This window comes from Phasianus colchicus, chromosome Z, assembly GCF_987193195.1.
Source record: "Phasianus colchicus chromosome Z, bPhaCol1.hap1.1, whole genome shotgun sequence".
Classification (NCBI taxonomy): Eukaryota; Metazoa; Chordata; class Aves; order Galliformes; family Phasianidae; genus Phasianus; species Phasianus colchicus.
In genome coordinates this window covers 22,171,516-22,235,654 of record NC_143476.1, presented here as the reverse complement: position 1 = coordinate 22,235,654, position 64,139 = coordinate 22,171,516, and the positions used below count along the sequence as shown (strand labels likewise).

The following is a 64,139-nucleotide window of genomic DNA, read 5'->3' as shown; positions in this document are numbered from 1 at the left end:
TTCATATCTTGGGCTCCATCAGAAGAGGGGTGGCCAGCAGGGACAGGAAGGAAATTGTCACTTCCTACTCTGCCCTCATGAGGTCCTGTCTGCATCCAAGTCTGGGGCCCCCAACACAAGAAAGACAGGGAGCCGCTGGAGGAGGTCCAGAGGAGGGCCACAAAGATGATCAGAGGGCTGGAGCACCTCTCCTATGAAGACAGGCTGAGGGAGCTGGACTTGCTCAGCCTGGAGAAGAGAAGGCTGTGTGGTGGCCTTATTGTAGCCTTTCAGTACCTACAGGGAACCTACAAACAGGAGAGGAATCAACTCTTTACAAGAGCAGATAATGGCAGGACAAGAGGAAATGGTTTTAAGTTGAGGGAAGATTTAAGCTGGATATCAGGGGGAAGTTCTTTACTGTGAGAGTGGTGAGGTACTGGAACAGGCTGCCCAGAGAAGTTGGATGGGGCCCTGGGCACCCTTGTCTGTATTAGATATGGAGGTTGGTGGCCCTGCCTTTAGCAGAGGAGGGGGATGGGGGGGGAGGGGGATCCTTAAGGTCCTTTCCAACCCAAGCCATTCCATAATTCTATGATTCTCTGATTCTATGATTCTGTGATTCTCTGCTAAGATAGGACATCTCGAAGTTTAGTAAGGAGACATACGTGATCAGTTTTTTGTGTTGAATATGATTTCAACTCTTCACATTCTACCTGAAAGTTGGCAGATAATATATTTACGTTGACTAAAAATGGAGTCACAAATATACAAAAAAAATTATGTTTTTTCAACAACCTTGAAACTTATTCTGTAATTCCTTTATCAAAACAGAAAGCACAGTCACATATTTTTCACTGTTCACAGGACTGTGTTTAGCCAATGTATCAAAATGCATACAATTATTTGTCATAATTTGAGTCAGCACTGCACTGAACCCTCTCCATTCCCTGGTTTCTCTGTAAGCAGTGCCAATTGCACACTGATTTTGATTGTTGTGAGTGAGGATGAGCCACTATCATGTTGGCGCAGGGCAGGGAGCAACAGCAGGACAGGGTGGGCCAGACTATGTGTGGTCTATGCGCAATGGGTTGGACATGTCCACATTAAATATTAATAAGCATTATAAAATCCACCCTCAGTCTTCATTTCTCCAGGCTCAACAGTCCCAACTATCTCGGCCATTCCTTATATAGGAGATGCTCCAGGCTACTGATTATCTTTGTGGCCCTCCACTGGACTCCAGAAATTCCCTATCTTTCTTGAACTGGTAATCCCAGAACTAGACACAGCACTTCAGATGTGGCCTCATCAAGGCAGAGCAGAGAGGGAAGATCATCTCCCTCAATCTGCTGTCCATCCTCTTTGTAATACATCCCAGTATACCATTGGCCTTCTTTGTCACAGCAGCACCCTGCTGGCTCATGGCCAGCCTGTTGTCCACAACCACGACCACAAAGTCCTCCTCTGCAGAGCTTCTTTCCAGCAGGTCAATTTCCAACCTGTACTAACACATGTGGTGCAAGGCAGTGTCAAAAGCCTTGCTGAAGTCAAGGTACACAACATCCAGTGCTTTCCCTTCATCTATCCAGAAGGTCATGACTTCCTAAGAGGCTACCACATTGGTCAAGTATGATTTCCCCTTGGTGAATCCATGTTCACTACTCCTGTTAATATCCTTTTGTTCCACTTGCTTGGAGATGACATCTAGAATAAACTGCTCCATCACCTTTCCAGGGGTGAAGGTGAAGTTGACTGGCCTAGATTTTCCTGGCTCTTTCCTCTTTTGAAGACTGGAGTGACACTGGAGGAAATCCAGTACTCAGGCACATTGGCACTGTTCACACTGCATAGACCTTCTTCTTCCATTTGTGTTTTTCCATAAGATCCTTGCTCATTCTTGCAGGCTTCCTGCCAACTTTGCAGGATTTCTTACTCTAAATGATGCAACAATCTTGAGCTTCAAAGAAGCGGTGCTTGAATGTTTACCAAGTCCCTTGGGCCCCCTTACCTTCCAATGCTCTAATCAATGGGATATCTCCAAATAAGTCCTTGAAATAGTCAAAGCTGGCTTTCCTGAAGTCTGGGTTTGCAAACCTATTTATTGCCTTGCTTTTTGTATGTAAGATTCTGAACTTCACTATCTCACGATCACTGCACTCCAGGCTGCTCCCAACCTTCACATAACCATCCAGCCCTTCCTTGTTAATAAGAACAAGGTCCAGCAGCATACTTGTCCTCTCTGGATCCTTCACAACCTGCATCAGAGTTATTTTCCACGCACTGCAGGAACTTCCTGGACTGCATGTACCTGGCAGTGTTGCTTTTCCAGGAAATGTCAGGTTGCTTGAAGACCACTATTAGAACCAGTGTCTGTGACTGTGAGGCTACTTTCAGCTGTTGGTAGAAGACCTCATCAACTACCTCCTCCTGATCAGGGGGTTTGTAGTTAACATCCACAGTGGCGTCACTTATATTAGTCATGTGTCCATGATAGCAATGAAATCATGGCCCTGTGACTGCACGTAGATCTCTGTCTCCTCCTGTTTATTCCCCATGCAGCATTGGTATACAGACTCTTGAGAGAAGAAAGAGGAGCAGAGGGTGCAAGTATCCCTAGAGGGAAGCAAGAGAATCCCCTGTAACTATACACAATGTTGAGGTGGCTGGCTTTCTGGATCTTGTCATGGGACACAGCTAAGGAACATTTCTCACTATTCTGGTTGGCATGGCCAATTCCCAGTCATTTGCAATGGCATGATCATTACAGTTTTCTACTCAACCTCTAAGTCCCTCAGCTGAGTGTCCTCTTCACTAAGTTTGCCTGCCCGCTGCCAAATATTGCCCTGCCTGTTTCAGACAGGTAGACCCCATCCCTTTTGTAACAGGTTATAATCTTCATAGAAAGTCCCAATGTCATAAAAATCAAAACCCTCACATCAGCACCAGTCACGTAGACAGGAATTCATGCATTATATGTCTACTTCTGGCTTCTCTTTTCCCTTCAGCTAGCAAAATTGAGAAGATAACTTGGGCATCAATTTTTTTTAATTGTTCTCTTGGGGCTTTATAATCTTTTTTGATTTTGTCCATGGCTTCTGGCTTCTTCTGTCATTCATGTCCCCATGAAAGGGCAATAGTTCATGCTGTATACAAGCTGCAGTACTCTTGGCAATGTCCTGGATCTTTGCTCCCACAAGGCAGCAAACGTCTAGAGACTCGCTGTCAGGCCAGCAGAGGGGAGCCTCAGTGCCTTTTAACAGGAAGTCATCTACTAAAGCACACTGAGTTTCCCTTCCCTTCCCTTCCCTTCCCTTCCCTTCCCTTCCCTTCCCTTCCCTTCCCTTCCCTTCCCTTCCCTTCCCTTCCCTTCCCTTCCCTTCCCTTCTTCCCCTCTCTGCAATCAGACAGTTTTGTATCCCTCCTGCAGGAGCAGGAGTGGTAGGTATCAGATCTATGTCTTCACTTTGTTCCAGGCCATGATAACTTTTCTTAGTTTCACTTCCTTGCCCTTTTGACTTCATGTGATTGGTGAATGGTATGAAATGTCGCATTGTGATCCATACAATTCTACTTTTTCCTTTTCAGTTCCTCCACTAGCACACTCACCAATCGTTTTCCCTCCCCAGCTGTGTCTAGGTGTTGGATTATCTTGTAACAAAATCTGAAGATGGAGTAGCAAAATATGATACGTAACAAATAGGACAAATAATCCTTTTGTAACTCCCAAGTATTCTTAAAAAGCACTGTCACAAAGGAAACCATGGTGAGCTCAGGAAACAATATATTTCAAGATGTCATGACTTCCTCTGCTTTGTATTTGCCATACTTCATATTTGACAATATTCCTGTGAAGATGGAGAGTTAGAAGCTGACCTTGGAAATGATCATAAAAATCATGTTTGCAGGTGCAGACTGTTTCTCTGTAAGTACTTCCTGAGATGTAAAGAACTGCCAACCAAATCTTGATGAGGAATCAAGATGAAGAAGTTATTCAAGTAGTCCTGCAAACCACTGAATACAGGTGTAAGCTCAAGGCTAAGCAAACTTGTTCCAATATGAACAACATGAGCAGATCTGCAAAATCAGAGCTTTCATTACAGCCTTGATAAGTCAGCCAACACCACTTGGTTTGTTCAATACTTGTTCTTACTAAAATAAATGAGTGAATGAATGAATGAATGAATGAATGAATGAATGAATGAATGAATGATTAAATAAATAAATAAATCTCAGAGCTGACCCAAGACTCAGAAACAGTGCTGAAGTTTAACTTGGAAGGTGTCTGAGCACACATGGTCACGTGCTCAGTCTCTTCCCTTCTGGGTGGAATGGAAGAGAGAGTGAAATGGACAAAAAATGTGGAACTTATGGGTTGAGATAAAAACAATTTACTAAGAGAAAAGAAAGAGGAAAAAAAATACAATATATATATTTAATATATACATTAATATACTATATAAAATACACATATTTGTCATAACATCAAAATTGTCAAAATTGACAAAATTTACATTTATATTTAAATATATGTGTATATTATATATATCATATGTACATACATATAAAACAAGTGATGCACAAGAAATAGCTCACCACCCATCAACCTACTAAGGCCACCTGATCAAGAGGAGCCTGATGACAGTGCCTTTCTGTGTGAGCTATAAGAAGTTTTACTCTCACGGGCTCTGATTTTGATGGAGGCTTTCAACCACTCAGATATCTGCTGACAGGACAACACGGCAAGATGCAAGCGATCCAGGAGACTCCTGGAGCCCACTGACTATATCTGTCTGGTTCAAATATTGACAGATCAACCAGAGGAGGAGCATCGCTGGACCTGGTGCTCACCAGTGCAGAAGAGATCATTAAAGATATTAAGATTGAAGGCAGCCTGGACTTCAGCAATTGAATTTGTGATCTCAACATATGTGGGCCTGGCAGAATGGAGTGAGGACTCTGAACTTCAGGTTGCTTAGGGAATTGTTGGACAAGATGTCCTAGGAAGAATTCCGGAGAGACATAGGAGTGGAACAAAGCTGTCTACTCTTTAAGTTGCTTTTCTGAATGTGTAAGTGCTCTCCAACCCTCAAAATAAGAAAGCAGGCAGGGGAGGCAGGGAAGTGGTATGGCTTTGCTGAGGGGAGAACTCATTGTGGCCTTCCAGTATTTAAAGAGAGTTTGTAAGTATGAGGGAAATCAACTTTTTACTCAGAGGCTGCCCAGAGAGGCTGTGGATGCCCCATCACTGGAGGAGTTCAAGGTCAGGTTGGATGGGGCCCTGGGCAATCTGGCCTAGTGCTTGACCTAGAGATTGGCAACCATGCCTGTGACAATGGGGTTGAAGCTCGATGATCCTTTATGTTCCTTTCAACCCAACCATTCTATGATTTTATGATGTATGCCCATCTAGTTTCCCTAGCAGTGGCAGGATGCCCAATGAACTCCTCTCTTCTCAAACTTTCCTTTCACATGATGTCATATAGTAGGGAATATTCCTTTGTCCAGCTTAGGTCACTTGTCCTGTTTAGGTTCTGTCCCCTCCCATCTCCTTGTGCCCCCAGACTCCTTTCTGGCAGGGCAATAGAAGAATCTGAGTAACTGGACTGTTGCACTGCTCTGTGCAGCACCACTCAGCAACAGCTAAAACACTAGTGTGTTATCAACACTGCTTTTCTCCTAAAATCAAACATAGCATCATACCAGACACTATGAAGAAAAAAACTGTGTCCCAGCTCAAACTAAGATAAACAGGCACAATTTTAATGCTTCAGCTTTCATATTCTGCCTTCAAAATTCATGTGAGCCTTGACATTTGACAAATATTTAATCTGCTAATGTGTGCATGCCAGAATAAATAAATTAATAAGTAGGAGGGAGAAATTAAGCAGGAAGCCATGTTTTGTGGCAAATACTCCTTCAAGGATTCATAAAAAATCTGGGGAAGTCTGCAGAAAGAGAAATCTGGGAAAGCCTGCAGTGAAAGATATCAGTAACTACAAAGCAGCACCCACCATAGAAACACAATTAACATCATTCTTCATTTCATTATTCTAAACTGAGTGGCCAGCTCGAAAATTCAAAGTAACACAGACTTCCACGGGAGCAATCTAAGGTAGCGATATTACTGCCATCAGAGCTGTCTGAAGTGGAATCAGGTCCAGCTTAAAACAGGAACTAAAGTGAAACAGGAAATCAGATTGTAAAATAAACACAATGCAGTGCCCCTGGCATGAGGCAGAGTAACACTACATCTAGAATCTCTGTAAAGACTTTCCATATTGACCACAAACCACATAGGTCAACCACGCCTTCCAGATTACCTACAGGACAATATCAAAAATCCTTCAGTGTGGGCACCACGTGGAGACATAATGAGCCTTTCCTTGTGAATGCTAAACACTTGTGAATCACAATTAGAAAGATGGTATGGTGAACTTCAGTGAAAAAAGCGAAGTTCAAAGTAGGAGGAGACTGTCTGTCTCACTGCCTAAAGTTGTTGTTAAAGTCTGTGGCAAGTATCCTCCCTTAGCATTTTTATTTCTATCAAACTCCTGATTGAAATCTCTTGAAAGGAAAATATTGTTCAATTTCAATGAAGTCAGTTAGTTCCTTCACCCTGTCTCATATTTAGATCAACAGATTCCACAAGAGACTTAAGAGTTTATCATTAAAACATACGATATCCTGTATATCAAACCTCTATCTGGACAAGGCAGAAACAGCTGAAAGTTCTCTGTGAGGGAGGGTAAATGTACTCCATTTGCTTTTGTTACAGCTGCTTCTACAAGTACCATTAGAACAAATTTGCATAATTGCATGTTCTGTCTTCTAATGGCAAAACAGTGTGCAGAGGTAGATGACTCTAACACCAGAAGACACAAGGTATGGAAAGCTTACAGCTCAACTGTTCAACATGAAAGGTAGTCTTGGTTTCCTGGTGTATATCTGAAGGTATTTACTCTCTAAAAGCTCACGTTCTTATCCTCCAGTTCATGGAAAGATCTTAGCCAGGAAAGGAAACGATATGAAATCCCATGTAAAATCTAAAGTTTCCTTGATAAAAAATAGCAATTTCTATTTCATTAAGAAGATTAATGACAGATTAGCTGAAAAATAGCACCTACTTCCTACATTAGCAGTGTGCTGGCAGCAGCACAGCTAATGAAAGACAAAAAGGGCGCTCAGGCCACACTGAAGTAGAGAAGAGTTCATCTCTTGTTTGTGCCTGTTAGCAATAGCAGTGAAGATCCTTTCCCTGAGCAAGCAGCTTGGGATGCTGGATAGCATCTTGGCAGTCTAAGAGAAAATGGGAAGAACTGCAAAGGGATTTAGAGATAACAGATTTGATCAGCTGTCCAGCTTGGCAAGTGGTGACACTTCTGCCACACAGAAACTATTCTCTCACTTACTGACAACTTTTCAGTGATGCATGATTTCTTCTTGTTTGCTTTCCGATTCCCAGCCCAGAAAGCCTTATTCTCATAATTCAGTTGCTGTGTTGCTGTTGTCTGGTCATTCTACACTAGAATTATCACTGCTAGTCCTTCCCATTAATTCCTGCAAGCCAGCACTTCCAGTTTTCCAGCACTTCATGTAGTTCTTCATTAATGCACTGCTGGATCATACATAAGTACATAAAGAGTTATCCTTGCATAGGTAACTGAAAAGTAAACAGGCTACATTTGCATCAGGCTACTTACAGTTCCATTTCATTGAGGTTCTGGTGGCTTGCTTTGTGCTCCCAGTTTCCTCTCTTGCATAGTTGGCTATACTTTCTCCCCAAACCTCTCTCTTTCTGCACGATATTCTGATCACACAGCTCTCCTGCTTTTCTTTTTTTTTTTTTTTTTTTGGGGGGGGGGAAGGGGGTGGGGAAAGGAAGGGGGGTTGTCTCCCTTAACATTCAGAACATACAGGCCTGAAATACCTCTGATTCATGATAATGCTTGTGTGCTTGTGGATGCCAGTATTAGCATTGTCTGAAGGCCCTTTCAAAAAGCCAGAAAGATATCTGTATATATTCAGCAGACTTTTCAACAGAGTTCATTCTCCCATTCACACATGAAACATGGGCTGAGAGCAACCTCAAGCTGGCTCCCTCTTGTTCAGTGCTGTAGATAGGTGTTCACACTCATACAGGTTACATCCTATTATCATTTTGCACCTTTATAGAGATATGCACAGGCACCAGAGAGTTGGATAATTAGACCATAAAACACAAACCTCCAGGTTCCAACCTTCTTTGGAAGTATTGAAGTATTAAAAGACCTACAGATATTCCAACCCTATGGCTTACACACTGGAAAGCAAACTTCTTTCAATTTTGTTGGGCAATGTCATCTCAGCTTTGGGTGCTCCTACACAGAATGTACACTCTTCTTTAACCCAGTTCAGTCACATACTGCTAGCAAATCAGTTCTCCTGTGAAGCACAAAGGTAGGAGAGCAGTCAGCAGAACACCCTCTCAGAAGCAAAGCTGTGAGTACAGCCTGTGAAGGACAAGCCAGGGGACAAAGAGAGGAGGAAAAGAAGCCTGCATTTTGGCAGGACATTTTCTGACCAAATAGTTTTCAACCTAAATATCAGAAGCAAAAATATAATGTGCAGACAGGCCATTTCAGGGAAGGAAATAAAAAGTCTCATCTGGAAAAAGTCTTTGTGTAATTATGTTTATCTTTGACCACTTAGAAATTAAGAATCTGATATTGCTAACTTACTTTTTGCTTTTTTTGACTTAGTTTTACTGCAGAATCTTTTGCAACATTTCTGCAAGTTCAGAAAACAAAGCTTAATTCACACTCTTTTGCAGTGATTATTTACACTCATGAAGGGGAGAGGAAGAGTCTGCCATGAAAAACATCAGTTGCTTGTGGTGAGTTGAAGACCAAGAACAATTCACAGATATATAATGAAGCAGAAAGAAAGGGAGGATGACCCCCTGGACATGTTACCACCAGGTGCTATGTAAGACAGCCCACGAAACTTGGAAAACTACTGCTATACAAACAGAAAAAGGTATTTGACAATTATATCCATAGTTAACAAAATGAACTTTGGTTCTATCCAATTAAATATAGTCTCTAGAAGTAAAAGTGCAGAGGTCACCTGTATAAGGCCAGTGTCAACAGCACAGACACTGAATAGGAAAATTCCAAAAGGTGCCAGTGGAAAGGAGGCCATTAAGAAAAACTAGAAGACAATGCAACCAGATCAAACATGCTGTTTGATCTGAAGCAATTAGGAATGAGGTGCTCTTCATTTGATACTGCAACTTAAAAACATAAGTAACACTTTACGTTTCAGTGCAGTCCCACTGTATGCATGTTTCCAGCCACAAATATGGGCAAGCATCTCAGCTGAAGGTGTCTGAAGGGGTGGTATTGCTCTCAGGTTGATTCTGTAAATCTTAACCTCACTGATGCTATGTCTTCTTAGAAACTACAGACTGCTTTGCAGCTGAGCATCAAGCTTAACAACATTTCAGTAGATAAATGTTTGTAACTGAACGGCTTCAAAATTAAGATGCCCTTTTGAATCTTTTTTATCCCTCTAAATTCATGTCTACCTGTTTAATACTCTTCATATTATCATCATCATGGTCATTATTATAAGCATTACAATTATTCTTATCAGAAAGTAAAACCTCCATTGGCAGGTATAAAAGGAGCTGGGCTTTCTGATCTGAGTCTTTGGACTTTTGTTTTTCCCTGGTGAAGAACAGAATTTTGAACAATTAAACATCAAAGCACAGCATAACAGTATAAGCAAGAAAATTTTGAGGAAGAGCTTTTACCTGTACCTGTAAATTTTTCAGCGTTTTGAAAATTCCACTTGTTGTGAAGGTAATGATGGAGGGGGTGAGAAATCTCACTGTTTCCCCTGAATTCCTTCTTTGCACTGCAACCAAATTTAAACTGAGAGAAAATTTCCCCATTGTCAGCTGAATATCTTTTTAATATATAAAGCTTCAAGGAAACTGAGACAATCCTTTCTAATATCAGATCAAACCATATAGCTACAGGATATCAAACAAAGAAAAGGAATGCAGTACGATGAAGAATCAAGGGCTACTACCACTCAGCTGGGAACACACGACCTTCCTGGATCCAATTAAACTTTCCTTAATTTTGTTGATAGCTTACAGTGGATGTGCAGTTAAAATACAATGTGACTGTTTCTTATTACACATCTTCAACATCTACTAAATGTAACCTTGAAAATCTTCCTGAACTGGGATATTTGGACTATCTAATCATAATTTAACTTGCTGAAAGAGCCAGAAGTAAATCTATGCTTCGCTGGGGCATTTAATCACTTTGAGAGTCAGCTTATATGCATTCTGAACCTGAAGAATGAATTAAAATATTTCAGTAGACACATAAAGCTTTAATTTAACAAAGTTTGTAGCTGTGAAAGGAAGGTTTTGATAGCTTAACCATAGCTTTACTACAGCTACAGGGGAGTATTTTTTAATTAGGTGGTTTTTTTAAAATAGGTGTTAGAAACTAACTAGTATTTCCATATTCTATTCAGTTAAATTTCTGTTGTGTTTTTCTAACAGTCTTCCCAACCTGTGAAAAGTAATCAGTTTTGCATTAATAACTCAGGTTCTGATGAACTGAAAAAACACTTCTTAAAAATAAGTTTTGTCAGTTTGAAATTGACTTTATAGGAAGAAAACCAACAAAATTCTATTAGGGAGGAAATATGTTTTTTATTTAAAAATGATATTAATACATTGTTACACTTTCTTTTTTTCTTTTTTTCCCTGACAGAAGAGTACAAATTCAGTAATCTGTTCATACAAATTGACATCTCATTCAATCTGCAAGAAAATGGAATGGTTTTGTTGGTTTTCCTCATCGTGTTTCAAAGATCTCAGTAAGCACAGTGAAAGCATCTGCCAGGGAGGATACTCCTCCTTTCTCATCTCCTGATTTATTGGAAAAGGAGAAGAAAAAGGAGGAAAGTAATATCATCAAGCAACTTTTCTCTTGAAGGAAACTCAATCAAATGTCATCTGGTTATATTCTAAACCTCACGCTTTTCCAAGACAAGGTGTCATCTTGAAAAAATTCATTTTGTGTGAATTCAAGAGGTGTGTGAACCAGCTGCAAGCAGAATCATAGCATCTTACATGTCTTCCTTGACAGGAAGCTCTCTCTGTAGCTGCAAGTATGATCCAACATCAGCAGCAAATCTTGAAAGGCAGTTCTGCTGGATGTCTACTCTGCAAACTGGCAGATCAATGCTGGAGCTCTCCAGTCCTAGATTTCAGACACTGTACTGAGGACAATGAATCTCAGAGTGCTCTGCATCCCATGGCTGTGCTTAAGCCAGACTCAGAGAGCTCCAATCACCGCAGTGTCCATTCAGCAGCGTGGGAAGCAAAGCCCTTTCTTTGAGGCTGTACAACTCAAGGATTAGCATCAGTTACCAGGCCCAGCAAGAGGTGTCAAAGGGCAGAAACAGGAACATCAGCAGAAGCTGCCAGAAAAGTGAAATGACATGAGCTAAACAGTGTGTGCTGGTCTTTATGCTCAGAGCTCAGGACCTTCCATGCAAGCCATTTGTGTGCAGTATGGTAGGCAGTACATGCATAACAGAGTCTGAAGGATTGTAGGAAATGCACCAAAACAAGGACTGAGCCTTCTGTGTTTTGGATTAACAGCAAACTTTAGGTGCATGCATGCAAACTATGCAGCACGGCCTGAGAGAGAGTCATCTTTTACATAAAGTTTGAAACTCCTTGGAAATACCAAAACCATCTTTTTAAGATAGGCAAAATAGTCAGAAATGTGTGTGCTACATTTTCTTTGAAGACACTGAGCACTTCTTTGAAGAATGAGTCTTCAGCTTCACATCATAGTGGTCACCTGCCACACAGTGAAAAGAATCCTTCACATGTGTCTCTCTTGCTCTTCTTCCTCTCCCCCCTCCTTTCTTCTTTCCATCTCCTCTTTGTCTTTTTTTATGTCTTGTTCCAACACTTGCTCAAATTCCACACTTCCCCAGCCATCTAATTTTTAGCTTCAATCCAGCACCATCCGCCAAGAAAGAGGCTTAAAGTTTTGTCTGATATTGGACCCAAATCCTCAAAGCTGCTCTACACTTTGTTCCATCCAAAATTACAGCAAGAAAAATGTAACGATTGATGATTTTATTGAAACACTAAGTGCTCCCTCTGCCTTTTTCACTAAAAGGTGAGATGTGCCCCATCTTCTTCTGTTATTTTCTCCTTTTGTTGAACTCCATCTTGCCAAACATCTAATTAAGCTGCAAACTATTTGGATTTGACAGAAGTGCAGAAGACTTATTACACCTATTCTGTTCTTCTTTATCTAAGTAGAGTACCCACACAATTCCTTCTGCTGCTCTTCCTTGCATCTGGAAGATTGTGGTTTGAAAGCCTTTGCACTGAACAATGAGGAAATTTTGTCTTCTCTACCTTAAGGTCATGAAGATACCATTTGAACAATAATTTTCTCATTCATTTACAGAGGTATTTCCAAGCTTTAATGTAGTTTATAAATGCCTGAATATCACAGCAATTTGGAAAATACACAGTTCCATTCATCTGTGATAAGAGGTCTGTGTAATTTTAGGATAATTTTTATAACAAAATGTTTTTACTGGAATTTGCTGGAAATAAATAAATCAATAAATAAAGCTTTGTTTTTTACTTTACATTGCAAAGTGTAATGGGTGCAGGTGACAAAGTGTTGGCTGCAGGGGCCTGAAGGACTCCTCTATGGGGCTGCCCCATGCCAAACACAGCTGTTTCCAGCGTACTCCTATAGCCTTGCCACAGGGTACAGCATGAAGGAGTGATGTTGAGTCTGTTAAAGAGAGGGACTGTGTTTCTCCTGAGCATGTGAACATTTGTTTCTTTTTTTCTTTTTCCTTTTATTTTCTTGTTGTCCAAAGCAGTTATTTTATACACACATACATGTCATATACCAAGCAAATCAAGGATTGCTATAGCAACCTTTTCTAGGAATTTGCTCCTCTCTTCTTGGGTGATTAGTGGGCAACTGGCTTAGTAGAACTGGGATATCTCATCTTAATGCAATATCAGTAGATTTTACTCTGCTTTAAATTAAATGATGCAAGAAACAAGCCATCAGTATAATTTATTCCTGATTCCTTGAGTAATGAAATGAGATCAGAATACATGCTATAAAGGTACAAGTCATTTCTTAGTCTTCACCCTGCAGGCATAACAGGAGAAAAATTCCATTTAATTATTAGTTGATCCTCTGTTCACACAAAGAGAAAACAAAGCTAGACACTGAAGAATATTAGAAAAGTTTCCAGAAAAGAGTTTGCCATGACATTCTAGCAGCATGATAGTGACTCCTAAACAGTATCTCTGTCGTGTAGTTGAGAACAAGAAATGGAGCAGGAACCACACTTGCCCCAGAAAATAGACAGGGATGGGATCAGAAATCAGATGTCCCATCTAAACTTTTAACTATGGAAGATCTTTCCCACATATATATCTTGCCAAGCATGTGCTAAAGCTATAGGGGACAAGAATGTTGCTACTCCGGGTTCTGACAAGGTAGCAGTAGTCCTGGAGTGACGTGGTGAAAAGAGGAAAAGATGCAGGGCCTAAAGATGAGAGCAGGTTTAAGATTCAGAGAAAGCTGGAGTCCTCAGCTTTAAGCATTGCTCTTATAGCCCTTACTCAGCTGGAATAAGCCACAAAAATTCTGGACGGAGAAATATCACAGGTCCTTACACACAGGTGTCTAGATTCCTTACCCTACATGGATTACACATTATTTCTCTGTTATCCTTTACACATATAGATGCTAAAGGCATTGGCAGAAATGTCTGATGTTTGCCCTCTTTGCAAGTTTTGACAGTACCTCCCAGGTTACAGGAAGACCTGCACATTCTAGAGGCTGTTCAAGTATGACAACCATCACCCTTCCACTTCACTTGAGGGCCCAGGATGGGCAATATTTGAACAGGAACATTCTAAGGATAGAGGGTAATACTGTTTCAATCCTTCCTGTAAGACCTGGACATAATCTCCGCATCACTGTTTTCACAGGATAAGGTCACTCTTTGCAAACACAGACAGCTGGAGGTAATATGGTGTTGGAGCTTTTTCATATGGGGAGGGCAGCTGCACAGAGCTAGTGTAGAGATCTATGCACCTGTTGTCAGATTTGCTGCATGAGCTGCACAAAAATTTTGATAAAAGAAAGAATCATGGGGGATTCCCTTAAGTTTGTCTTCCATTTCTTGGATCACAGTATCACAGTGTGTTCCTACTCCTCTACTAACAGAAGTGGGATTAGGCTATTGCTTAGCAGCAGAACTGCATGTTGAAATACAAGCCGGCAGAAAAAAGATCAAATTCAGTTTTCATGTACCAACTCCTGCTGTTTTTCATTGTGCACATCACTGAAACCTCTCACGATTCTCTGGAAGGATCAAATATTGATATGTGTCATGAACTCCACATCTTCAGTGTTATCACACTGGACTCCTATCAGCTGCCTAAGAGATGGAAAAACCCCAGCAGCAGGCAGTAAGTGTCCTCTTTTATGATGTCTCTGCCCAGTTTTTACAGACTTCCTGGGAGCTTTAATCTATAAACCAACCCTCTAGGTAGTCTAAGGTCTTCGTTGTCCTCTTGATTTATGACCTGGGCAGCAATGATCCATTGGGTCGTCATCGAACATGCGTAGCAAATTTGTAAAATTGGACTCATGTGTCCATTACAGAAACTTTAATCAACCCCAAATGTTCTATGTGCCATTCTTCAATTAGACAGCAAACTGTTTCAGCTAGAGAAAGAGTGTTTTAGAAGTTAGATTACGCAGTCAAGTGTATGAGCAGCAGAGTTTTTGCCATCTGCTACCAAGACCTAGGGGACAGACAGTCACCTACCCTGCATGGAGCAAGATAACATTGTGACCACATAAATGAAATGTGCCAATTGTTACGGTTTTAAATAGTGCTTATGCAACATAGATGGTTTCAAATAGTACTTGCAATAGATGGTAATGTTCACAGAGTAAATTGTCATGGGACAGCAGTGAGCTGAAATGACAAAAAAAGAAATTCTTAAGTAAAAAATAGGTAGTGAGATAAAATGAAATGTATAGTTGTGTTTAAAGGACAAGCTCAATGAATAACCTGAATACATAAACATAAAATCTCACCAAGACAAGTAATTATGTTCCTCCTCCTTTTCTTGGCAGGACTCCACTATATGCACCAGCTGTCCTAAGCTATTCAATCTCTTTGTTTTGCAGTTACTGGATCCAGCATCTCTGCAACCTACTGGGCTTAATGCTGTACTATCCTCTGGCCATAGCAGGTAATAGTAGAGTAGCTGGCTACCATTTTGTCCAAGGGACCATTTAATTGGATCTGGGAAGTACGTTTTACACTTAGCTTGTTCATCTTGAAGAGAGAAGAAACTGTCTGCTGAAGGTGATCTCAGAGACTGCTTTCTCTGACAGCATGGTAGATGGAGGTCAAATTTTCATGGACTAGCTGGTCTTCTGAGTGGAATGCTACCCTGAAGTGTTCAGATTTCCTTTAGTGCTGAATTAGACTCTTACAGTACACTCATCTGTGATCCTCAAGGGAGAGAACAAGCCTTCACAGAAGATCTCCAACTCTTGATGTATTCTGCCATTAGAAGCTATACAATACCACTGTTCTGCAGAGTAGGACACTGGGGAAATCACTTCATCGAGATGAGGTTTGCTGGAGCTGCCTGTAATGAAAAGCTCTGATCAGGAAACATTGGGGAGAAAAGAGCTGCCTTTCATCACTCAAAGAGAAAGATATGTGTACTTTGTCAGAGTTTGAGAAGAGCAATATCTATGTGATTTGCTTTCGCTCTCTCCCACAAGGCATAGCTGTTATAACCAAGTGACTGTCTGCTTGCTGAGTGAAGGCACAGGATATTGAGCAAAGCTTCACTGCCTGGCCACATTCCATCTCTCCATGGGACTAGCTTGGAAAGGCTCCTCACCAGCTTGAGCTAACATTCAGTCTAGCAAGCCAGCAAACTTGTGCTGTTCGCCTTCATTCTTCTGCACAAAGATTAGGAATCAGGATGAATTTGTGAGGTTCCCCAGAAAGACCCATTCTCACAAGTGCAACTTAATTCTATCACGTATCTGAGAGCAGGCTGAACCTAACTGTGAGCTCTTTGTTGGAGAAGTTTGTTACTTAAAACTGTCCTGCTAGTCCTTGGCAAGAGAGAAGCTCTTCATTATGAGTCTGACATCACTCACAGCATGAAGACACTCGTGAATAACTACCACAGCACATTACAGCATTTTGGATTTATGATAATATTCTCATCTTTCAAGACATAATTACCTGTGTGACTATAGGCTTGCATGTATAAGAAGCCGTCACTAGTACTGATGAAATATCTGTTTACTTCTGTATTTTAAAAATGCTCTCATTGCTGTTTTGATTTTTTTGTTTTGTTATATTTTCAGATAAAAGTTCCCTCAGGCAGAGGAAACTTCTACTATATCGCATAAAAAGATGATTTTCCCAGCTCCAGGCCCCTTTGCAATGTGGTGCTTCTCACTGTTTGTTTGTTTGCTAAATCTTTATTAAATTTCCCAGCAAAACATACAACTGCATATGACAAAAGTACTTGTTCATCTAGTAAATACATTTTGTAATTTAATGTTACTGTGTATTAAGTTCTAAATTCACTGAAGGAAGAAAATATGTATTTTTTTTTTAAGTAACATAAAAAGCAAGCTTTTTTCAATTCAGGACTTAAAGGCAGCACAGACCTTAAGTAATAGCGTCACACTGTCAACAGATGGACATAAAGAAAGCTCTGTTGAAAGCTCTGTGCTAATTTATGAATGTTATCCACCTTCCCAAATACATAGCTATGGAAATGACCTCATAACCAGCCCTCTCTTAACACTGGGCAGAATTTTTCATGCTTCAGTAAATGCAGCCTAAAAAGGTCTCTCATGAAAACTGAATCCCATTCTACTCCTAGTGGCAATGGTTGAACATGGTTATAGCTTATCATCCAAATCATTCAAGCCTTTTGCATTGGCAGCGTATTAGAGGAGGAGAATCGCAATAATTTGCTTATGTTTGCATCTGGTCATCTGAAATTTCATAGTACAGATTTTGATGTCTGACATTATGTGTCTCCAGGTGTCTCTGCTTGGAGCCCTTGCTATATCAAGTATCATGTTTCTGATCAGTGCAACATTTGCTGTGTTTCACACCAAACTTAATGTGTTTGGTGACTTGCTCCTACAACAGATATAGCAGCAATTAGCTGCCTCAAGCCTGGTAGTAGTTAACAAAGCTGCTCCGTAACAGACATACTGAAAATGTACCATCTGCTTCCTGATAGAGGGATTTATTATTTTTTCTGTTGACTTAAGCAGACATGAAACAATATGAGCAGTTGGATACCCAAGGTGACAAGGTAATGGAATTTTCCAAGTCTTCAATAAAGGAAGATAACGTAAGTAAGTCTTTGGCATTTAAAATGTATGGCAGAAAATTTTCCTTCCATTCTTACAACTTTCTGCAGCACCAAAAAGCTACAAATAATTTTTTCTAAATTCAACATTGTCCTCCAATCAAACAAATATACTTAATGATTAATCTTAATACTATATCTTTGATTTTAATGATTTATCCAGTGTCTGCAGATGATGCACTTGTAATAAATGACTTGCAATTTACCGCAGACCTTCCCTTCCTTTGCATCTCTCCTGTGCTCTACAGTCTGTGGGGGAAGGAGGGAAGGAGGGAAGGAGGCAGGGAGGGAGGGAGGGAAGGAGGGAGGGAGAGAGGGAAGGAAGAAAGGAAGGAAGGAAGGAAGGAAGGAAGGAAGGAAGGAAGGAAGGAAGGAAGGAAGGAAGGAAGGAAGGAAGGAAGGAAGGAAGGAAGGAAGGAAGGAAGGAAGGAAGGAAGGAAGGAAGGAGGGAGGGAGGGAAGGCAGGACGGAGGGAGGGAGGGAGGGAGGGAGGGAAAGACAGAGGGAGGAAGGAAGGAATCCTGCATCATCTATTGCTTATTTTTGAAATCCAGAGATGTTTGAATGAGATGATGGCAAAGGGAGAAGGAGATTATCTCCACTGAAATTATTCACAGAAAAGGTTATTGACTGTCCTCTTTCTGTCACTTGAAAACTAACTGCATATTTTTAGATGTAGATATTAATATTACCTTCAAATTTTCATCTGTATTATCAAATGAAGAATGACTAGAATCCAGCAGCTTGAATCTCTGTTCAGATATCTTTACAGACAGGCAGTAGAAATAATGAGGTGGTGATTCTTACTTGCAGTGTGAGCTGCATTTCTGTATAGACAGGTGTACACCATGTACCTACCATGAAGATAGGTACTTAGTCCCAGCTGTCCTCTTGAAGTCAGCAGGTAGTACCTTGAGGAGAAGAATCTGGGGCTTTGTCTTATGTGAGTTCACTCTGAGATGAATGTGAGCAGTCAGGCACAGCTATTTATTCTATTTAACTCAGCTAGCCACTTCAGTGTTCCAAGATCATCTTCGAGAACACAGTCCAAAAAGCAAGGCTGTTCTGCCTCAGATCACTTTTAGGGATGTCCTGTGGTCACTATCCCTACTCTTCCTTCATAATCTTTGAATACCTGCTCAGATCCTTCTACATGTGTGCTTAATTACAATTCTCATATTGTTTCTTTTCCAAATAATTCAAAAGCTAGCAAAAATAGCAAAGAATTAACTTACCTTAGGAGACACATAGATTTCAAAGGAGAAGGAGATATCTCCTCTCCAATTCCTCTTGAAATTCTGCCAGGAATTTCAGCATAGTAGGCCTAATAGTAGTCCTCTGAAATCAGTTCATGAATGTGCTGCATACAGTCCTACAGATCTACTTGAGCTACAACATCATTCTAGGAATCTTCTACCTCTAGATATTATTCCATGATCAGATTATGTCTTAGGAAAATGCTCTTCTCAAGAAGGTGGTCAGGCCTTCGGAAGGGCTCCCCAGGGCGGTGATCATGGCCCCAGGCTGCTAGAGAGCATCTAGACAATGTTCTCCAACGCAGTTTGAATTTTGTGTGGTCCTGTGTAGGGCCAGGAGGTGGACTCAGTGATCCTTGGGTTGCTCCCTACTCAGGATGTTCTATGCTTTTGTGATTCTATGATATTTTAGGCTAAGTTTTACAGGCAGTGGAGATTCAGGACAATACAACTATTGTTTTTTGCAAGCATTTAACTGCCTAGGTATCTCCATATTACCCACTTGGTTTTGACAATCTGGATAGTATTAATATGTAGAGAAGGTGTTTATAGACTAATACGCTTGAATTTTTGTGTAGGTGGAACATTCGCCACCATTCACAGTGAACACTGGAAGAATTTTTAGTATTACTGCTGATGCTGAGATTTTTTGCCAGGACATTCTTCAGGCTCCATCTCCTACAAAACACACCATCAGCTTTGCAATATTTGCTGCTCTTTTCTTTTATCTAGATCCTGCAGTCTTGCTGCTGGATTAGACTACCCACGTCCATTTTACAGAGCTTATTTCTAGCCCTAAGAGTCCTAGACTGGGTAAGAGAACAGAACAGGAAGGCATGCTTCAAAAAGAATAGCCATGCCTGTAAGCAATTGCTTTTTTATTTTATTTTTTAAATAATACATCTTTTTCTTGCCTTTGAACTATGGCCTGAAATTTCCTGGTGACCTTACCTATAATTCGGAAGCAACTGGGATCAGCCCTGTCCATCATACTGGTGTTACTCCTTGTTCATTAAACTGGCCTCTATCTAAAATCGTAAGTATCTACTAGTGGCTTACTAAAGAAGTCACACCATATCTCCTGTTGACCACATGAAATCTTTGTCTATATATATTAGTAATTGTTAAAACCACATGCTCACAACTGCTCAATCTCTACTCTCTTGTTGGCACTAGATTTTCATATTTGATCTTTGTTTTTTGTTATTTCAAGTCCTTCTACATGACATGTAACAGACCTTTATCCCCAGATTTCTTGTACTTATTCCCACAAAAAATCCCTTCTTTTATTTCCTGTAAGTCTTCTACTACAATATGATTCTATCACTGCTAAAATTCATTAGAAAGCACCTGCTGATTTTCAGGAAGAATGGTTTTATTAGCTATTCCATAGCAAGTTCCATATAGAAACAGATTTGCATTGCCAGTTCCTTTACATAGAAAGTACTGTCACTTTAAAATTGAAGCATATGGGTGCATCTGAAAGCAAAACATAATGTCTGGGAAGGAATTACATGTCCTGAATTTCTCCCAGGTAATGCAAGCAAGCAGGTGTTTTAATATCAGTACATTTCTGTGTAGCAGATGGACTGTTGAAGAACTGTGACCATTCAAATAAGTGAGCATAATTAGCTACAAGGGGAAAGGCAAGTATGAAGTAGGTCTAGGTTACAGGAAAGCTATCCAGGAGACAGCCAAAGAAAACATGGACTGGAGTATGTTCCTCTTCCAACTCAAATTATGTTGACAAATCCTACCACAGTAGTCCAGTCCTTTCAAGCTGGAGACAAGAGCCTCATAGGTGACCCATCCAGCCCTACTACTTTCATTCAGCTGATGATCAGCATCAGAGGAGTAGATTCTGCCAGGAACACCAACTTCTTCAGGCCAAGATTTTCAGTACCAGCTTCAAGTAAAAGTCAGCCCAGTGCCCCTCTCACCAAACCTAAGACACAGCAAGGTGTCTGAAGAGCAGTAGTTTCTCCAATATTTCTTTGACTAATCTGCAAGCTCATTTTTCTTTCCACAATTCCTATGGGCTTTTCTACCCTCTTTCCTGCACTGATCAGAGAGACAGGGGAAGAGAACCAGAGAAAGGAGAAGAAGAAGATAGGGTATTATGGACCTCCCTGTTCCCAGATCATAAGGATGCAAATTTTAACAGCTTTTACCCCTCGTACCCATGGTATAGATAGTAATTTCCAAATTTCTTAGTCCTTCATTCAATTCTATTTCATGGTTAGGTTGACATTTGTCATCCATGCATTGAATGTTGGCTGCTTCATCTTCAATAAGATCCTTTAAGATCTTATCAGTGGCAAAAACAAATTAGTGTTAATAAAAATAAATCATTGTTACAGCAAGCTTTGGACAATGAGGAGGGAAGCAAGATCCCTGATTTGCAATAAGGGCCTCAAACTCATACTGCTGTGGCCCTTTTGAATCTCTGGTGTCAGTCCTACCACACATTTTTTCCAAGCTCAGATCTTTATTACACAATTTCTAAAGACTAAAGGCTTTTCTCTGCACCATTTAATGTCCTAAGAATTTTCCACGTATGTGTTTTGATGCAGTATGTCATTTCTCCCTTTTCTTTCTGTTTTCCACCAGCCCTTCTGTACCAAAAGGATGTAATGTTCACAGAAAGAAGACACCAAGGAAAATGGTGGAAACAGCACAAAACAAGGACTTGCATTAGAGGGGATCTTAAAGATCATCCAGCCCCAATCCCATACTATAGGCAGGGCTGCCTCCCACCAGCTCAGCTGCCCAGGGCCCCATCCAACCTGGCCTTGAGTGCCTCCAGAGATGGGGCACCACCGCTTCTCTGGGCAGCTGTGCCAGTGTCTCACCATCCTCTGAGTACAGAATTCACCTAACTTCTTCTCTTTTAGTTTAGTCATTCTCCCTTGCCTTATCACATTCAGATTGAGTAAAAAATCAGTCTTCATCCTGTTTATAAGCTCTTTTTAGGCATTGGAAGGCCACGGTGAGGTCTCCTCAGAGCATTCTCGTCTCCAGAGTGAATAAGCCCAAATTCTTCAACCTTTCTTCACACAGGAGAGGTGCTCCAGATCTCTGATCATCTTTGTGGCCCTCCTCTGGACCTGTTACAAATTCTCTGTCTGTAGAAAATTTCATCCACTTATTCATCCTGTTCAGGATGCTTGAAAAGTACACTTACTACAGTGTTATTCATACTGTATGTAATCCATATGCTCTCATTTGGTTAATCATGGTCTGAGGCCAATTGTATGAGCTACAACATGACCAAGCATCTGGTCCTGTGCTTTGGTCACAACAACCCCATGAGATGCTACAGGCTTTGGGCAGAGTGGACAGAAAGCTGCACCGAGGAAAATGTATCTGAATGTGTTAGCTGACAGCCAGCTGCACATAAGCCAGCAGTGTGCTCAGGTGGCCAAGAAGGCCAATGGCATCCTGGCTTGTTTCATTGACAGTATCACCAGCACGAGCAGGGAAAGGATCATCCCCCTGTATTCAGCCCTGGTGAGGCCACACCTCAAGTACTGTGTCCAGGTTTGGGTCCCTCGCTACTAGAAAGACACCGAGGCCCTGGAGTGTGTCCAGAAAGGGTAACAAAGCTGGTGAGAGGTCTGGAGCACAGGCCTTATGAGGCTTGGCTAAGGGAGCTGGGATTGTTCAAACTGGAATAGAGGAGGATCACGGGTGACCTATTTGCTCTCTACAACTCATGAAAAGAGGTGGTGGTGAGGTGGGAGTCAGCCTCTTCTCCCAGGTAACAGCAATAGGATGAAAGGGAATGGCCTCAAGCTGCACCAGAGGAAGTTCAGGTTGGATGTTAGGAAACATTACTTCTAAGAAAGAACGGCGAGGCAGTGGCACAGGCTGCCTAGGGAGGTGGTGGAGTCACCACCCCTGCAGGTGTTCAGGAACCATGTGGATGTGGCACTGAGGAATGTGGTTTAGTGGGCACGGTCAGGATGGGCTGCTGGTTGGACTGTGGGATCTTAGAGGTCTTTTCCAGCCTTAATAATTCTATGATTCTATGATCATCCACCCCTAGACAGAGCTCCATGTGTTCCTGCTCCTCTCTAAAAAGTTAATCTCTAATAGAGACAAATTTCTCTCCTCAAGTAGAGATCAGAAACTCTTTGGTTACTTCTGTCTGCCTTATATCCTTCATAGTACTGTGGCTTTGCAGTACTGTTCCAAACACAGATGCCTGTCGTATATTTGTCCTGGAAGGGTGCTGCCTTCATTTCTAGAATCCTGAATTCATAACAGTAACTACTATTTACAAAGTCACAACGTAATATTTTTATTTGTCTTCTGGATTGATTTCTTGAATCATGATTAAAAAAAAAAAGAAAACACACACACATATAAACACCCCCCTCCCTACATATACACATACACAAAAAACATAAAAAAAAAAAAAAACCAAGCAGCAAATAGTGACCTGGCATATCCTTGCATATGGTATCTTCTCAGGTCTGGATGACTCTCTGTGGATGTTCAATGAGGGTATACCAAAAAAAGCCTTTTGGTACTATGTAAATAAGGCAAATGCTAGGGGCACAGAATAAACAGGCTGGGAAGTATAAAGTGTGCTGAACTACCCAGGAATAAAGGAATTGAACTAAAGAAAACAAAGTCAGTATGAGATGCAGCCACCTTGTATGCCTGGACTCTGTTGGCCCGCATTATATCCAGATTCCTAGCTAAAATGTAGTTTGTTTCACTCTGGATCAGAAGGTCAGGATCAAAGATAAACACAATGTGGATAATACAGAGTGGTGATTTCCAAGCCTAATGAAACTCCCACACATTTCAGAAAGAGAATTCACCCCACAAAGTGGACACAGCCAATGCTGTTCATTGGCTGAGTTGGGACGTGAAACAATTATCCTGATTCTCTCTTCTTTCTGACTTTCTACCAGGTTTGACAACTGCTATTGAGTTGAAGGGCATCCAGTCATTTTTAGGCTATGAGCTGAAGCTAAAAATGTCCCCGTGTTTCCTGAGTCTGAGACTGGTGTGATACAGGTTGTCCTAGAAATTCAGTGGCTATAAAAAGTCACCCTAGTTAGTCTTTCCCATTGAGCCTTGCTACCTAATCATTGAGCAGAACATTAAAATATTGAGAACAAGCAGGGAAGAAAAATTTCCCTACAGTTACTTATACTGAAGGAAAAAAAAAAAAATTAGTAAGAACACATAGCATATAAATAATCATTGCCGTGTAGTACTAAACAAGATCTATCCATGTCTACAGATGTCTGAAAAAAGAAGGGACCTGATTAAGTCACAGCTTCTATTTGCACAGAAATAATGATTTGACAAGCCACAGTGTCTCTCTTTAAGTCCATGATTAGTTCCCTAAATGGATAAGGTTAGAGACATCAACACTACATAATTTCACTTGATTTGCACCAGGCAGCTGTGATTTAACCACTGGGAATCAGAAATTGTTACCCCAGGTCACTGATGGTATCACGTCATGCAAATATCAGCAGGAAAACTGCATCCTGCTCCTGTTGCATCGTTTCTCTGCAGCAACTTCATGTGCTGAAGAGCATTTTCTGCTTCTTGAAATTTGTTTTTTTCTCCACTTTGAAGAAAAGATAGATCTGAAAAACAGAAAACAGCAGAACAAGGATGTATATTTGCGTAACAGTGAACTATTACTGCTACCAAGGTGACTTTGAGCTGATTCTGCAGCAATCAGCCCTGCTCTTCACAGTACAAGGGCTCAGGATCCACAAGATTTAATTTGCTATTTAAATCAGACTTGTTAAAATGGTGAGTCTGGAGTCTTAGAATCATAAAATATCTCAAATTGGAAAGGATCCATAAGGATCATTGAGTCGAAACCCTGGCTTCACACAGAACCACCCAAGATTCCAAGACTACCGACAGCCTGGCACATATAATTGCTTCGCTCAGAGATCCTAATCTTCTCTAGCAGTAGGTAACACCCATAATCTTCTAGTGTTACTGTCAAGGGAGAACATCTGTCACCTTTTATGTTTTTCAGCAACTGAAGGGAAGATAAGAAAGCTGGATATCAAAAGGAGTTCGGACTTCCTGATAAATCTTGCTTTGTGGAAGGAAGGTTTCCAAGCTCCTAGATTTCTCTCATATAACACCAGCAAGCATGATATCAACAACCCCACTTCTGAAGTTGGCCTGTGAGCGACAAGGGGATTGTTTTGCCTCACTCCTGGAAATGATACTCTACATGGCAATGCAGAAGCAGCCTAACAGAGCTAGAAGACATGGAAACAGCACAGAGAGCAGGCAACACCAGTCTCCAGGCTGGAGAATTCCTTTCTGTTCTTTATCCAAGTGTGATGCCTTTTGCCATATACAACGTGCCATGATAAGCTGATGCGCTGTGGTGAAGCACAAGTAAAATTGCAAGTGCTACAGAGGATCATGGAACTCACCTTTATCCTGTCCACTGACTGATGCATTCTCTTAATAAATTACAAGCTATTTACAATCGTTTCTGATATTTCTTTATCTTGTGTGAAACAACAGATGAGTCAGTTCAAACAACAGTAGAAAACGTATTTCATAATCTGTTGGGTTTTCTGACAGCCAAACTATACTCCTTGGAATTCCAAGGAAATACAATAAATTAGCTTTCACTCTGGCTGACGTGACATATGATTTCTCATTTAGAAAGGAAAAGCATATAAAAAAAATAAACTAAGTTTGTAACTTAAGCCATATCCACATCTTTTATTTTGCACCATTTAATGTTTTTCCCTTAAAGCAATTTGAAGAGAAGATTTTCACGCAGATATAGACACAAATCTCCTATGAATTCCAGTTTGACTGATATTGTTATGACCTCTCCACAGCAGTTTTCCTTCTCTTGCTTTCTTTTTTTCCTTCATGTCTCTGTGAAGGCTAAAATTACAAGATGTCAAAGCAAATAAATCAGCTTAATTAAAGCCTTTATTGAAGAAAAACAATTTGCAGAATGCACATCATGCTTTATTTAATATTTCCTCTTTAGAAGAAAAGATGAAAGCCTCCCTCCTAAGATTTGCATTTAAATATGCAACGTCCATGCCCTATCTGACATCATATGCAGACCTTTCAGCGCAGACATGCACTGGCTGGGGGTACAATTCTGGCAGAGCCTTCCATGTCTTCATGTGGAAAAGCAATAAATGAATGTCTGGGACAGCCCACAATGGCTCTTGCAGCCCATCGTTTAACATCTGGGAAAGGCATTACTCCTGTAGAGAGTGTTTGCTTACTCATTGGTCAGCTGGTGAATTTACTTCAAATTTAAACAGCTAAATAGCAAAATAAGTAGATATAATCTCCTAGTGATTTTCACAGAAGACAGTCTTCAGTTCCAGGCAAACAAACACCTCAGTATTTCTACAGTTTCTGGCACTCTAGGGAAGCAGCTTGTTCCTCCTATTCATGTGTAAAAACCTGGATGGTACCACCTCAAGAAATGCATTATCTCAGTGACATGTATGACACTTTTTCCTGAGCTTTCTTCAATTGCCCAAGTGAGAAGAGAGAGCAGAGAAGGGAAATGTGCAGAGTGGATGCCATTGTGAGTGGATGCCAGTAGTAAAGGCAAAACCCAAACCCACTCCAAAGGAAACACCATTATTTTTCACAATTTTCAGCATCTTAAAGTGCCTCAGAAGTACCTCCTCCCAAAACCATGTTTACATGTCAAGCCATCACAAAATAAAATGTTTATCTTTAAGGACATAAATAGAATTGCCACTAACATGTTCTATTGTCCTCATCACGGACATGGTGCATTTCCATAATAGCATCTCTAAGTCATCATGCAATGCTCATACTGCTGATGAGCTGTAACTAACTCATGGGGTTTCAAACTCCCTTGCTGCATAGCTCCTGTACTCCTTCACCATGGTCCTGTTCCTGCACTGTAAGCCTCAGTGAAATCACATCTCTGTATCTGAGCAGCCATTCTGCTTTACAAAAGTGCTGATGATCTTAGGCTCCTTTTTTAAGGTCAGAGAATGCATTTCATAGCTGGGTATAATTCTGTAAAGACATTTACGTTCTGCAGACATTGTGTGCAGCAGCTGAGCACCATCTGAACTTGTCAGAGGGCCACCGTGTCTGCCCAGTTCTCTGGGTCCGTGGTATCAGTGTAGCCATGGCCAGAGGAGAAGGGACCTACACAGTGGCATGTGTTTTTTGATTTAACAGCAACCTTACAAATGAAGCTGCTAACAACCTACTCTATTCATCCCACTTAATTAAATTTGAAGCAATCCATTCTCTTCTGTACACAAGGAGGAACATGGGGCAGCCCTATGGCGCTTTAGTTCATTGTCCAGTCTATGGTGTAACCATGTATCATATCATAGAATGGTCTGTGTTGAAAAGGACCACAATGATCATCCAGTTTCAACTCCCTTGCAGGATGGGGCATGGATGGAAGGCAGAGGATTTGAAGAGAAACACAATTGCCACCTCTTCAGGCAATCATAAAGGCACAATTTGCCCCTCCCTTCAGAAAAAAAAAAAAAATATATATATATATATTTTTCTGTCCTCATTAAGAAAGTAGTAGGTAATTAAATGGAACGCTCTTGCTGAAAAAAACTTTTTGCAACCTAAACCTTTTTTTCCCAAGGGCAAAATTTTGTCAGAAATATTTTTTGAAGTTTTCACAGAAAAATAATCATCAATTTCACCCAGGCAGCTCTGTGTGTTTTCATTACCCAGAGAAATGTGTAATACCATACTGTGTTTTCCAAAGGTACCAAAACTGCAGCTTTCCCCAAACCACTGCAGATTATGTTCTCTGGTAATGAGTACTGCACAATAATTGTGTATGTCTAGTTATGATTTTTATTCAATGTGATACAATTTACTGCAGTGCTTCATTCTATTAGTAGGTCTACCTGAAACTGTTCCCAGGGGTGATATTTGATATATGATGGGATGTACTTTAACTGACTAATCACCTGAATGGCAGGTACGTAGCAGTCACAGCTCTCTATTGTAATACTGAGAGCACACAGTTTTCTCTAGCAAGCAATTTACCCACTCACTTGTGAAATAATGTGAGGATCTCATCTACCTCACTATCTGGTCTCTGTAACCCTGAGGTCTGAATACCTCAAATTCCAAGTATTTCAGAATGCAGGCTTTCCTCTATTGCTTTTCTCCTGGTGTCTTGTGATTGGCTATGCTTCTGCAAGGATTTGGTATACAGGAAAAAAAGACTTTGAGCACTGCTCAATCAGAATGCATGCTATTATTGCTAAGAGATTGCAGAAAGTGCACCAAGTTCGGATTGATGGAGAAGGAAGCACAAAGCAAAGGAAAGGTGCTGGGCATGCTATTTGCAGCTATTAGTTCCATTTGAGTGCAATTTCTCCTGTTGCTAATCATTACTACAGATTCATGATGGCCAATGGCAGGTAAAACAGTTTGTTACTGCACTGAAATTCATGCAGCATCTCTTGATTTCCACTCCCTGATCACCTCCCAACCCCCAACCCAATTTCTTTTCCCTTTTATTTAGATTTTAAGGATGAAACCTCCACAGTCACAAGAGAATTACAATTGAAAGGCTTCAGCTCCTCATTGAGAAGACTTGGTTTTATTATGCTATGCTTTTAAAACTGTCTGTAAGATTCTACCTTGGCCTGGAGAAAGGGAATGACTGAGACTGCGAATTCTTCAATGATAAAGGGATATGTTAGGGGGAAAGCAGAAGGGATAGCATCTGTGAAGGAGTAAAGCAGGGAAAAGAGGTCTTAAGATGGAAAGCAGGGTGGATAATGTCCAGGGAAGTACCAAGAGAGGTCTGTGATTCTGGTGCTGCTCAGCTGCGTGCCATGATGGTTTTAACTCATCTGATGGCATAGAGCAAAGTACTTCCAGGCTTCTCTGGAAAAAGAGACACCCCCTCTGAATTCCCTTTCTCCTTTCTCAGTACATGTCCATTTCTGTGTACCAATACCACATCAGCTCAACTAGCAGACAAAGTGCAGGAACTTAGGGAAACAAATCTCATGCTCTCTACACCTTCTCATCCGTGAAAGGAAAAGACTGGGCACCCTCGTTGATGTAAATGAACGACACTGTTGTACAACACAGAGGATACTAGATTTAAATATTGTCAATAAAACGAAAATCATTTTGAAGGCAATAAAAGCGTTTGGTACAGTAGGCATTGTTTGTGCTGCAAACTGCCAAAGGACCAAATAACTTAAAAGGTTGCTGTTGTGTTTTTTTTTTTTTAATTTTGTTTTATTTAAATACATTTTTGTGAAAACTGGAATAGATTCTTTGAGAAGTTGTTTTAACCAAACCTTAATTACTTTTGGGAAATAAGCTTAGATTCGGTTTTAAGTGTTGACTTTTTTTGTTTGTTTGTTTACCGTCTAAAAACCTTCCAGCACTATTAAATGTACCATGAAAGAAAGCAGATTTATTTTTAAGTTTTGTTTTCTTTTTCTTTTAGACAACGTGAAAATTGAACTTGTCGTACTTTTCTAATACTAAAACTAAATCAGCTAACAAGGTGAAGTCAGGGTGAAAAATGTACATTGTAATAAACAAGGGAAGGGTGGGAGATGGGGGAGGGAAACAGTCATTGTTGCACAGGTTTAGACTGTTAAACTTTGGTGGTTTGAATTGAGATTTTTTTTTTTTTTTAATTTAAAATATGTAACTTAGAAACTATGAAACTCCATAAAGAGAATGGAAATGTCTCCATAACCCCACTGGGACTGAGAGTTCTTTGCAATGATTGGTCCACTTCCTTACATCAAAAAAATTGTACCTAAAATTCAAATTGTAAAGACAGTTGTCTTACATATGCAGAGGAAAGTCTTGTAGTTGACATAATGTAGAATCATTATTAAAGTAAGTAGCATAAACTATATTGGAAGCATGCCTCAGATAGTATACCAGTTGGCATTCATAAGCTGCATTCCCCAGAGCTGAAAATTCATATTCAACAAAATGATACTACTATCAAACATTATATCCTTCCCATACCATTACATTTGATTGCTTACATGTGCCATTTCAGCCTAAGGTGACTACATTCCAAACACTTCCTTCAGTCACTGATTTCCAGAAAATCTTTTCCATTTCCATAAAGCTGGATGTATACAGAAAGATTTTTTTCCTGGAAGATTGCTTCTTCTCAGTTCCAGGTTTACATGCTCTGGCATGCGTCCCACTTTCCCATATAGCTATGTGCAGTGGACAGAAACAAGCTTGACAAAGTGGTGAATCTTGCCACAGAATCATATAATCACAGAATGGTTTGTGTTGGAAGGGACCTTAAAACCCACCCAGTTCAAACCCCATGCCATGGGCAGAGCTGCCCCCCACCAGATCAGGCTGCCCAGGGCCCCATCCAACCTGGCCTTGAGCACCTCCAGGAATGGCACATCTACAGCTTCTCTGGGCAGCTGTGCTGGGGCCTCACCGCCCTCTTGTAAACAATTTTTCTCTGACATCTAATCTCATTCTTCCCTCCTCCAGTATACAACAATTTCCCCCTGTTCTATCACTATTTACCCATGTAAAATTTTATTTCTCTCCTGTTTATTATCTTGCTTTTAATGTTGGAAGGCCACAATGAGGTTTCCCTTCAGCGTTCTCTTCTGTATTGCTTTCTAACTTAGATTGCGGGCATCTAGCCTATCTTCATAGGAGAGATGCTCCAGCCCTCTGATCATCTCCATGGCCTTCTTCGTACCTTCACAGAATCACAGAGTCACAGAATTGCCAGGGTTGGAAGGGACCTCAAGGATCATGAGTCTCCAACCCCCCTGCCACACGCAGGGCCACCAACCATCCCACCTGATGCTAGACCAGGCTGCCCAGGGCCCCATCCAATCTGGCCTTGAACACCTCCAGGGATGGGGCATCCACAGCCTCTCTGGGCAGCCTGTTCCAGTACCTCACCACTCTCTCCGTAAAGAATTTCCCCCTGACGTCCAACCTAAATCTCCCCTCCCTTAACTTAAAACCATTTCCCCTTGTCCTGCTGTCACTCACCCTTTCAAAGAGTTGATTCCCCTCCTGTTTGTAGGCTCCCCTTAGGTACTGAAAGGCTGCAATGAGGTCACCCTGCAGCCTTCTTTTCTCCAGGCTGAACAAGCCCTGCTCCTTCAGCCTGTCCTCATAGGGGAGGTGCTCCAGTCCCCTGATCATCTTTGTGGCCCTCCTCTGGACCCTCTCCAACAGCTCCCTGTCTCTCCTGTACTGGGGGCTCCAGACTTGGACGCAGTACTCCAGATGGGGCCTCACAAGAGCAGAGTAGAGGGGAACAGTCACCTCCCTGTCCCTGCTGGCCACCCCTCTTCTGATGGAGCTCAGGATACCATTTGTTTTCCGAGCTGCAAGGGCACACTGCTGGCTCATGTTAACCTTTTCATCCATTAAGACCCCCCAGGTCCTTCTCCACAGGGCTGCTCTCAAGGACCTCTCCTTCCAGTCTGTAGGGATGCCTGGGATTCCTCCGGCCCAAGTGCAAAACTCTGCACTTTTCCGTGTTGAACCTCATCAGGTTCACCCGGGCCACCTTTCTAGCCTCTCGAGGTCCCTCTGAATGGCATCCCTTCCTTCCACCGTGTCGACTGCACCACTCAGCTTGGTGTCGTTAGCAAACTTGCTGAGGGTGCACTCAATTCCGTCATCGATGTCATTGATAAAGATGTTAAAGAGCACCGGTCCCAAGACAGACCCCTGGGGGACGCCGCTCATTACCAGCCTCCACCTGGACATAGAGCCATTGATGACCACCCTCTGTCTGCGGCCTTTCAACCAGTTTCTTATCCATCGAGTGGTCCACCCATCAAATCCACATCCCTCCAGTTTGGAGATAAGGATGTGGTGGGGGACCATGTCAAAGGCCTTGCTCAAGTCCAGGTAAATGACATCGGTCGCCTTTCCCTTGTCCACCAATGCTGTCACTCCATCATAGAAGGCCACCAGATTGGTCAAGCATGACCTTCCTCTGGTGAAGCCGTGCTGGCTGTCTCAGATCACACGCCCTTTCCTCATGTGACCAAGCATGTCATCCAGGATGATCTGTTCCATGATCCTCCCAGGCGCAGAGGTGAGACTCGCCGGCCTGTAGCTCCCGAGGTCCTCCTTGCTTCCTTTCTTGTAAATGGGAGTGACGTGACCCTTCCTCCAGTCATCCGGGACCTTCTTCAAAAGCTTTACATCTCTCCTGAGCTGGGGGCACCAGACCTGTACGCAGTACTCTAGAAGCAATATTCAGGAAGGCAGAGTAGTGGGGAACAATTCCCTCCTTCATCCTGCTGACCACCCCACTTTGATGCAGCCTGAGGGGCTCCGAGTGCCTGATCCAGCTGTAGGTGTCCCTGTTTATTGCAGAAGCATTGGGCTGGATGGCCTGTAAGGGTTCCTTCCAACTCAAACCATTCTATGATTCTATGATGACTAGCATGGGCATATTTAATCTTCAGTCTTTCGATATGATAAGAAACAAATGTGGCATTGTTTCAGAGGAACTAGCACAGTCAAAGTAACACTGAATGAAAATTGGTTACTAGCAGGCCCTCTCTTCAGTGAGAAAGGTCACCTCAGTTCTGTGTTGTTGATAGCTCTTTTCCAGGACTACTGTAAGAAAGATAAAGAATGGGTTTTGTTGGAGAAACCTCTTTTACTGTTAGAAGCGTGTGTGAGACCTCTATGCCATCATAGAGGATGGCACCTGCTGAGGAGGTGCATTCTATGAAGAGGGTGTTACTGGGGCCAAAGAAAAGTAAGTGGAATGATTAGCTGGCAGATACAGCTGCTGGCTAGCAACAACTAGCAGAAATGGTTAACAAAAGCAGTAAACTACACTGCTCAGTATGAACACCAAGTGAAGCCTGGCCAACAGCCTAGCTGGAGAGAACTGACTGAGTTCCACTATTTGACATCTTTCTAAACCAACAGCATGTGAGTGCAGTACTCCTAAAGAAGCCTGTATGGGAGCAATGAATCAGTTCAAGTTAATTGCTCAAGAACTGTTCTGGAGTGTCTGGCTGTAACAAACTTCTAGGGTGACCCTGAAAAGTCACTTAGTACCTGTATGCCTCATACTGCACATATTGCCTTCTTGAGCTTGAATTGTAAAGTCTTTGCCATCACATTTCTAGGGCTCTTTGCTGGGACAGTAATAATGTAATTCACCTTCCAGCCTGGCCAAGACTTCCGAACGCAGCAGCTTGCCTTACAAGGTACATTTAAACTGTAGTACACTACAGCAACTCTTAGTACAGTGCACTGATTTTCTGATTGCTCAGAGCATAAACACCACTGCTTTCTTTCATGACATACACCTATCTGAACTGCCTAAACCTCCAATTTAAACATTACATGCTGGAGTTCTGCCATCTTGTCTGTATGAAACTGGTATGATTCCAAAAAGGAACTGAAAAGCACATTTTGTGTGCTGAACACAGGAAAACACAGCTCCTGTTTTCATCAAAAGCTGTCGTATATCACTATTTACTGAGGGGCAAGCCTGCAAGAGAATACCAGTTATGTCAATGTAGCCTAGAATTAATTAAGCTCTTAGTTTAAAAATAACAGAAAGAGAAATAAACCCTGCAGGTTTACTTTTCATATCTATTTGTTTTTGGCCCTTTGTGATGTTATGTGTTCTCCCCATCTTTATCTTGACTGATAAGATTTTTCATTTTTTTTTTCTCCCCCTGTTCTGTTGAGGAAGGCAAGTGAGAAACCATCTGAGTGGGCATCCAGCAGCCAGCCAAGGTAAACCTACCACATTTTCAAAATAATTTACTCATGAAACCATCAACATTTATTCACTTGATTTTCCAATCTATCCACAATTGGCCAACCTTTATTCACAGCCAATCAACTCCATTATTAGAAATTATTTAAGGAAGCAGTATTAGTGCAAAGTAGTCATGCTTCTGCTGTATTCCCTCTAAGAAGATTTTATGCTCTTGGATATGCATACTAACTGTGGAAAAGCTAAGTAGCTAAGTTGAACTTAAAAAATAACAGAATTCCTCACATCTTACAAGCTTTAATTAGTTTGCTGGACCTCTGGTGATTTAAATGTGCCAATAACTACCAATGAGACATTTCTACTGCAGACATGCTAATGAACACACTGAGTTCAAAACCAGATTGCAATCAATGGGATTCTCATTTTTGCACTTTCTAGAAGGAAGCTGATGTACCCAGGATTCTTTTAAGTTATTCTAGGCTAGTTCATGAAGAAAGAACGGGCTTATTTGCAGTCATGCCATAATGTTGGTAGCCATGATACATTTCTGACCCTTTGGCCCAAACATAGAGATAGTATTTTGTAAGCAGCTTTTAATACTGAGTTACTTCGTATTCCACGTATAATGAACTCCATACTTGGTTGTACATAGTATGGGTCACAAAGTGTGTAGAACTGGCTGTAAAACAAAGCTCCCTGTAAATATCTTGTGTTTAGATCCCGTACTAGGCACTGCTGTTCAGGGAGTATTCATCTTCCTCCAAGACAATCTCAAAACCAAAAAAAGGCAAAATTTTGGAAGCTTAATTAGCTGTCAACATTCAGCCAGGTCAAGTTCGAGCTTGACAAGCTGTTTACATTATGAGTAGAGCCTGAGTTAGGCTGAGAAGAAATCTCAGGGGAAGAAGATTCATAGGAAATGGTTGTATGTTAAAGAAGGACATTTGCCTTCACAAAAAGAACAGTGGAACCACTTGCTGTATTTGTTGGAACACTTGTAAAGGCTGAGACAGAGAACTGAGAAGCTGATATCAGACCAAAGAGCTTCTACAATCCCTAAGATTCATGTCAAACCGTGGTCTTACTTGCAATAAGTAGTCCTGACTATACAACACATTGGTTCTAGCATGGACACAGGAAGGGAAATATGCTGTGTACCTTAAGCATATTATTGTCCACCTGCCTACTGGGAATTGTAGTGCTTTGGCTACTGTACAAAACAAAACAAAAAACCCATCTGTCTCTATGCAGTATAGCATGCTTAACATACACTGATTCTGAGACCTACCTGAGGTATATGTAAGCCAAATGAATAAATCTGGAGACTGAAAAACACTGCTGGACTGTGCAAGTCATGCAGAATGGATATGCTTGATTATCCAAATCATACAGCTTTTATCATATCACAGTTATGTAGTAAGTATGCACAGCTTTTTGTTCTCTCAATCCAGAAATAATTTTTCTTTAAGAAAGGTGAAGTCCTGCTTAGGAATCAAAAAGGGGTAGACTGAGAAAAATATCTGTTTTTACACATAATTACACGTGACTTCAATTTACAGGAAAAACAAGAAAATCTTTGATTGAGTCATCAGTTCACAGCATTCTTTATCACTTTTGAGATGGATTTCTAAAGAGCAAATGGGAAAGAGATAAATGGAAGCAGACAGGTTCAGAAAGAATGCCTTTGTTTTTGAGAAGTAGATATTATAAGTGAGCAAAAACTAATATAGCTGCTCTTTGCCAAAGATGAGGCTTTTTTAAATCCTGCCCAAAAGTCCGAGCTTACTTCTCCAGCCATTCTTATCTTTAGTTGTTGTTTCTCGATTCTCCAGACACTCCTGAAAGGGTTGGAGAATATAAAAACTCTATCATAGCTTAGGGAAAAAAAAAGACAGGCACTAGACAGACAGCTGGGCATAAAAAGCAAAGGCATAGTCCAGAGCTAAGCTCCAATTGTGCTTATCTCTGGTTGTTTTGAGGAAGAACTTCTCAGTGAAAAATAACTCCTTGCTGATTACCCACTATCTCTTCTCTAAGTCTACCCAGGTGACAAAGTGAGTCAGTTTTTTAGTTTCTTCATTAGTTTAGGCATCTGATTCAAATTCACATTATTTTCCTTTTTGTGTCTGCATAAACTTAGGTTTCTGCATTGTATCCCTCATAAAATACCAGATTGTCAAACTGACCTTTTCAGCTCCATAATAAGCATGCAGGCAGGTACAGAATTAAGCAGAACTAATAGCACCATGATATAGCCTGCAGAAGAGTTAAATGGGACAAAGCTGTTGCCGGAAGTTTTGCATAAGAAATAGACACATAGAATCACCAAGATTGGAAAAGACCTCTACTCATCCACTTCAACCATCCATGTAGCACCAATATTTTCCACTAGACCATTGTCATGGAGTTAACTAGATCAACCCATGCCCGTGACAGGGGGGCAGTATGGCCCCACAAAATGGGAAGGGAAAGGCAAGAGGGATAGGGAGATGAGGGCTGGGCTCAAGGAAGAAAAAAAAAAACAGTGGCAACAGTCTATGGGGGAAAATTTATTTTACTAACTATAATATTGGAATGCAAGATAACACAATATAATATAATCTAATTGAAATTGAGACTAATAAATCAAATAAAATAGGTGAGAGAGAGAGTTCCCGAGACCGAGTCAAACCTGAAAAGCTTGGAATGACTAGGAAAGCACCTTCCAGCACCCACTGCAAGGCAGTAAGAGACCGCCCCACCTGGAAGGGCCACGACTTCCATAATGTATAGGAATAAGTACCTGGAATTGGAGCATTAATACTTTAACTCCAAGTGCACCACATGAAGTTATGATGTGGAATACTGAAAACCAAAAAACACAAAACCATGACAACCATGTATCTCCTCATTACTACATCCACACGGTTCCTGAACACCTTCAGGGATGGTGACTCCACCACCTCCCTCGGCAGCCCATTCCAGTGCCTGACCTCTCTTAGGAAAAAGTATTTCCTAATGTCCAATCTGAATCTTGCCTGGTACAACTTGAGGCCATTCCCTATCATCCTATTGCTAATTACATGGGAGAAGAGGCCGACCCCTACATCACCACAACCTCCTTTCAGAAAGTTGTAGATAGTGATAAGGTCTCTCAGCCTTCCTTTTTAGGAGACGTGCTTCAGCCCTCTGAGCATCTTCATGGCCTTCCTCTGGAACCACCCCAACAATTCCACATCTTTCCTGTGTTGGGGCAGAGCAGAGCAGAGGGGAAAAATCACCTCTCTCATGCTGCTAGGCATTTGATGCCCAGGACATAACATGCATTAGAGCTTACAAAACCAGCAGTTATCTTTTCACCAGCATATTCTAGAAGGGCTAAGGCAGGATCTGATAAAATGTATTTCAGGGACATATTTTAAGGAACGTTTTTCAAAATCACAAGAATGAGAATATTGAAAACAACTGGAAAACTGGAGGTTCCAAGAAAACATTTGTGGAGACTTAAATGATTCTTCTAGGGCTTAGAGAAGTAGATAAGGTGTTTTTGAGCCAGATGAGTTCTAAATTAGCCTTGAATAAAAAAAATTATCCCGGTCATAATTTAAGATTACTATAGCAACACAATCACACTTGCCAAGTATGCGACATTATGAAATTGCATCAGACTTTGCCAAAAAATCTGTTTTCTCCCCATTTTTTAAAAATAGATTTAAATCTGTATTATGCAAGTGGCAACAGTTGTTCAGGATCAAGATCTGATTTTGTTCTGTGGTTAAGGAACAGCCATGAGAGTCATATGCTAACTAAAACCTTAGCAGTCATCTGCTAGATAGAATCACTATTTTTTATAAGAGATCCAGGAATTTTTACATGTCAAAAAGAGATAGCACAGTAAGGTAAGCATAAAAGAAAGAATGCAATATATAGTTGAGTCAATTGTATGAAGAGTGGGAAGATTGAGAAGTAAGGTGTGTAAAGCAAATCCTTCACCACAAGCTCTCAGCCATTTATGTATAAAGATGAGATGTACTTTTTACACAAGATCAGAAATGAGACCTTTGTTCTGACTTCTGCACAGATCCTTTGGATACAGAGCTAAGGAGCTAGAAAAGCAGCAGGCTCACATCACAAAACACTATCCAATACTCCAGCTACAATAGAAACTTCCAGTTAGTTTCTTCCCTGTGCTTTAAGCACAGATGAGTTTCTCAAAGAAGGACTGCAAGTATTTAATCCATGAATCTGTTTCTTTTGACAGTAGCAAAAGTCCTGGGCCTCAGTGGAAAAATTTCTAGGAAGATCCCATGCAAAGAAGGCAATACTGACAGCATGTTAAATGCAACATCCTTAATGGGGTTGGCACACTCAGCTTTCTTGCCCAGAAGTTTTACTGCCTTTACATAACAGCTTGTGCTGCAGCTTTGCAAGCATCTATATCCACTAAACACATCTACCTGGGCTACTGCCAAACCCAAAGATAATCTTGAACAAGTGTCAGATCTGGGAAAATCCTGTGGATTCATCTATGCCTGCAGTCATATTTCAGGGTGCACAGGCATATATTTATATTTGCAGGGATCACAGGAAAATCCGGATCATGGGTATTCAAGTGGAAAGGAGGGCTCACCTCCTTTCCATTTTCTAATTGTCTTCTCTGCTAAGGAAAGTTCTTTCCTTGCCATCCATAGAGCAGAAGGAAAAGAGATTGTTTCATACGCTACATTTTCTATCAGGGTTTTTGTGTTATAAAAGTGACACACTGTGCAAGACAGTATGAGGCAGATCTCAGATAAGCTTTCTCACCCTGTGGAATGAGAATGGGCTGAGATGGACACCTAGCAGTCCTGGCAGCTGGGTGAGACATAGATAAGTGTTTTGCAGCAAGGAAGCAAGTAACTCTAGACCAGAATGGTTCGTTTTTTTGTTTGCTTTTTTTTTTTTCCTGTTCCACAGTCAATCCCTGAAAGAAAGGAGGAAATAATGTGCTCTCCAACTCTAGTTCCATCTCTGTCTCACACTGACCACGGGGGCAAAGACTGTAACCTGTTGGAGAGGGGAGACTGCAGGCAAGATGTTCTGAGTAGTCCTGCAAGATGAGTCCAAACATTGTGCATTCAGCAATACTGCTGAGAGAGGGAGAAAGAGCAAGTACCCCCCACCCTCTGCTGGTGGTTTGCTGAAATCAGCAACAAACATACCTAGATTTAACAGGATATGGGGAGATCCCAGTCTGGCTGGGATTTTTTAGTTAGGAAGAGCTGGTGTCATATGCAGATGCCCCTTCTCTACATGACAAACACAGTAGGTGGTAATTTGTGGCTGTCAACAATATTTGTAATTGCAGCAGCCTTCAGCTGCTCCATCATTGCCTCCTTTTTCATCTGCACATAGTTAACAATCCACCTTCTTGATGGAACCTAGAAGAAATTACCCTACAGTCAGCATAAATATGATCTTCTGATAGCCATGACTGATGGTCGTGGTTGCCTAGATTGAACTTGAAGACTTTTGATTAAACAATGACATTAATTGCTCAAAAAAATCAAGACACTTCACTTTCTCCACAGTCTTCTTTTTTCCTATGTTTACAATCTGGATTTTCCCTCTTAATTCTAACACTAAAAAATCTGCAGTTTGCTGTATTCCTGCTACACAGATGCACAGTGTTGCAGAGTACTTACCTGCACTTCTGTGGTCGTAGGAGACGCTAATTCAGTATTTACTATTACCTGGATCTCATCTGTGCTTAAGTTCTCTTTCACTCATATGGGACCAAAAAGTTAGGGAGTTCCTTGGGGTCAGAAGTATTTCTTCTATTCTGATACTGTTTCCTTATGTGTCCTTGTTGCAGTTATTGGTCAGAGGAGAAACAGGAAGAAAATATAAAGGTTCCCTATGAAGACTTCCCAAGACTGACAATGACATGAACAATTTCCTTCACTATGTGACAGTGTGATCTTTCCATAGACTGACAGCTTCACACCACCGACCTCCAAGAGTTTTCCACCATGAGCATTTTCTCAACTACACTTCGCAACAGCTGATCTGGAGCTGCAGGAAGAGAGTGAGCAGCATTTTCTTTGAAAAACTTCCGCTCATTTGATCAGCAGCCAGCTGCTGGATTTTCAGCTTGCTATGCCGGAAGCAGGATCCTGGAGAGCTGCAGGGACCAGGTGCTCTCTGTCATGAGTGGCATTCATCTGTTCTGCCATCCTGATGGAGGTTCTCAACCACTCAAGACATCCGCTGGCAAGATAATATGGCAAGATGTAAGCAATCCAGGAGACTCCTGGAGTCCACTGACAATAACTTTCTGGTTCAAGTACTGCAGAGAACAAGAGGAGAACTGTTGCTCGACCAGGAGCTCATCATTGCAGAGGAGATTGTTAAAGATACTAAGATCTAAGGCAGCCTGGAGTGCAGTGACCATGCCTTGGTTGAGTCTGTGATCTCGAGGAATGTGAGCCTGACAAAGAGTCAGGACCTGAACTTCAGGAGAGCAAACTTCAGGTTAAGGAATTGTTGGACAAGATCTCCTAGGAAGAATTCCTGAGAGACAAAGGGATGGAACTAATCAGGCTGCTCTTTAAGGATGTCTTTCTAAGAGTGCAAGAATTCTGCATCCCTCAGCATAAGAAAGCGGACAGGGGAGGCAGGAAACCAGTATGGCTTGCAAGGACCTGCTGGTCAGACTGAGAGAAAAGAAAGTCAAGTACAAGAGTTTTGCAAGGCCTTTGACATGGTCCCCCTCCACATCCTTATCTCTAAATTGGAGAGATATGAAGGGTGGACTATTCAGTGATAAGGAATTGGTTAATCTAATTAATTGGAAAAGGAATAAGGAGCTGGAATTGTTCAGTCTGGAGAAGAGGAAGCTCAGGGGAGACCTTATTGCTCTCTATAACTACCTGAATGGAGGTTGTAGTGAGCTGGGGGTCGGCCTCTTTTCTCGTGTAACTGGTGATAGGACTAGAGAGAATGGTTTCAAGCTGCACCAGGGGAGATTTAGGCTAGATGTCAGGAAATATTACTTTTCTGAAAGAGTGGTCAGGCACTGGAATGGGCTGCCCAGGGAGGTGGTGGAGTCCCCTTCCCTGAAGGTGTTCAAGGAACATTTGGATTTTGTGTTGAGGGATATGGTTTAGTGAGAATTATTGGTGGTAGGTGGATGGATGGACTGGATGATCTTCTAGGTCTTTTCCAATCTTGTTGTTTCTGTGATTCTGTGATTCCATGGTTGGAAGGTCGCAGTCAGAGAGTGGTCAATGACTCTATATCCAGGTGGAGCCTGGTAACAAGGAGTATCCCCCAGAGGTCCACCTTGGGACCAATACTCTAACATCTTTATCAGTGACATAGATGATGAGATCCTCAGCAAGTTTGCTGATGACACCAGGCTGAGCAGTGTAGTTGGCATAGCAAAAGGAAGGGATGCCATCTAGAGGGACCTTGATAAATTCTAAAGGTAGACTCTTGTGAGGTGAAACTAAGTGTTCTGCACTTGGGTCAGGGTGACCCTGGATATGTATACAGTCTAGGAGATGAATTCCTTGAGAGTTGCATTGCAGAGAAGGACTTAGGGGTCCTGGTTGAATGAGCTTGCAGCCCAGAAAGTCAATGGTATGCTGGATTCCAACAGAAGAGGGATGGCCAGTTGGCTAGAGAGGTGATTTTTCCCTTCTACTCTGCCCTTGTGAGACCCCAACTGGAGCACTGAATGCAAGTCTGGGGCACACAATAAGGAAAGATGTGGAGCTTTTGGAGAGGGTCTAGAGAAGGGCCATGGAGATGATCAAAGAGCTCAAGCACCTCTCCTATGAAGACAGACTGAAGAAACTGGGCTTGTTCAGCCTGGAAAAGAGAAGGCTGCGGGGAAACCTCATGGCAGCCTTTGAGCATTTAAAATGAGTTAATAAACATGATGGAAATTAACTTTATACAAGGGTAGATAGTGATAGAACATGGGGGAATGGTTTTAAACTAAAGGAGGGGAGACTTAGATTAGATGTAAGAGGAAGTATTTTATTAAGAGAGTGGTGAGGTACTGGAATACATTGCCCAGAGAGGCTGTGAATGCATCATCCCTGGAGGTGTCCAAAACCAGGCTGTATAGGGCCCTGGGCAATCTGATCTAGTATTTGATCTAGCAGTTGACAACCCTGCCTGTGATAGTGGGATTGGAACTTAATGATCCTTAAGATCCCTTTCACCAAAGCCATTCTATGATTCTATGAACAACATAACATTAACATAACTCATATAACCTCACACATTTAGATTTATTCTCTTTCAGGATACAAAAAATGCAAGTCCAGGTTGGCTGGGTATCAACCTCTGAATCTTTTATCTCCCATCATAGTATAAAAGCAGTGGTTTTCTACACCAAGCGGCTCCCAGAGCTGTAAAAAGGGCCTTTTCATCTGAATTTGTTCAGGATTAGTGGATGGAGAAGCATTTGTCAAAACAGTGATTGCTATGTTGAAGGACCTAAGGGCCTGGGCAGACTTTGTCTCCCTACTAAAGGAGAGCTAAATTATTTTTGTGCACTTTGAACAATCCTTCAGTAACATACACTATATTCCAGCTGCCTGCACTGACACATATGAGCAGGCAGAGTTTTTTTCTCCTTGTATAATATTTTCCAGTTCTCAGTTCTATCCCTGAAGACAAACATTGAAGGAAAATAGTCACTGCTGCATGTTCTCATACTACACATAAATACAGGAAGATACAAATACTTAAAACACTACTGTAGGGAATGATCCAACTCATACCTAGCTTCCTAATCAAATACTGTTCTTTTTCTTTTGACAGAGATGAAACTAATCCATACAGGCAGTGGCAGAAGCAGACCCTCTGGCTCTGATTTTCTCAAACATAACCACTGCAGCTCAAAAAAGAGAAAAGTGTGACAAACCCAGGCACTGCCTGTACTGAACCACCTAAGAAATTCAGCCCGGCACAAGCTGGAATCAGCATGTTGTTTAGATTCCCTAGAGAAGGACTCATTACTGTCTGTGGAGATGCAAAAGAGCACTGAAAAAAATAGGCTGATAATCATAGAATAATAGAATCATAAAATCACTAAAGTTAGAGAGGAGTCCAAGATCATCCAGTCCAACCATCCACCTGTTAACAATATTTCCCCACTAAACCACGTCCCCAGTACAACATCTAAACATTTCTTGAACACCTCCACACTTGGTGACTCCACCACCTCCATGAGCAGTTCATTCCAGTGCCTGACCTCTCTTTCAAAGAAGTATTTCCTAATGTCCAACCTGAATCTTGCCTGGTACAACTTGAGACCATTCCCTATCATCCTATTGCTAATTACATAGGAGAAGAGACTGACCCCTATATCACCACAACCTCCTTTCAGGAAGTTGTAGAGAGTGATAAGGTCTCCCCTGAGCCTGCTCCAGACTGAACAATCCCAGCTCCCTCAGCTGCTCCCTGTAAGGCCTGTGCTCCAGACCCTTCACCAGCTTCATCAACCTTCTCAGGACGCACTCCAGGGCCTCAGTGTCTCTTTTGTAGTGAGAAGCCCAAAACTGGACGCAGTACTCGAAGTGGCCTCACCAGGGCTGAGTACAGAGGAGTGATCGCTTCCCTTCTCCTGCTGGCTGCACCATTTCTGATGCAAGCCAGGATGCCACTGGCCTTCTTGGGGCCACCTGGGCTCAGTGTGGGCTCATGTTCAGCCAAGTGTCAACCAACACCTCCCAGGTCCATTTGCTCTACAGAGTCTTCCAGCCACACTGCCCATGCCTGTAGCATTGCCTGGGGTTGTTGTGGCCTAAGCACCTGGTCTTGTTGAACTTCATTCCACTGGCTTCAGCCCAGCTATCCAGCCTGTCCACTGCAAGACCTTTGTACCCCCAGGCAGATTAACACTTCCTGCCAACTTGATGTCATCTGCAGTGATGATAATGAGCCAAAGAGCAAAAGCTTTATTTCTCAGATGTTTGCTATTAAAATCTACATGAAGAACAACTATGCTTTGAACAAATTAAGAGTTATTTGTATTATATACAAATAGATATATTTGTTTATACCTAGCAATTTTTCTCTGTAAGTTCTAGTGGGACCTTGAGGATTTTCAAAACAAAACAAACAAACAAAAAAGCACTATAAATAAAAGTTTTTTTTTTTGTTTTGTTAAACCTAAATACCTGGTGAATGTAGGCTGCATTAAACAGCTCCTTAAACTATATAGCACAGCTCTGCCACTTGGAGTGAGGCATGCTTAGCAGCATTGCTAGTTAGGGACCTCAGATCTTTTAATGAGATGTTCATCTGAGACATCAGTTGCTATCAAAAGTACAAATCCATGGACATCAACAGTTAAGCTAACCCAAATAATCCTCTTGATAGTGTTTACCACTATCTAGCTCCTCACTGTGTTAATATGCTGATGAGTGTTTCTCTGCTGTTGTACCAAAGATGAACATAAATGCCTCAAGCACACTTGAACAAAATAGCTGAAAAGATCTCAGTAGTGTCTTTCTTCTTGCTTAAACTTTTCCTGTTACTCATAGGCTTTAAACTAGTAAGCCAGATGGCTTTGCATTGTCTTCTTTTATGTGTGACTAAAGTGATGGCAGCTAGTTTCATGCACTTTGATACTCAGAAATGCCCATCATAAACATTTCACTTCACACCAGGAACTTCTGTCCAACATAACATTTCTTGTATGCTTCTGCAATCAGAAGATAAACCAGTTATTGTGGAAACCCCCATCTTTCTCTGCCTATATCTTAAAAGATTGATTTTGTATTCAGAAACATTCTGAAAACTCACCCTAATGTTTAGACAATAGGGAATATGTTACGTTGTGAAGGAGAATGTGAAAAATTCAGTACTCTTCTGCTTCTACCGATGCCCTTTTCTCTGTCCATGTACAAAAACAGCAAGAACAGAAACTGTGCTATTCCTGGGAAACAATTTTCAGGCACCCCAAGTAGACCCCATAGAAGGGGTTCAGAGTCCTGGAGATGACAGAGAAACTGAGGCAACAATTCTAGTCTGGTAGTGAGATGTGCAACACAATTCCTCTGATCATGTGTGGGGGCTTTTCTTGTACGGAGAATGTAACAGCAAACCTTCCCACCAGTATCCAAGTGTTCATGAAGTACAGAGAGAAGAGTGGAGGACTTGGATGACTTCTGTCAGCGCACTTGAACAAAATAAGCAAGAATATAATTCAGAAATACCTGTTTGCTTCACATTGGTTCATGCACATTGAATTATGGCTGCATATGTTTTTAGTTCAAGGTATTACTTCTGAGTACCAAACATTTCACTGTCAAAAACCTCTAAATTTTAGTAAGAACATTATTGTTTGTCTGCCTGTCTGTCTCCTTTATGTGCATCCTTCTTCCTCTACACAGATAAAAGAAAATCAAACAAGACAAGTGTGAAATTTTACAACAAAGAAGGTAAGCATTTTGGCCAGGGATCTTTTGTTTCATTTAATCTCATTGTTTACAAACAGCTGCCCCAGTAAGTGATTTTGTCATCCAATCCCCAAATGCACCTCATGAAGAAGCGATGTGAGAAGACCAATTGCAGTGGACTGCAAGTTCATGTACACAGGTGCAAAACGCACAACAAGATGCAGTCTGGGCGGGGGGGCAAGAGAAGGCATTTTCCTGGCTGTGGAATGAAGACAGTTCACTTCTAGCTCAGGAAAAGGAGGCTGTCAATGCTCTTGTGAATCCAGTGTATCATCTTCAGCAATATCAGTCCTGTCTTCTGGCAACATTCCAAAGGCTGTTCTCCAGGTGCTGCAATGATTCCGCACAGTTATCTTATAGCAGGCCAGCTGTGACGCTGTACAACCTTGTAAGGAACATCAGCAATCCTTTCTCATCAGTGTAAGAATCAAAGGTACTTTCAGCTATGCTTCTAGCAAGATCCAGTGTCATCTCCTCTATACCTGTCCTCTTGGTATTCACAATATCAGAGGCCGTGCTCCTCAGAACTGATTTGGCTGGCAAGAAGAAAGTTAGTGCCAATGTCACCTCCCCTGGTTGCTATCGCATCCTTTGAGTCTCCAAATGGTCTAGAGAAGCCAGTGATATCGACATTACAAACAGGCACCAGTAGCTTCTGTCTGGAAAATTTCACTCAAATGGTCTCGCTCAGTTATTTTATCCCCAAAAAGAGGAAGGGCTTTGGTTTTCTTTATTTGAATAAAAGGAGAGTCTACTGGGGCATTTTCCTATAGAGTCTCTCAAGTTTTTTGGGCTCACAGCCCCTTTTTTTATCCTAAGTTTCCAACTGCATTATCCCTTCTCTTTTCCTGATTGGCTGAGGTACTCAGAGTTTACAGTCTTTCTGGTCCATCTATCATACATTCGTATTGCCCCTCACAATGAATACCCCTTCTTTTCTTTTTGTTTACAGATGATTTGCAATGTAGATTTTAGAGTTCTTTGTTTTGCCCAATTCGAGTTATTTTTGAATCCTGCTTGGCAAAGTCTATCTCCACTTCATCCTGTCAAGCCAGCAAGTTTGCAAGGTAAGTTTGTTTAACCAGATCTCTGTGACTGAAACTCTTCTTCCCAGCTTTTCCTTTATCTTGTTTTGCAGGGTCCCCCTATGCTTCCTTTGTTCCTTCCAAATTTCAGCTTATTTTGCAAGGATACTTTATCCTTGTCTTTCCCCTCAGTTTTCATCTCTTTACACAAGTTGTGTGTGCTTGCAAAGAGTTTACACTCTCTGTAATTACCTGGTCCTACACTGAGTCTGATGTTCTCCTTCCTCAGACCTAGTAGTCCTGGAACTGAATATTTTATTGTGCAGAGTTTGAACTCAGTCTCTATATGGCTGAATCTCTTCCTGGTCTTTCACAATGTGTGGGGCTGTCAACTGCAGCATGCAGGTGGCAACATGAGAACCCGCCTGCTGGCCTGCGGAAGCAGCAGCCCCATCTTGGAAACAGGAGAAGAGAGATTAGTTATTGAGAGCAGAGAAAAGCTCTTTTCACCTACCCGCACACTCCTGGGGTATCTGGACTTTTCTTGCATTAAGGACTATGCGCTTTTTCAAATGCTTCCTAGACAATATCTTTTAACTTCAGCAGTGGTGGTTTCTTGAGCTGTCTAGCAGCTGCCCTCTGACAAGCTCTGAATTGCAATGGAAAGGGTAGAGTTCAGCAGAAAATACAAATCCATGCATAGCACTATTCAAAGTCTGACTACAAACTACCTGGAAATTAATGTCATTGTGCAGAAAAATGATCGGCTGATTACAGAATTGTGCAGAGAAGAAGCCATAGGACACTTGCTTTTTTTATTGGGCAAGACTGCGCCAACAGAGGATGATTAAAGTTGATGGCTCTTTCTGCCTGACAAAAATTACAAGGTCTGAAATAAGCTTTTTCCTCTATTGTTTTGCACAGACATTAACTAAAAGCTGTTTTTTGTCAAGGATTTTTGTGCCAGTAAGTAGGTCTTGGTTAGCACCCCAATTTTTGCTAAGTGCTGGAAAAAATAGGGATTTTATTCTATTGTTATTTAAATGTGTGATTTTTGTGTCAAATTACCTTCTAGATTCATGACTTAGGTGCAGTTTTCGTGCCAGCAAGCTGATCCATTTTGAACTTCATTTTCCATTACTTCTAGCAGACCTATAATTCTATTAAGTCAAGTAGTAAGCTGTTGATTCTTCAGAGAAAAGAAATGATGTGCACTTATCTTTTGTAGAATAACTGTGGATCTATTGTCATTTACAAGTCATTAATAATTTATTTCCTGTATGTGTGATGTAATGTTTGTTCCGAAGAGTCTTACTGCAAAATTCCAAATATGTCCACGCACAGGTTCTATACACAGAAAAAACAGGAGGGATCCTAAATGAAAATTGCTTTTCAATACCAAGTATTTTCTTTTCAACAAGGACAAGTGATCAATGATATTAATTAAATTCTTTTTATATTATATTCAGTGCAATGTCAAGCATACTGATGACTGCTCATGGCATTAATCAAGCGGGTGGCAATTAGTTTTGTCATTACAGGAAACACTTCTGTAATCAGAAGCCAGGACTCAGGTCTGGAGGGAGAAATGAAAGAACTGTTGACCTACAGCAATGAGAAAGAAGTTGTTCAATGTCTGGGAGGCCCAAAGAGTTGACCTAAAAACATTTATGGGCAGATTAATCAGGGTTTAATTTAGAGTGTTGTGTCAAAGCATAGAGCATTTCTGTTAAACTAGCTCTGTCAGAAACACGAACCTTTTGATCATTCTGGGAAAAGTCTGGACAGTATACAAGATGAAAAACTGTCACTGAATGCTCTCATAAGCAGCCTTGGATGAAGACTGGAGCTTAGGAAAATAAAGAAAAGGAGGGAGGAAAACAGGTTTTAGGACATATTTTGACTGAGCTTTTTTGTTTCCTGTATATCATGATACTCTGGCTGAGCATCAGGAATCACTAAGATGTGACTAGCAGAGAGGGTTTTCTGGAACTACAAGGATCAAATCAAGGGTACTGAGTGAAGAACTTTAAGGGCAAAATCTTCAGCAACATAATCTAGTAACAGGGATGGTCTATGTGGGGACTGGGACAACAGATGTCCCAGCTAACCAGACAAGGAGGCTGAGGATCTGAAACACAATGGGGACCCAAACTCCCACTGCCTACACAGATGGCAGCATTCTTCAATGATACTACTCCATGGGGCAGAATGTGGTAGTAGTCGCTGTTGGCATGTTTAGGCTGAAGACCAAGATGAAGTCAGAGTACACCTAGGTGTGGTTTAAGGAAATTGAATGTGGATACAGGACATGAGCTGCCTGATGATTAACCATATGAGTTTAGGTTTCCACTATTACCAGCTGTGCAAATACTTCTGTGCTGGAATAGTAGAGATAATTTATCACCTGTGCAGCATTTCTTAGTAGCGTACAAAATAGATTAGATTCTAGAATGAAAAGTCAAGACTGAGGTCCTTCTCTACATCCATAATTTCTCGAGAATTCGCCAACAGGCAAAATACAGTTGACCTTTTTTTTCCTTTTTTTTTTTTTTTTTTCATTTCCAAGCTAGATTGGCTGTTACTTGCTGCTAGTAGCTGTGAAATGTTCTTGACCTATGCTATTCACTTAAGGAGGAAACTAGAATGCAGCTGGAATCTATCGGAAAGAAACTAGAGTCTACCTGACAGGTAGGATACCACAGTTCATAGGACTGTAAGAAACTGGATTTAAGTGTAATCTCTCACCCCCACAGTTAACTGTACTTAAGATGGTCTGGAAAACAGAATATCTACTGGAAGAGCCCAAAAATATTTCTGACAACATGTGCCTTTGAACAGGACTTTCCCAGTTCAAGTCCTCCCTTTGGGACAGCCACACCTAGCGGTGTGTTTGTCTCATGTCTCAAGAGCTTGACAGAAGCATGGAGGCATTAACTCAAGTGAATAGGTAAATCAGGGTTTTGTTCTGTCTTCATGTATTCAGGACAGAAATCCTAAGCCGAGTAATTGCCACAGAAGTTCACAGAAGAGATCAGGCTACTGGTTTGATTAGAGTACGATGTGCTCCTTTGGGAATGAATACTGCTTGTATAAAATTGAGTTTGCCTTGTTTATTGTGATTTAAGCTCCACATTTGTTAGGCAGTGGCTAGAGCCCTGAATTTTCTCAAGTGAAACAGGAAAAAATAGAAGACAAAAAATAAATTTTATATGTATATGTATGTGTGTCTGCGTGTGTTTCTGTTGAATCATTTTGCCCACTGAATTATTCTTGGAAAACAAGCAAACAAACAAACAACAAACCATTTTGCTGTGTTTGATCCCCCATCATTTACATTGGTGGTAACAAGAACAGAAATCCATTTCCATTCATAGTGTCACATCCGGGTGAAAGCTGAACTGCAGTGAAAGTCACAGTGAGAATTACTGTGCACCTGTGAGTGCACCAACAAATGTACAAAAGCACTGACATCTCCCTGTGTGTGAGCTTTTCAACTCACTAGTCTACACATAACCTATTCTTGCTAGTCAGAATCTCTAACAAGGTATTTTGGTATTCACCTGAAAAATTGATCTGATTGGGAAAATTAGGGCAATTCACTGTAATTACCTGTAATAGCTTCACTGTACAGCTGATGATGGCCTCAAATACACGTTCCAACTCTAACAACAGCCAGTCTTAGAAAGGCACAGAGGAAAAGTGCATCATCTGGAATTCAGGCAGTGATCTTGGTTAATCAGTCCCCAGAGAATTTTTCCTTTACTGCTTCACAAAAGTATTTCAGTACACACAAATAACTCTTGCTACTCTCATCACTGGAGTAGGTGGACAGCTACATCTGAATGAGTGGGTTTGTGAGGCTTTTTGGCCTGGGATGTTCAGAAGAACAAAAGATTCTCCAAAAGCTTTCCAAAATGATGCATATTATCTTCTCTGTGCCAGAATGTTTTCTGAGTAGCTTTTTGTATTCTGGATACTCTTTGTGTGGATTCTCATTACGCACAGAAATGAGTATTTTTCCAGCAAAGCTGCACTGATTTCAGGTCCTACACATCAGCCTGTTATAAGCACTTTCCTTTAGCCTGGCACATACAAAAGAGTCATGGATAACAATAGATGTGGTGAGCACTCTTCCATGCCAGCATTCTCTTATGCTTATATCTCTGGGCATTGCTCTGAGATGTTGAGTCTGTGGAAAGAACCTCAAATCCCATTTCTAACAATCACTTTATCTGGGGGAATGGAGAAATTTCTTATTCATTCTATTACCCTGAAATCCCCCACAAAATATTTAATGGTTTAAATAAAGGGAATGGAAGAATGTCTGCTTTATTGTATGTCCTACTAACAATGTTGCTAGGTTTTCAGACCATTGCATGAGAGTTGATGGCAAGTCATCAGCCTCTCCTTCATACAAATAGCAAGAAATTTCTCACTCTCTCAGCTGTTGAGCTGTCAAGCCGCACAATTTCATGACTGAAATCTAGTTTTTCAGGGAAACCCACATCCTACAGATTCTTTGAGGGAAGATGAAATGCCCCAGGACTCTTTTGACATCAACAACACCCTGCCAGGAGTGGAGCTGGTGTGCAAGGACCATTTCATTCACAATGTCTGTTCCCACATTTTTTTTAGTGTTACACACTGTTAGCTTTATAGGCCTTGCATTTTCTGTAACTGGGCTGCTCTAGCCAGATTTGTTTGAGTTTATTATTCGCTGTCTGGAGACTGAGATGTAATTTTCTACATTGGAATCCAGTGCTCTTTAGTGCTCTATAACACATGCCCTGCTCCATGTGAGGTGGCATATAACACAGGGAGACAGAGCTGCCCTCTTCTGGATGACCACTGCATATTTCAATCCCTGAAAGCTGGTTCATACACCAAGTGGATGAGGATAGTCAAGAGGGGTTGACAGGAATAACTTACCTATGTAATTATCAAGCAAGATCTATGTTGGTAGCCAAGAGGTCTGGGTTGTGGATTTCTTCTTTCCTATAAGCAAGCATCAAAGCTCATTCCTCAGATAGAATAGACCGATGGTGAGAGGTACATGTTTCACAAAGAACAAGAATCTGTTCTTGTAGCAATTTTACACGTCTGAAAGGACCTGCAGTGCAGAAGGTAAACCATCGACTTGTCTGACAGCTCTCAGACACCATATTCTTCATGCAGGGCTTCAGTTACTGAATGCTCTTCTGCTCTTTTTTGCCTTCCTACAAGTGACCCTGCTAAGTCCTGTGGAGTCACAAGATGGACTTACGGTGCAGAGGAGATGTCACACAAGCCTGTTACAGCCCAGAACCAACAGGAAGACAGCCACCAGCAAGTTCCATCCACTCTAAGTGATGTGCTGGGACCAGCCATTACATGGACTATCCTATTCCCTGTAGCAGATAGAGCAGCCCAGAAAATCTCATCTGGCACATCACAAGAATCACAGGTGAGAAAAGAATTTATGGCTGACTGGCTGGATGACTGGCAGAGATCAGAGGGTTGTGATCAATGGCACAGGGTCCATTTGGAGGCCTGTAACCACTGGTGTTCCCCAATGATCTGTACTGGTTCTTGTTTTGTTCAAGATCTTAATTTACTAGGGTGAAGGGACAGTGTGGACCCTCAGCAAATCTGTTGATGATACAAAGCTGGGAGGAGTAGCTGACACACCAGAAGACTGTGCTGCCATTGAGCAAGACCTGGACAGGCCTGGAGATTGGACAGAGAGGAATCTAACAAGATTCACTAAGGGCAAGTGCAGGGTCCTGCATCTAGGGAGGAATAAGTGCATGAATAAGTACAAGGGGCTGATCCATTGGAAAGGAGCTCTAATGAGAACTTAGTGGTCTTAGTAGACAACAGGTTGAGTGTGCCCTTGCAGCCAAGAAGGCCAGTGGTATCCTGGGGTGCATTGAAAAGAGCATGGCCAGCAGGACAAGAGAGGTGGTCCTCAATGTTCCCCCTGCCCTGTTGTGACCACATTTGGAGTACTGTGTCTGGTTCTGGCCTTTTTGGTTCAAGGCCAGGAATCTTCTAGAGAGACTCCAGTGCAGGGTCACAAAGATGACTAGGGGCTTGAAGAATCTCCCATATAAGGAAAGGCTGAGAGACTTGGAACTGTTCAGCCTGGAGAAGAGAAGAATGAGGGGGGATTTTATCAATGCTTATTAATAGCTGAAGTGCAAGAATTCAAGTGTATAGCTCTTTTCAGTTACACCCAGCAACAGGACAAGCAGTATGAGGCAACAACTCGAACAGAGGAAGTTCCATACAAGCATAAGGAAAAACTTCATAATAGGATCAGGCTGCAGAGAGGCTGTGGACCCTCCTCTGGATTCAAGACCCACCTTGACACTTTCCTGTGCAACTACTGTAAGGAATGTGCTTTAGCAGGGAGTTGGGCTTGATGATCTCCAGAGTCTCTTCTAAACCCTATGATTCCATGATTCTGTGATTCTGCAATTCTGTGATTATAATACTGATCTGCACGTTGTTGGATACTATTTTATCTTGAGGGAAAGAAAAGCATAAACTACTTATGGGAATCCCATTGGGACTTCTGAGTTACAGAACCAGTATCTGACAGTAGATGAAGGTTTGTTTTCTTGTGCTGAGCTCTCCATTTTGCTCTGGGAAGGGTAAGAACAGGCCTTCTCCACTGATCTTGAAGGCGTATACAAGGCGTATGTCTGTATACAAACGTATAGAGACATAAACTGCAGTGATGGCAAGGCTTAAGAAAGTACTTGTGAGGAGGCTTGCCAAAATATTCTGTCTTTTTGGACGTGCTGGCAAGCTCATCTCTTAATCTCTATGGCTGACATAGTCATGAGGACTATTTCTTAACAAAAAGACTTGACTTAGTTTCTGAGAAACTAAACAGTCCAACAGTCAGACAGTAAGCGTTAACATTGCATGAGCCACTGGAAAACTCAGAGATGGAAGAAAGTAAGCAGAGTTTTGAGCATTGTGTACTGTCTGGCATTCCAGAGCAATTGCAAATACTCCTGGGGACCAGTGAGAATAATATTGCATTGATTGCAGTCATTAAAAATAAGCTCTGAGTGTCTATCATGAAATAACTCCTGGCGTAGTGTTGAAAAAAGTATTCTAGATTACATCACAGGTATGAAGACTTCAGTTGCCAGCAGCAGGTATCAACAAACATGTTTTTTTAAAAAACAAAAGGCTCTGCCTTTGCCTTAGTTATGAGATTTTCTTGGTGATCCTGGAGTAAACTGTGCTGTCTTTAAGGCCAAGAAGAGAGCCAGTAATACGACCATCATATTCCACCTGACTGAAAGGACACACATGGCAGGATTTGTCACTTCTGCATTTCAACTGTCCATTTTTCTGTTTTTAATAAAAATTATCAGTTTGACTCTAAATAATGCTATTGCAACATGCTGGAGAATAAAATCTCAAGTATGCAATCCACTTGACTCCTCTGGACAGAAGGCTGTCTGCCATTGCAGCCCAACATAGTGGTGAGCAAATAAAGATGGATTTATGTGGTTTGAATTGTAGCTCTGCTTTCAATTTCAATATCAGACATGTCAGCTGAGCTGCTGCTGCTGTCAGAGCCCACACGCATTTGGGATCCTCAGAGGTCTCTGTACTGGTCAGCTGGCAAGGCTATATAGACAGCCTCAGGAGACAGATCTTTCACAGAGATGACCTATGCAACCCTTTACAAAAGAAAAAAAAAAAAAAAAGTTGGACATGCTTTTCTATTGGACAATTGAATTACGTCTCTTCCATGTCCTCAAGTAACTGGAAGATGTTAAAAGGTGTTGAGCATACACGATTCATTTCCAACTTCTGGGACAGACTGGAATTGCCCACACTATATTCAGTACTTTCTTCTCACTTTCAAGTCTGGGTCCTTTGTAATCAGACGGAGGCAGTCTCCTTTAGAGGGTTAGTCATCATGCTTTGGAGCTTTCTGTTCCCGTTGGCTTGCCGAGTCAAAACAAGGCATTTTCAGGAACTTTTTTAAAGGCAGAAGCTTGATCTCTAAAGTATGTTTTCCATGTAATTTGGAATCTCAGAAGGGCATCAGCTCTATCCTCTGTATACACTTTAACATAAGAAAATTATTATGCAAATGTCAATAACACAGCCATTTTGTACTGTTGCATGGTTTAAAAACAAATAACACTGTGCAAGAATTCAGGCTGGTCCTGAAAGTCAAATTTTATTTTCTAACATCTTGGTGTTGCTTTAACAGAGACTGTGTTGGACTATGAATTCCCAGAAAGCTCATGTTTACCATCTAAATTCTTTACTGCTCTAGGCAACTAGAAAATAAATAAAATATCCAGACAAAAAAAAAAAAAACTGGTCCTGAAGCCATTAGTTATTCAGATATTGTTAAACTGCCAATATTTATCGATTAACATTCAGTTATTTTTCTTATGTTCACAAAGGAAATGGCATAAGAAAAGTAGACATTTCTAGCAGAAGATTTTTAATCCATTTATTGCACTCCTACAAAAAAAAAAAAAGTTATAAGCCCAACCAGATAAAAATGCAAGCAGGAGCATTACTCTGTTTTTAAACATGATGTTCTCCTTATAGAAGATATTGTCTGTTTATAAAGTTCATAAATGCGTAGTCTTGCTCCAGTATCTTAGCAAAACAAGCAAATATACAAACTGTAATCGCAACCATTCACAGGACCACATTGTTTTCTCATCACATTTACAGTTTAATCTGCTCTAGAAAGGAATTTCTATTGTTTCCACAACATGCTAAAGAAATCCTTTTAAAACTAATCGCAAAATGAGCAGAAGGTAAGTGGGTGGGAGGACCATGGAATGAACTGGTAGAATCCACAGGTACCAAGAAAAGTTACTTCAACCTTAATTACAAACAAAAATAGCAAACCAGTCTAGAGGAGAATTTCAAGAACACAATCAATAGCAAGTCTGAATGTTAAGACTGAATTGATTTTTTATGCATTCAAAGTTTGCCCTTGTAAAGCTAGCTGGCTAGCCTCAGGAAATACTAAGAAGCATATGAGACTTTACCCTTCCCCTGCTTTCTTGTTCTGGTGACCCAGCAATAAAATCCAATGTTATCTGATCAAGAAAAGACTTCACAAGGGAGAAATAACCACTGCAGCTGCTGACCTTGAAAATAACGCTTTCAAAATTACTGCTTCATGCATCTGCAGGTGCCAAATGACTCCACTTTAAGTAGTAGAGATACTAAGGACAGAAATATCAGGAGTTTGATTTCCTGGCCTCTCTACCGCAGCTACCTACTTGCACAGACATCCCAGCAAAACAGAGAACTTGACCTTTGTGTTCTTCTCAGTGCCAGGCAATGCCACTTCCTAGTCTTGGTTTAAAAAATCCTTTCTCAAAATCTACTACTTTTCTCACACAAAAAATAATAATAAAAGTGAAAAAAAATATATAAATCACATACATTACTCCTAAAATGTCTCTTCTGAACTTGTGCATCAATATAAGCATACTGACTGTATAAACCAGAATAACTTTTAAGAAAACTTCAGCCTCTTGGTCACTAGTGGGACTACTTTTAATTTACTGTCTAAGCTGAGCTGGAAACCAGGAGTTCCAAAGGGAACAAAAGCCAGAATTCCAGAAGGAAGGAATATTAGATTTGTTAGTTTCACATATAAAACAGCAGCCTCAGGAACAAGGAAGGACCTAAGGACTCATGCATTGCTCTGCTGACTGCTTCATCAGACAAAACTACGCCTGGAATGCTCTACACTCCCTCAGTTTTTTTTGTCATATTTCTAAACTCTCAGGCTTCGGACCTTTTGTTTTGTATGCCTCATATGTTTTCTTTAGTGTTGACCTTCTCTCTGGCTGAGATGAAGGACAAGAACTATGCTTCTGCAGAGGTCAACACTGACACTGTGAATAAGAAACTGACAAGAAAGGGAGACATGTTTGTTTTCTCAGTCCCTTGTGGTCCCTCTATCTATTACTGCAGTCCTGTATCTATTACTAGCAACCTGTTGTATTTATACTTTACCTCTTGGAGGGAAGTAAAATTCTATCACAGTGTCATAGAATCACTGTATCAATAAATCAGAGAATCACAGAACCACAGAACGGCTTGAGTTGGAAGGGACCTTAAAGCCCACCCAGTTCCAGCCCCATGCCATAAGCAGGGCTGCCGCAAACCAGCTCAGCTGCCCATGGCCCCATCCAACCTGGCCTTGAGTGCCTCCAGTGATGAGGCACCACAGCTTCTCTGGGCAGTTGTGACAGGGTCTCACCACCCTGTAAAAAATTTTCCCCTCACATCTAATCTCAGTCTTCCCTCCTTCAGTTTAAAACCATTCCTCCTTCTCCTATCAGTATCAATCTGTGTCAGAAGTTGATTTTTTCCCGTTTATAATCTTGCTTTATATATTGGAAAGCCACAGTGAGGTCTCCCTCATTGACCGAGAGCCTCCTCCACAGTGAACAAGCCCAACTCCCTCAACTTTTCTTCAGAGGAGAGGTGCTCCAGCCCTCTGATTGTCTTCATGGCCTCCTCTGGACCCACTCCAACAGCTCCATGTCTTTCCAGGGTCCTAGATGTGGATGCCATACTTCAGGTGGAGCCCCACGAGGGCAGAGCAGAGGGGGGACAATCTCCTCCCTCTCCCTGCTTCCACCCCTCTTTTGATGCAGGATAATGTTGGCCTTCCAGGCTGCAAGCACACATCATGTACGGCTCACGTACTGCTTTTCATCAACAGCCTCAGGCCCCAGCAAATTCTCAGAAACTGCCAAACATTGAACAGACAGCATTTGCATTGCTCCAGGATATTGCAGGTGGTCATAAGAAGGTTCTGCATTTACTGATGCCTCATGAACACCACTGTAATAGTGATGGGCTCCCTTGAGCCCTGTGTGGAAACATTTCTCTGCTCCTGTCTTTGGAATAAAGTCACAAAGGCTTCTGCTGTTTCTAGCACAGCACCAAGTAGATCTGATAAAGTGCACTGTTCTCTGAGAGAGCAACTGCGAAAAAAGAGAGTTTATTTGTATTTTAGAACAACTTATCCTGGTAGTTTTAATGCCTTCTAGCCCATTTCTGGACTGCAAAGAGGAAAAGAAGGAATACGGACCAAGCTTATCACAGTCTCCTACATGCAGTTAGGAAAGGAAAAAGTTTGACTAATGAATCCAATTAACTGCTTCTCCTTTGTATTGCAATGTCTCTGTCACTTGAAATTATACTGGCTTTTTCTGAGCTGCTGTGTATGCAAGTGGGAGCCTGTGCTTCTTACTGCCTGTGCAAAGAGCCAAATTAGGAGCGGTGTGTGTGTCACCTGTCCTCCTCTCCTCTTACAACCTCGGTTTGTTCCAGGCTGTGACTTGGACCCTGGTTTCTGTGGCTTCATTTGGGAAATGCTTTAATCTCTCCCTCTCTAGGAGCAGGACTGTGGTGTGAGAACACAACCCCTAAGAAGAATGTGGTAGTTGAATCCCAAGCCTTAAAGTTAATCCTGCAAGCTCTCACTCCTCCTGCTTCAGCAACCTGTTCAGGGGACTGTACCAAATGCAGAGACCCCAGCTTCACAGACAGACTCCAGAGAGAGGAGAGAACATCCCCAGCACCAGGCATCATACATGTTATCCTGTGCTTTCAGAGTCTTAGCTAAACACCAGGCCACAAAGCCTAACGTGCAAAGCACATTACATGCCCTGCATCCTGCCCTGCCTTATTGCCAGTTCCACTAAGGCTACGCTGCTGCCTACACAAATCTCCCTGCCTGTTAAACAAGCCCAGACACTAGCCCATCAGGCTTTGCTGCTAAATGCACAGCCAGGATCTCTCCTGCTGTCTGCACCTGCTCACCCATGTCTCCAGACAGCTCCAGAAGTGCCCTGAGGGCCCCAAGTCCCCATCAACCACCGCTCAGAAAATCACAATTGAAGGCATAGCCTTCACACCTACATGTAAGCACAGACTTATGGAACCAAATCAGAACAGGAAAATAGATGCAAACTATACAAACCCAGAGCTAAGCTGAATTTGCATTTAGATGTAAAAAATGAAATTTTAGGCTGAAAAAGCTGATCCATGGGCTTTTTGTAAACAGATTGCATGATTTCTTAGCTTTGGAAAATTGGTGAAAATTGCATCAATCTGCAACAGCTTGAATAAGGTAGGGGACTGCTAATGAGAATGTGTTGTGAATTCATTTGCCAAAACCAAGGAGAAAATACAAACTTTAAATCTGACAATACTGGCTTAAGTGTAGGTCTGTGCGGAATTTTTGTGAAAACTTTCTGCAGCATGAGGATATTTTATAAATCTGAGTTGGATTCACAAACTTTTCTGTACTTTCAGTTTTTTCAAAGCATTTTTTAAACTACAGTTTTTGTTTAGTCTTGAAAGGTAGCTTTATTATTTTTACTCCTAAATAAATCCTTTAAGTGGAGCCCACATGTAATAGATTATTTGATCTGAATTTTTTATTTCCCATTTTATTTTGTTAAAAAGTAAAATTTTTTAGATGTTTTGATTTTGATGGTTTGTTGTTGTTGTTTTTGGTGGGTTTTTTTTGGAAATGCAAAGCAATTTGCTAGAACATTTCCCCATCACAATCCCTCCTTTTTTCATTTCCTCATTATTTTAATTAAATGGAGCTAGAACCTCTTTCAGCTTTCTTTGTGCAGGTAATGATCCCACTGCCTCCTGTAGCTGCTTGTATTGGGTATTCTTTCTTGGAGAACAGGAAAAACAGAAGGACAAATGGTCAGATAAATGGTCTCTCCTCACTGGTCGCACTGCATAAGAGTTAGCTCTGTAGGCTTGCAGCAAGTGTGTAAATAACAGTGGAAGCTATAATACAAGTTCCACATTTATTTGTAGGGGTAATTCAGTGGGAAGTGCATGTTTTTTCTGCCAGTTCCAGCAAGCAGTAGAGGTTGACAGAACCCATTGCAGATAAAGAGAAACTCATACCCCACCTCTTAAACCATGGGGCTTAATGTTGATTCAGGCTGCCTTTCTGCTCTCAAACAGCTCAAAGCACAATGGCTTTATGGAGTTATTAGGGAGAGTGATGTCCCTTCAGAGCAGAGGGTAGTGGGTGTAAGGAGTTAATTAGATGTATAAGAAAGGGATTTCATAGATTAGCGGTGGAAATAAAGTCATATGTTTGTCTTAAGGAAAGAAGTAGCTGTATAAGGGGTAAATATCTGCCTTTTTATAACTTACTTCCTCCCTCAAGGCTTTTCTCTTATGTAAATGAGCATGTGATACCTTGTGAATAATGTTTGCAAACCACAAATGCACGGAGCGAGGGCAAAAATAAATGCCAAGACGAGTCAGTAAAAGGCATCAGATGTACAGAGTTCTGCTTCTGGTGCTGACACGCAGATGTGGTTGGAAACCCTTGCAGCTTTTCACTGGGTCACTTTAGCTTCATGTTTGGCAGCTGCTACCAGCCTCAGAGGATCAAAGCAGACTTTGTATTGACTGAAATTCTCCATTTCCCATCTCTAGGATGTGTTGACATAAAGGCATATGTTGTAAATGAATAGCAGGCATGAAGCAGTAAAATACCTGATACAATAGGCATCCTTCACTGGAAAAATTTCTTACGTTTAAAAAGGGTGATTGACTCCCTTCAGTGCAACTATGGGGGCATTCAGAATGATTACAGACTCTCCATGACTCCAGTTTTTCTTTATATCACAGCCATTTGGCCATTGTTGAACAAATAATGAGATTCTGAAAAAAAGGCTCTCAGAACATGTAACATTAAAAATGGTAAGAATTTGTTCTGGTGTCAATGGAAGAGAAACTGAAAGAACATTGCAGGAAACGTATTGTTTTGTACATACTGAGCTAAGCTTATCCAAAATAAAATCTTCTTGAAAAGTTACTTTAATCTCTTGAAATTGTACTGGATTCTTTTCCACGTCTTTGGTTACAAAGAGAAATGTGGCATTATACAAACCTGTATGAAAGGCAGAGATTCAAAAAGCCCTCCCACCAGGAAGTCAGTTATTCTATACTCTTTTTCTATGAATAGCTAGTTCTTTGGCCATGTTTTTTGTTGTTGTTGTTGCTGTGTTGTTTTTTTTTTCCTATAAACCTCCAAGAATGTCTATAAGGACGAGATTCTCTGCGTTTCTTTGTCACACTGAATGCAGTGCAACAAATTCTGCATGTTAGACAAGTTGCAAGAGTTCAATGGTTACGTAAAGGACAGTAAGATCTGTATCATTTGTTCTCATTCTAAGCAAGTCATCAGTAGCATCTTCTCTATTGAGAAATCCATCAAAAATCCATCAAAATCTAAGTCATTTTACAGAAGACGTTAGTTCCAATGTCTGTGTGCTGAGGAGCACCCATCCAAATGTCCTTTGAGCTGAACTCTAAGAGACAGCAGAGACCACTCCCCTCAAAATATGCCATAGTAGTTGACATGTTCTCTGCACGAAGATCTTCTGTAAGCAGTTCTCCCTGATAATTACTTCCAGCAATTATGGTAATACATAGGAAAAAAAATATAAAAAGAAGGCAGTGTGATATCAGCTTCCCATATATTTAGAATTTCACTTTCCAGGAGAGGTAAATAACAAGTCCAGGAAGTCAAAGGGCATTGGTCTTCAAATATAACGAGCATAGCACAATTTATGCAATTACATACCTATATGATATGAAAATTCAAGCCATCCAAATGAAAAACATCACAAATTAAACACTATTTATCTACCTTTGGTACCAGTTTTTCTCCTCAAAAATCAAGTAAAGGTTTACAGACTCAATAAAAATGGCTAATCAGCTTCTTTATTTGAGGTAAGGGATAGGTTGAAGTAATTACACCAGACTGGAAAGACATCTTCACAGAATCACAGAATCACAGAATGACCTGGGTTGGAGGGGACCTCAAGGATCATGTAGTTCCAACCCCCCTGCCTAGCAGGGCCACCAAACATACACCTTTACTAGATCAGGTTGCCCAGAGCCTCGTCCAACCTGGTCTTGAACACCTCCAAGGACGGGGCATCCACAACATCCCTGGGCAGCCTGTTCCAGGACCTAACCACCCTCCTAGTAAAAAACTTCCCCCTAACATCCAACCTAAATCTTCCCTCTTTTAACTTAAAACCATTTCCCCGTGTCCTGCTATTATCAGCCCTTATGAAGAGTTTACTCCCCTCCTGGGAGTAAGTTCCCTTCAGATATTGAAAGGCTGCAATGAGGTCGCCCCGCAACCTTCTCTTCTCCAGGCTGAACAAACCCAACTCCCTCAGCCTGTCCTCATAGGGGAGGTGCTCCAGTCCCCTGATCATCTTTGTGGCCCTCCTCTGGACCCTTTCCAAAATCTCCATGTCTTTTTTGTACTGAGGGCTCCACACCTGAACACAGTACTCCAGATGGGGCCTCACAAGAGCAGAGTAGAGAGGGACAATCACCTCCCTATCCCTGCTGACCACCCCTCTCCTGATGGAGCCCAGGATCCCATTTGCTTTCCGGGCTGCCAGAGCGCACTGCTGGCTCATGTTAAGTTTCTCATCTATCAGGACCCCTAGGTCTTTCTCTGCCGAGCTGCTCTCAAGGACAACTCCCCCCAGCCTGTACAGGTGCCTGGGGTTCTTCCGGCCCAAGTGCAAAACCTTGCACTTTGCCTTATTGAACCTCATTAGGTTCACCCGAGCCCAGCTTTCCAGCCTGTCAAGGTCCCTCTGAATGGCCTCCATTCCCTCCACCGTATCGACTGCACCACTCAGCTTGGTGTCATCAGCAAACTTGCTGAGGGTGCACTCCATTCCCTCATCGATGTCATTAATAAAGATGTTAAAGAGCACCGGTCCCAAGACAGACCCTTGAGGGACGCCGCTCGTTACCGGCCTCCACCTGGACATAGAGCCATTGACCACCACCCTCTGTCTGCGGCCTTTCAACCAATTGCTTATCCATCTAGTTGTCCACCCGTCAAATCCACTTCCCTCCAGTTTGGAGATGAGGATGTGATGGGGGACCATGTCAAAGGCCTTGCTCAGGTCCAGGTAAACGACATCAGTTGCCTTCCCTTCGTCCACCAATGCCGTCACTCCATCATAGAAGGCCACAAGATTAGTTAAGCATGACCTTCCCCTGGTGAAGCCATGCTGGCTATCTAGGATCACGTGCTCGTTCTTTATGTGATCAAGCATATTGTCCAGGAGGATCTGTTCCATAATCTTCCCAGGCACGGAGGTGAGACTCACCGGCCTGTAGTTACCCGGGTCCTCCCTGCTCCCCTTCTTGTAAATGGGAGTGACGTGACCCTTCCTCCAATCGTCCGGGACCTCACCTGACAGCCACGACTTCTCAAATATGATGGAGAGCGGCTCAGCAACCACCTCAGCCAGCTCCTTCAGGACCCTGGGATGCACGCCATCTGGCCCCATAGACTTATACTCATTCAGTCTAAGGAGGCACTCTCGGACTTGCTCAACCCTTACAGTGGGGAGGGATTTACCTCCTTTGTCCCCACATAGAGGTATGGGGGTGCAAGACTTAGGGACGTGAAAAAGACTAGAATCCTGGCCACCAGTGAAGACCGAGGTGAAGAACTCATTCAGCACCTCAGCTTTCTCTTCATCTGTTGAAGCCATTTCTCCTTTTAAATTTACCAAAGTAGGTACGCCCGTTTTGGCCTGTCTCTTCTGGCCAATGTACCTGTAGAAGGTTTTCTTATTGTTTTTCACGTCCCTGGCCAAGTTCAGTTCTGCCTGCGCCTTGGCTTTCCTGATCCCACGTCTGCAAGTCCGGACGGCATCCCTGTATTCTTCCCAGGTGACACAGCCTTGTTTCCAGAGCTTGTACACCCCTTTCTTCACCCTCAGTTCTCTTAGCAGGTCCTTGCTGAGCCATGCCGGTTTTCTACCTCTCCTGCCCACTTTCTTAATCAGGGGAATGGAGACCTCTTGTGCTGCCAGGAGGGCATCCTTGAAGAGCAGCCAGCTCTCCTCAACGTCCTTATCTTTGAGGGCAGCGCGCCAGGGGATCTTGGCCAGCATTCCATTGAGTAGCTTGAAGTCTGCTCTTCTAAAGTTCAGCGTCCTGGTCCTGCTCTTTACCAGGCCCACATCGCTTGAGATCACAAACTCAACCAGGGCATGATCGCTGGAGCCTAGGCATCCTCCAACCTTGACGCCTTTGATGATCTCCTCAGCGTTGGTGAGCAGCAGGTCCAGCAACGCTTGACCTCTGGTCAATCTTCAATTGCCTAGCATTGTTGTGCCAAATATAGACACCATGTGTCACACTCTAGCCAGGTGATCTCTGTTTTCCTCTGCAATATCCTTTCTGATTTGCGAAGGCGGCAGCAGAAGAGCCAGATAGGTGGCATTGCAATCAATCCCATTGATTTGGATGAGCATGTAGTTATATAAATTATGCTTCTCTGGAAGGAAATGTTTAATAAAAAGGGGAAGTGTGCATGCTGCTGGAAAAGCAGTTTGTGCTTTGGGAAAATAAATAAATAAATAAATAAACAAGGAAGAAAGATTTAAAAAAAAAAAAGAAAGAAAGAAAGAAAGAACCTGAATTTATTAAATAATCTAGATGCAAAACCTCATTTGTTTTCACCTTTTAATCAAGCATTAGAAATAAGGGAAAATAAAAATGCTTTATGAAAAGCTCCCAGTGAAAATAATTGCACTGTAAAGTTAATCAGCAAAGAGTAAGAATTCCAGGCCTTCAAATTGATTACCTAGGAACAGTCTGCTTCTGAAAGTTGTATTGAAGAACATAACAGAAAAGCAAGGGGTAAAAGCTCCTGAACACATGATGAAGCATTTAGCATGCACGTAAACAAGCTCAGAAAGAAAAAGGAGTCCATCTCTCCTTCATTATTCTTCAACAACTGTCCCCAAATTTCCAAAAATCCCATCCGATCATTGAGAATGGGATTCTCAAACTTCCCTTGGCACGTACACAAATACCAGAAACGAAGGTGCTTCTGAGATTCAGAATAGACTACGACAAAATGAAGCACAGAATTATTGCTTTTTCAGCACTTCACAATGCCACTTGTCAACTACTGACTTGTGGCAAGTTTATTGATATTTCTGGTGTTTTTCAATGGACATGACACTTCTAAAGGAACATTTCAAATAATAAGATTTGTCTTTCTGTGGGTTGTATCTAATTGACATTAGCCAGGTACTGAGCACCTCTGTGAGCAGA

At 41.6% G+C, this 64,139-nt stretch overlaps 1 long non-coding RNA gene across 1 annotated transcript; it reads left to right on the top strand.

Moving 5' to 3' along the window:
• Nucleotides 1-32,897: 32,897 nt before the first annotated feature.
• On the top strand, nucleotides 32,898-39,480 carry LOC149912711 (uncharacterized). Its single transcript, XR_016461782.1, has 3 exons — nucleotides 32,898-32,978; nucleotides 33,473-33,516; nucleotides 39,333-39,480. It is a non-coding gene; the product is annotated as an uncharacterized LOC149912711 (long non-coding RNA).
• The last annotated feature ends 24,659 nt before the right edge of the window (nucleotides 39,481-64,139 follow it).